This window comes from Aulonocara sp. 'chitande type north' Nkhata Bay, linkage group LG16 (assembly GCF_057382095.1).
Source record: "Aulonocara sp. 'chitande type north' Nkhata Bay isolate Kocher_YH1m ecotype deep benthic linkage group LG16, A_spYH_male_GT1.1, whole genome shotgun sequence".
Taxonomy (NCBI): domain Eukaryota; kingdom Metazoa; phylum Chordata; class Actinopteri; order Cichliformes; family Cichlidae; genus Aulonocara; species Aulonocara sp. 'chitande type north' Nkhata Bay.
Genome location: NC_141359.1, coordinates 12542833 through 12614921, shown reverse-complemented (window position 1 = coordinate 12614921; position 72089 = coordinate 12542833). Strand labels below are relative to the sequence as shown.

General features: G+C 42.1%; 1 protein-coding gene, 1 long non-coding RNA gene and 1 pseudogene across 4 annotated transcripts; 1 reads left to right on the top strand and 2 right to left on the bottom strand.

Moving 5' to 3' along the window:
- The first annotated feature begins 20520 nt into the window (after window positions 1-20520).
- On the top strand, window positions 20521-21676 carry LOC147311124 (uncharacterized). Its single transcript, XR_015125364.1, has 3 exons — window positions 20521-20779; window positions 20898-21007; window positions 21141-21676. It is a non-coding gene; the product is annotated as an uncharacterized LOC147311124 (long non-coding RNA).
- Window positions 21677-52494: 30818 nt separating this feature from the next.
- On the bottom strand, window positions 52495-53596 carry LOC147311123 (trace amine-associated receptor 13c-like; annotated as a pseudogene).
- A 14031-nt stretch (window positions 53597-67627) lies between these two features.
- On the bottom strand, window positions 67628-69647 carry LOC147311122 (trace amine-associated receptor 13c-like). Of its 3 annotated transcripts, none has more exons than XM_086266022.1 (2): window positions 68635-69647; window positions 67628-68594 (listed from the first exon to the last, which is right to left on the bottom strand). In XM_086266022.1, exons 1-2 carry the CDS (start codon window positions 68889-68891, stop codon window positions 67778-67780), a joined length of 1074 nt encoding a protein of 357 aa, XP_086122148.1. In that variant the 5' UTR covers window positions 68892-69647; the 3' UTR covers window positions 67628-67777. The 3 variants fall into 3 exon arrangements, with proteins under 3 accessions (XP_086122148.1, XP_086122149.1, XP_086122150.1); XM_086266023.1 differs by having other exon boundaries at window positions 68719-69647; XM_086266024.1 differs by having other exon boundaries at window positions 68815-69647.
- Between the last annotated feature and the right edge of the window lie 2442 nt (window positions 69648-72089).

The following is a 72089-nucleotide window of genomic DNA, read 5'->3' as shown; positions in this document are numbered from 1 at the left end:
CCTTTAAAGAGAAGTGTTGGTGTCACACTCGGTTGGAGACTGAGTGAAGTCCAGCAGCCATTAGATAAATGGAAGAGCAGGCTGAAGACCTTCTAAAATTCACATGATGCCTGTAGTCTGAGAGCAAAAAGCCCAGGCACAAGTGCTCCAGCCTCAGAGACAGCCCTGACCCAAATGGGTAAAAAGTCTGCAGGAGCTAAATATAACCCGAAGTGACAGAGGAGATGGGTAGCAATAAACATTAACATGGAGATGGCCCTTTGATAACACACTCTCCTTGGAGTTTTGTGGGATTGCTTGTCACGTGAAAATCTTCCACTGTTCCACTTATTGTGGAAGGGTTAGTTTCACTTTCCAAGTGGTTTGTAGATTGGTTTAAAAACATAGAGTGTTCCCTGACTAAAGAAGATAGTTAGATTCATGTTTTTGGGTTCAATTCTTGTCATTGTAGCTATATATTAAAACATATTAAAGTTAAAGGTTATGACTTGGCTTAAAATGCCGACTTTTAGTGCGAATTTGCTGGGTTGAAGACACGCATTGGATTAACTGCTGAAGAATTAAAGCCATTTTTATATACAGTAAAAAACTGTGTTCTTTCATCTTCGCTCTACTGCTAACTCTTTAACCAAAACAATATTGTTAATGCTAAGATATTATTGTTGTTGTTATCTATTAATTATCAATTTAGTGTTTTACAAAAAAACAAAAAAAAAAAAATACAAAATTACATTATTACATTTTTGCTAAGATGCATTCCTGAATAGACAAAGTAGTTAGCCTGTTGGCCTTAGCAGATAAATTAGCATTCGACTCCCTCATGTACAACTCAGGTCACTGGCTCCATGAAACCAATATGACAATGGACAAAGCACTAAAGCTGAGACTCTAAAATACAGAGTCCAAAACTAGTGGATAGCAATAGCAACTAGGGCCACCTTTTGTTAAAACTATGAATGAACCAAAATGATCTGTGATCCATCTTGTAGAGGTATTTATCATTAGTGGAAATGTTAGCTGGCACTGGAAATAAGACCAAGGACCTCTAAAGCTACCATCCCTCTCATCATCCTCTTTGCATCACAAATACTTGCACAAACAGTGAAGGTTATTTATCCATCAGTTGTTGAGAAACTTCCATCTGGGACACCAAAGTGAACACCATACAAGAAACGGGAGCCAGGCTAAATTGGAAAGAATTTACGTTTAACATTTTTTCCTATCATATAGGATCCAGACTGACATTGTGCTAGTTTAAAAAGTGCTTTCGGTTAAAAGTCAAATCTGTGGTGAGTAAATCTAGTCTCTTCTGTTTACTGAGGCTTTTTCACTGAGCTAAACCCGTGTTTCCAGGTCACATTCTACGTGTTCTATGTGATCTCAGTTTTTTAACAGTGCACTGTGTGAGTAATTTAGGGTATGCTGAATGTGGGGCAGCTAGTGTTACAGTAGAGCTGCTGAACAAACATGCTTTGCTATGAGGTTGCCTCTTTCAGCTATTGTATGAACTGGGACAGGTGGACCTGTCTTTGTTTCCCAAACAAGCATGGGGGTGGGTGGGGGGACTGCAGAGGTTGGTTCACTCTGGATTCAAATAACATTTATCAAGTATACAGTAGCACCATCAGTCTGCTGGATCGGTGGCCGCTACAGGTGGAAGATGGAAGAATTTTAAGAGAGCAGATAATGAGATGAGGGGGAGGAGGAGGGTGGTCAAGTAATGGCAGTAGTCCCTGTAGACCTGACATTATGGGGGGTGGGGTTGGGGGTTAGTTGAAGGGCTGAACAGTGGAAGAGAAACAACACAAAAGATCTGTTGTCCTTTCCCACTGGAGTAGAGGTTTCCCAGGAAAGCACTGCTATTCAGACCCAGGCCCTAGATAAGAGAATCCCCTCCCTTTGTGGCGTGGCTGTCGAGAGGTCAAGAGAGCTCAGGGGGAGGGAGAAGGTGGGAGGAGGAGCTGTCTCCAGATGGAGGATATAAATTCACTGCCAGACTAAACCATCTATGAATGACTCCTGCTTTTTTACTTAAAGGGAAAGCCTTTGTCATCATTAAGGATGTTATTTAATGTTACCAATTACAAGTACATGAAAAGTTTACTACTGGCAAATCGGGGCTATTTTTCTACTGAAAACAGCAAGTCTTCCAGCCTAATCATATAACTAGCTTGTTTGTGCCTGTAATCCATCACCCATGGGAGAATGAATGATAGACGTTAAAGAGAGGCACCAAAAAACTTTGTAATGTCCACAGAAGATAATGTCTTGGAGAAAAAATAAGTTGTCAAGTTGTAACCTTCATAATCATGGTTAAAATAACAAAGAACCAAATAGGGACATGAAACAGCCGTGGTACAAAGAAACTGGCTGACTGTGGCATAAAGCCACTATATCCTTTTATCTCATTATAACTACTACATCAATAGAAGATGAGATTATTTAAAAGTAAATCTAACTTTTTTGACTCTTTGGATTTCAGCTGTCATAGTGGAAATGAAATAACACTATAATAGTAACATTGTAACTTTTATGTCAGCTACTTAATGCACTAGAACTTGTCCCTGAAATGGGACAAGCACACAACAGAAATGCTTCATCAAGAGAACAATACAATATCAGGTGATCTAAGTACTGCTTTCACCAATTCAGTTCAATTTTCAGTTCAATTTTATTTATAAAGCAGCAAATCACAACAAGAGTTGCTTCAGGGCACTTTATATTGGAAGGTAAAGACCCTACAGTAATACAGAGAAAACAGAGAAACCTCGTAAATCAGATTACTTCTATGAGCAAGCACGTCAGACACAGTGGGATGAAAAACTTCCTTTTAACAGGAAGAAACCTCCAGCAGAGCCGTGACTGGTTGGGGGTGAGGGCAGGGACACAGGACAAAGACGTGCAATTAAATAGCCAGTTTTTAAAGAAAAAACAGCAGTTGAGTAGTCAGTGAGTTGAGCAGCACCAACACTTGCAGGTGGGGTTTTAGCTAATTTATTAATTGAAGGAGAAATTAGCTAAAAACAAAAGACTTAAAGGGTAATTTAAGTATCCTTTATTTTAATACTAAAAGACACGATGTACAGGTGCTTCAGAGCTGCTTAGTCTAGGTTTTCCACATGTTGAATGTTTTGTTGTGATCTTGGAAACACATCAATATCCACTTTGAATATCAGCTTAAAATATTAAGTTGCACGATCACAGGGGAATGAATCACGTATGTACAACTTCCCGTCACTCACAGTGGGTTTTCTGCTTTGTGACAGCTTGTAGAAATCAGGTGAGGCAGTGTTTTTTGGAACTCACAGCAAGCAGGCTTCTCTTTTACTCTTTTTTTTTCTCACATCTCTTCTGAGGATGATGCTGATGTTACAGGAAATTAGTAGTTGCGACACAGCCGAGTGCTGCGGGAAGGAAAGAAGTGATGACAGTGAGCTGCAGCCACGTCACGTGAGGCGTGTGCACGCATGTGCTGGAACACGCTCCTGTCCTGACTTGTTTGTCTGTCAACACTCAAATCTTACCCAGTCCATAAAATGTGTTTTTTTTAGCAGAACGTTTGGGAAAGAGGGTGTGAGTTAAGATCTGGGGAGGGAGCTGTCACCGTGATAAACAGTGCTTAAGAGAAGCTAGGCCTGTTCTTGAGAACTCACTCTTGCAGCCCACACATAACAGCTCACTGCTTCCTGCTTTACACATCGGCACTGCTTACTGGAAGGGGCAACCACAAAACGACAGTGAAGCACTGCTTTCAAACAAGAAAGCTGTTCACTGTTATTTCTCAGACAGCTGCAGTAAATTCTTAGTTTTTAAAAATGGTTGTACCGATGGTTGTTAAAGCAGTTTGAGGCACCAAAGATACATCATCTCTATGACATCAGAAAGACAGAAAAATGAGTTTTGTTATGTAAATATCTGCTAAGATAATCTGCGGTTTCCATCTTTAATTTCCATATCTTCATATATCACATTAAGAAAAAATATTTTGAAGTCTTGTTTATGTTTTATGTTTTGTTTTTTTATGTTTTATATATATTTTTAAAATCCATTTTTAGTTGTTCATTTTTGTGCTCCAGAAGAGTCAATTTTGATCATAATCACCTACATGAAATATTAAACGCCGCTGGTATTGTATCATGCCTCTATTATTCAGGCATCTCTCTCTATCTTGTGAGTGGTATTGTCAGAGTGGAAGTCTTATTTGTTACAGCTAAAGGTGTTTTTTCAGTGTTAAAGCGGGTTTCATGTTTTCACTGAATAAGATGTAATGTGACTGTATGTAAAGTAACACTTCCATTGTCACACTGTACAGCCTCATGGGGCCACAAGCTAGTGTATTCCTAGCTGGAGTCCCAAATCCAGATTAATGGGAGAGTTTCATCAGGAAGAGCAGCTGAAATAAAATCCAAATATGTAGATCCATCCCCTGTGGTGACCCCTTGGGAATAACGGAGCAGCTGAAAGTCAATTCTCTTTACATACATTACTACATGGCTTCATTGGTAAAGCCTTCTGTTTTTGTTTCTGGTGATATTCACAAGCTAAGGAAGGCGTATCAGTGCAAACGTGTAAAATCTGTATTCTTAGCCTATAACCTAACATCTTAAAACACGTGATGAAAACTGACAGTACTCATAAAAAGAAAAGCAAATGTGGTAAAGTCACATTCTAAGTCATCTTATGATGTACATTATTATGTATATGTAGACTATTTACAGTGTTACTGCTAACTTTAGAATGCTTAATGGCAATCCTGCCCTGGACATTTGCACTCGTGCATTTGGGATATTAAGTTCAAACCAGAGCAGAGAGAGAACATCAGCTTACTGATACAGGATAAAGGTTACAACAAGGGTAGCTGTGGGAGACAGATCTGGGCACCGCGACTGGTTTCTCTGGGAAAGAGGAGAGGTGGTTAGTTTAGGTAAGTCCTTTAGCAGTGGTTTCAAAGAGCTATTCTGAGGTTTGTTTGTACGAGAGACTGCTTACTTGTGGATATGCTGGGGAGGATACGCAAGTGTGGGGGGATGGGCTTTGGTTTGCTCTGTGGTGGTAGCTGCGATGAGTGCTCCAAGAGAAATGGACCAGCTCGCTGGAAACAGGTAAAGGACTTTGGTAAGTAAACTGCTCTTTGGACGCACTGGAAAACAAGGATTTTAGAGCCAAGTGTCCTCAAGACCGAAGGAGCGCTATAAAGCACCCTAATTACCATCAAGAGTGGAAGACAATCTAGCAGGGACTGTGTGCTGAAGCTGGTAAATACTGGCTGTTGATGAGGCTGGTGAGCAGCAAGTGAGATGGGCAATGGACATGTACCCCAGAGTCCACCCAGAGGTGGGTCCACAATCTGCCCAACCCAATCGGTTTTTGTTTCGGGAACACAGAAACAAAAACAAACCAGTGCAGGACTACTACAGTGAATGTATTTGACTTGTGGCTTGCACCTTGTTGCATTGCTCACAGTGAAAGGGCAGAGTTTTCTGACCAAATCAACACAATCTAGTGTCCTACTTCCCAGATTTGTTTGTGATTTAAATCTGGCAAATTTCAATCTTGTTCAAAATGAATTTTACGTTCAGAGACGAAGCAGAGGAGACTGTGAGTGTGTCACAAGTGCACATACTGGACTGACAGGAGCTCTGAAAGTGATGCAGAGGAGGAAAAGGAGATGATCTTGAAGCCTATTGTCCAAATTGAATGTGGATGAACTTCCTGATATTTGTTAACTGCACTCTTTAATTCCATCTAGTACATAATGATATTGGCTTACCTCTCATGTATTGATGCCTTGTAAATGTATCTCTTCTAAATAGAGTATGTTACATTTGAAATCAGTTTCATTGTTGATTATCCCAATTGTTACAAGTATTTCACAAAAATAAACAAAACATTACTAAATTGAAATTAAAAATTGAATTGTGCTCTTGCAGAGTAGCATACTATTCAGTTTTACTATATATCCACTATGGGATTAATCAGGATCTTTCATGACTCCCTCTGTGAGCAAACATGATTAATCTGAGAGCTGCTCTTAAACACGAGTTCTATAGTTGCCTATAAGGAAGTAATTTGGAGATATACAGGGATAGAATTAATATTAGCTGACATGGCCAGCAGTCCTGTGGAGCCTGAGGACAGGCTCTGCTGCACTGAAACGCTGTGGGTCATCATAGACAGGATAACAGAGATCCACTGGTCTAATTCCTAATCCAGGACTAGCCTTCTTCTGTATCCTGAGACTCGTGTCTTGAATCAGGGCCCATGGTGGATTCAAAGAGAAATTATGAAACAAAGTCAGACATCAATGCACGCTTTGACTTGTGGACTGAAGCAGTGTCGAGTTGTCTCATCCTTCCTACCCTCTGAAATCACCGACCATCACTGTCTGAAAGAAACACCCTCCTCCAGGGTGCAGCCTTGACAAACGCAGCAGCAGTGGTTGTTGCCAGCTGTCGTGCGATGTTTTGATTTGGGATGGGAGAGGTGGTCATGATGATGGACGAGCACATACTCAAGAGGCCAGAGAAGCTCACGATCCTTTACGTGCCTGAAATATTCTTCTGATCCTATAGATAGACTGTTGTGGAGGTTTGGAGCAGAGATATAATGGTATTTAATGAGGAGGGAAATTGCAAGAATTCTTTGGATGTTTAACCATAAAATATAAAGTCTATTTCTACTCTCCAAGATACCACACACTTAAAATACTATATTATATATCTGTACAACATACAAAATCTTCAGATCCACAAAAATGAGAAGAAAAGCCTTTCTCCTTTGAGTCAACGATTACTTAAACCCATTTAACCATGCATACAAGCTACATTTCATTTTATTATAAGAATAAAATAACAAAATGAAGCAAATATTGAGTCAAAAAGTGTCTATACTGAGTGATTACAATTTTTTTCTGTAAAATTCAGAAGGAGATTTTCTTCTCTTGTGTCCTCGGGGAAGTGAACTAGATACTGAAACATAAAACCAAACCTGCCCTGTTTATTGTTGCAGTGTTCGATGCTGACAACAAAGCACGCTTTATTAACATTCAAGGACTGACTTGAAGGCAGCTGCCCTGGTGATATTTGTGTTGGCTGCAAAGACATCCTTTGGGGCCAGCCCTCCGTCTACTACCAACATTACAGAAAGGAAGCGTTCAAGCTCAATTTGTCCAACAAGAACCCCAAGAGGAATTATCCTCTTGGAATCACGAATACCCACAATTTAGTCTGTACAGATTGTTAGCTATACTTGCAGATGACAGTATCAGACTGTTCATCACACTGATTCTAAATGAAAGATCACAATAAGGGATGGACCTCCTTTAAATGTTGTTTTAAATGAAATATTTTTACCAGAATTTTGACTGATTGTCATGAAATTTTGTGCATGCTTTCTTATTCCCTTTAAAATTCTATTCTTTGTGCATCTTAGCATGCTAAATCAACATACTAGGCACTGCAACCATTAAACCTCAGGTGTTAGAGGGCAAGTATGTGCAGCTAATGACGTGTGTGTGTGTGTGTGTGTGTGTGTGTGTGTGTGTGTGTGTGTGTTGTTTAACCTGTTTCATTTAAACTTTGCAGGTATGTTGGTGGGAACTGGAGAAAGAGCAGCGTGGAGTTTTAATTTCAAATAGCGGCATCTCAGTTTTTGGCCTTTTTTTCTATTCTGTTATATTCTTTGTGAGCCATTCAGTTCAATCTCAGTTCAATTCAATTCAACTTTATTTGTATAGCACCAAATCACAACAACAGCTATCTCAAGGTAGAGACCCTTAAGACTCTACAGACCCCCTATGAGCAAGAACATGGCAACAGTAGGAAGGAAAAACTCTCTTTTAACAGGAAGAAACTGCAGAACCAGGCTCAGGCAGGGATGGCCATCTGCTGTGACTGGTTGGGGGTGAGGAGATGAAAACAAGACAAAAGACTTGATCTGGAAGACATCCAGATATTAATAATAACTAATGATTAAATACAGTGTTGTATAAATACATAGTGAAAACATCTAAGTGAAAAAAAGGTTATAGTTATAAAGTTATACATGATGTTATAGTTTCGATAATACTGTGCAATCTCTTGCTTGACATGTGACTTCTCCAGTGATATCAGAGGTGAACCACTGACTGGGATCTACCTGTGCACTGCAGTGATACCCATTTGACCAGCTGGAACTATTATGTTTTCATTAGCTGAGCTCAAGCCCTTCATAGCCCCACAGGGTCTTGTTCAACTCTGCTGCTGCAGTGCAGTTCTGCCACGTTTCTACAGTAACACTGAGTAGACAAACCGTTCGCTGGCTCCAGAGATGACCTTTGGATTTTCATATTAAAGGCGATGGGTGAGGGGCAGTCCAGTGGAACCGCAGCACCAGATGCCACTAATTTCTACACACTCCTTGTCTAATGCGATAAACTTATCAGCATGAATCATGCCCAGAGTAGACATGACATATGGATTTTGCTTTTTAAACACCAACAAAGCTTCCATAAGCACTGAGATTTAGTCGAGAGCTGACTGATTTTTATAGCATTTACATCATGGTCGCTGTATTGAAGCCAGAATGTCACGTCCCAGCCCCATGTTTTTAGTTAGTGAAACTAAACTGGGCATCTAATAACCAGCACACTCCTTACACACGATAATCATTAAATTATAATTTCTTTCTGTCATTACTTCCAACTGAAATGGTTATTACTTTATTCAAATCTGATTGTGATGCTTTGATGTGTAATATAATTTCCATTTCAAAACAGCACTGTTGCTTTTGTGTTACCAGGATATAGTGACGTCGTGCTCCTAGACAAATCAGCTCCAGCTGATGAAAGCAAGAACAAAGGAAGAAGAGAAGTGAAAACACATGTTACTTTGATAGCTTGGGCTGTCAGTACACAGGCTTCACAGAAGATACAACATTGATTCAATTCTTGAAACAGCTTAAAGAAATCTCTCAATGTGTGAAGGTTTAGACAATGCCCTTCCTAATTTACAGACAACTGATGCAAAGTGAAGTTTCCTATGGGCTATAAAAATAATGATCAAAGGGGACTTTACAGCAGGAATACATTTATTCTTAATAGTCGTAATAAGCCCACAATAAAGCTGAGGTCATCTAAAGCCATCTGCTAATTAACAATTTAAAGAAGAGGTAATTCTTTTTTATTTATTTATGTATATATTTATTGATTTTTGCTTTCTTCCTTTTGGATTATGCAAAGATCATAGTCATACCTAGATAAACCTAGGCATTATCCACTGGTTTATTTTGAAACCTTGACTTTATCTCTATGGCCATCTTCATGGTTTTTAGAGCTAGAAATGCCCATATTTAGACATGAGTGAGCAGTGATAGAATGTCAGGTAACGTTAGCGGTCTTGGTTAGTGAAGTGTTCCTGTCGAGTGAATCAGGGGCGTGAATCAGATCCTCCAAATTAGTGCTGAGTAAGACATTAATCAAATACTAGAATTTCACTCATGGAAACTGGAGACTGGCCTTCTTGGATAGACTTGGTTAGGCTTTGTCAAATAAGTGCATAAAAATACTTAAAAACGTACCAATATCACAGACAATGATTTATATAGGTGCAGGTGAAGCCAAACGGAGGGCCAGCACCTGCCAACCAAAACATCCATGCTTCTAATGAAGCTAATCTTAAGTGTAAAAAAGAATTAAATCAACGAATGATCAAGTTCTTTTTACAAAGACCAAAAGTCAATATAGACATCAAATGCATCATTTCTATTAACAGTACAGTTTTGACAACTAAATGGTATATTTGTTTACAGTTTTCAATAAAACATAATTCATTACTTATCCCCATATTTTCTTTCTTGTGACCTGCTTACTTAATGACATTTCCTCTCCCTGTGTTGACTTTAATGACTTCACTGTGATTTTTCTGCACGCACAGCAGACTTGCTGCTGAGGACATCTGTATAATAAGCACTGAGCAAAGCGAGGAACATGGCACCAAGATGAAAAAAGAGCTACTACTTTTGCTGCCAGCCCTCATTTTCTTCCACACCAAGCCTCCTGTCGCCACCAATCACACATCTGCTCTGCTGAGACCGTATCTGCTGTCCCAGGATGCACTGCATGTCCAGACTCAAGGAAGGGTTAATAATCATGTCAGACACTGCTTTGATTTGATTGAACATTTCAGGCTGTGTGTATCAAACAACATGTCACATCCAACACAGGCTGTATATGAAATGGGATGTGACATGCAGTGAATAACTGTGTGAATGCATAAAAGATGTATAGTCTGCTAAGGTGAGTCAAAGCTCTGTCAGCCTTTGAATATCAGATACTGATTAGCTCAGTGTGCAGGCAGAGCTGCTACCATCCAGAGGTTTCCCTTAACTGTCTAAGGCTACAGCCATTATTAACATTAAATGTAATGTCTCCCAGTTAGCAGTCAAGAGGGGAAAAAGAGAAAAGAAAAAATGCAGAATTCTAATTGACTGCTGTACTCTGATTAAAAAGTGAAAAGCACTGTACATTCACTTCTTTCCAATTTAGGAAGAATCAGCTCAGGATATTTTTTTACAGCTGTGATTTAACACGTGCAGCACACATCAGGAAATAATCCACTTCAGCACTACTAGAAATAAATGGATAGCACATGCAAGAGAGGGCATCCATGATGGATGCTTGTTGAATACATGGAATACTTCCTGTGCCATTCTCCCTTCAGCTCATTTGTTTAATGGCTCTTTATGCCTTTGCACTGGTCCTATGCAGACCGTCATTTACATGTTGTAGCTGTTTAATAACATAAGTAACAGTGTAACATACAAGTGGCCTGTGGGCTTGTGGTGTTCTTGGTCCATTAGCTAGTGGTTTATATCTTTAATGTTTTTTCATTCTGACCCAACATGTCATCTGTGTTGAGTTATGTGCTGTTGGTTTCTGGAGGACTGCATGCAAACACATTATAATAGGTTGTGTAGGTCTTTGCGCAGTCTCTGCATAGAAAAATACCTACACAAAAACCCAAACACAGCACTGTATAACAAGGTTAATACTACAGCTATCATCAAACCCCTCAGTCTGAGTCACAAACATTCAAATCAAACTCGTGTTTGTCAAATGCAAAGATAATATCGAGTGCATTAATTAAGACAATGAAAGTCAAGTCTTAAGAGCAAGTCAATATTTTGAAACTTCAGCAGCAAATAAAACCATGCTTGTCTGCATTGGTGAACAATTTAAAACAAAATTAAATGTGTAATATGTGGTGTAAATGTGCAACTAAAACCAATAAAAATTAGATGTGTGAAGAGTCTAAATATAATTAAGGCAAACAGAACAAGTAGCATCAATGTAACTAAACTCCATGGTAACCTAAAACCAGAATCCATTATTGCACTGGATTACAGTAAGAGAGGCTAAGGAACGAGGGCAGGATGGACACAGAGGTCAAGAGGTTGATGGCAGGGAAAGAGAGAGAAACTGCATGATAGTCGAGGATTTGGGGGAGGGTTGGTGTTAAATGAATCACTGGCAGTAATGTTTGATTTCCTTCCAAAACTCCCTACAGCCTCCTGGGGACACAGAGCAGCTGCAGGGCTGGAAATCCCACCACTTGGATAGCTGAACTGTGTCAAACATGAAGAGCTGAGCTGAGCCAGCCTCCTCTGAATCCTTCAGTTTGCTGTTAGTTCTCTCTTTCTCCTCCCTTGATCACAGATTTACACGTGTGGTTTATAGCAAACTTGTGCAAGAACAAACAAGTTGTTTTTCTTTTGTTTAGAGCTTCAGTGAACACTAAGAAAAAAATATAGTTTACACTGATCAGACAGTCACATTTTAACATCACAAAGAGTCTGATGAATATCAAATGGGGAACCATCACATGAATCACACAGATGAAACTTTGGGGTTGACACTGCTGGTAAATCTTCACACAGGAAAATGAAACTTATGATAAGGTGTAAACTAGGCATATGAAATTGCTGACTTCAAAAGAAAAAAAACCCTACAGCTGTCATGACGATGCAGTTTTGACATCAACCATTGTTGCGTCTTTCCCACCGGTACATGTATACTCAGAAATAGCTTCAGACTAAAAGTCAATGTTCCCGAACATGCTGTCTGCACAAATCTTTCCCCTATTGTATGTACTTTTTCACCGGGTGATAACATATGTTTCCAAGCTTTAAAAACTACGTATTTGCACCACTAAGAGGGTCTGATTGGCCAAACTGAAAAATTAAATTTTTACTCTTTATTTGAAATTTTTAAAAAAGTAATATTCACAATGTCATTAGTCACATATCTATGTTGGTGCTGTACTCAGACGTGCTGCAGTCTTATGTAATGTGTTGTTCACGAGACACAGTTTTTGTTTCCTGACGTTAGCCTGCGAGGCAGCACCTCCTCCCTGGCAAAACAAGTTTCCTGGAAAAACTGTCCCAGGTCTGAGAAAGACTCTTTGCATAAAGGACTTGCACTGAACTAGCAGCTTGCGCACATGCAAATAACACCAGTGATTGTAGATCTTGCAGTGGGGTTGACTGCTCTGACACCAAGAGTGCTCCAATTTTGTTTATAGTATTAATATTTTATTTTATTTTTGCTAACATTTTTATTTTTATGTTACTTAATACTGATTAACAACTATCTGTATCTATGTATGCTACCATTAGCTGATAGCTTTGCACTAAATACTCTGTATGGACAAAAGTAATGAGGTTCTTAATATCTGAATTCAGGTCTTTTTAGACCCATCAAGCATCAAGCATTTGTTAAACAATGGGTCATATGGGTCATAAAACTAATAAACCCAACAGCAGCAATACTTAATTGAAACATTTTTCATGAGGTGAGTCACAAAAAAATGTCTGGTAAAGTTTGTGCATCCAAGTCTTTTTTAATTAATAAAAAAATGTTGTGTTTGAAGACTCGCTGTGTGTTCTTGCTGGGTTTGGTGAGAAGTGTGAAGTGGTTCAGTGAGAGTACAAACAGTGGGATTTCTTTGCATCCCTGCATGTTTCTACATGTTTGTCTCTGAAACAGCAGGCTCTCCAGGTGTGTAAACACAGGGCTTATGTGTACCTGCCTGAAGGAACCAGCTGGATCCAGCTGTGTATGACAGTCTCTCAGGTATGAGGACTGGGTGGTGTTTTATTTTTTGTTTTCTTAGGATTTTATCAGATTAACTTGTGAATTTGAAAAAAGCAGCTGAATGCTGTCACGTGAGTAGAAACTATAAATATCCTAACTCAACCCTTTAACGTTTCTCAATAATAAAAAAAAAAGTGTACCATTTCTGCTTTTCAAAGCAACCAAACCTGTCTGGAAACAAAAGGGAGTGAAACCAGTCTCAGGTTCAAGAAGTATATTTGAAACTGCTCAAATAACTGCCACAGAACTGGTGGTTATATCTGTGCGTATGTGTTTGTCTGATAAGCAGTCATGAAATTGGACAGGCTGTGAGTTTTTTAAACAATTATAACTTTTAGTATGGACTGGACTTTTGAGTGCTCATCGACAGCAGCTCCAAGTACTGTACCTATAAATATTCCCAGATATTGCCATGCATAAAACGGATATTTTCTAGCATAAAACAACATTAGTGTAAAGTACGGAGATTGAACTGATTGTGCATTGTGGATCACCTTTGATCTTGAATGGATAAGACCAGTGGAACAGCCCTTTCTGTCAGTATAAAGAAATTGAACTGCAGACTTAAACCATCAGATATGTTAGTATTAGAAAAGAAGTAGGAAGAAACCTGTCACCATGAGTCTTTAGGCATAAATTGCAAGAAACTAATGTGTAACAACATTGACAACACTGTTGTCTTGCATGCAAATTTGAAAATCTAGTTATATTCCTTTTCCACAAAGGATCAGAATCAGAATCAGAATACTTTATTGATCCCTGGGGGAAATTATTTTTTGTTACAGTGCTCCATTTTAAACCAACATTAAGACAAGACAGACAATACACTAACTAAGAATAGTACAATATATACATATATATACATACATACATACATAAGTCACTTATAAATAAATATTTGGAAAAGAAACATGTGTAGTTGTAGCAGCAAACAGTGTGTTAAGTGGATAAACCTCTCTTTGATCACCTTAATAGAAACTTCAGCAACCCAGCACGAGGGGTAACACTGTTAGTCTGGTACTCTGATCTGGATAGAAATATTGCAACAGCTACTGCCAATAAACTTTAAACAGACAGTCATGATCCCAAGACTATTGCCTCAAGTGATGCCTAGACCTTTACTCAACCACCATTGTTACAGAACTACATTTCCAGCATAACTTTAACATCAGATAATTAAACTGTTTACCTTCTTTTAGAGTTGTGTTTGATAAAAAAAAAAAAAAAAAAACTTTTGAAAAGTTGAACACATGTGCTGTGTTTCCCTGTGCTAAGTCCTGCCAAGTTTCGCAGATTCAGTGGGTGTTGTGAGTGAGTGTTTCCCACAATGTCAATCTTTTCAGCTCCACATCCAGCTCCCACCACCCTGCCAGCACTGAGGGTGGTAACTGCAGTTGGGGAGGGGTATATTTGGCTGCAGGGTGATGAACAGGGCAGGAGTTCCCCTTTTTATCACTTACATAAGCCTGGGTAATTCTCTTCCACATCCCACATTGTTAGCACAACAATACCTCCACCTCCCTGTAGGCTGTCTCTGTTGTTCCCCATCCTTTTCTACCTTTGTCTTGTTTTGATTAGAGCAGGAGGTTTTCTGCCAATGAAGACCGAAGCTGTGCAGGACAGTAACTTCCTATGAATAATGTAGCTATAGCTATTGTAATAAATTTATCTTATGTGATCACTAATGTGAGGGGGCTGGACACTCACTGTTATTTGTGGTGTTATTCATTAAGTCACGATTGTTGAAAGCTAAGAAGTAAAAAGACGGCACTCACACTTACAGTTTTTCCTAATGTGTTTTAAAAGCATTTCCAGAATCGTTGGAATCCCTCAAATTCAAAAGAGTTTTGTCCAAACCCCTTGCCACATCTCTTGCAACATCAGACATCGCAAACAATTTTCTGTCTTTTCGAAACCTCCACCGAAACACTTATATCTCCCAAAACATCAGATATATGTGATAAAATCAAAACGCTACAAACAGAAACTGTGTACAGTCATCAGAAGTATGAGGGCATGAGTATTTTGGCTTTGCGAAGCTGTCATGAACCGAAGTTCCACGCACAAGTTGGACCCAGGAGCAGAACACACACACAGCGGTACGAGAGAACAAAAAATAAACTTTATTATAACTGAGGGTGTCCCGGGAGGGTAGAAGGGAAAAAAATGCACGGAACCAGAAAAACCGAGGGACCGGGAGGTGAATCGCGCAGGAACGCCGAGAGCGGGACTGTGGGAGGCTGAAACAGAAAAAGGAAAAAAGGATTATTGGGGTGCGGGGAAAACGGCAGCATACGAAGGGAAGTAGAGTACGCGTCTTACGATGATAGCGGGGCCGAGGGAACCGGAGGGAGGGGTGAGGGTCCGTGGGGAGAAGCTTCAGAAAGGTCGAGGCGGCTGGGGCTGATCGTGATCCAAATTCCGGACAGGCAGGTGGACAGGCTGGTGGCTCAAACACGCCGAGCTGTGATCTGAGTATACAAGGCAGAGTTAGTGTTAGTGTTAGTTCACACGGATAGGTTTGCATAAGGGCTTTCCCGCAGGTGTACGTTACCGCTGAAGGACGACTACGGACTGGCGTGGAGCAGCAGGCTGGGCAGGATTAAATAGTCCACCTGGTGATCGCCTGGGATGGGATGCAGGTGTGGAGTTAGCAGCCACGCCCACGGGAGTGGGCATCCCATCAGCACCTCGGACGCCGGGCCGCGGACCATGACAGAAGCTATGTTACATATTCAAACGCATACAAGTAAGTGGAAGGTTTAGTTTAGTTTTTCTGATTTTGGTGAATAGTAGTAGGGATTTCTGTTCTGAAGCATTTACAGAACCACATGAACTAATAAATAAAAGATGAATAAATAAGGAAATAAATAAATCAAATTGCAAATTGTCTTCTGCTGCCACCTAGGCCTCCTCTTACTCTTCCCCTCATGCTTCCTCTGTGTTCTTGCTGCTCAGTTTTCTTGCCTAACTCCTGCATGAGTCACTCAAGGCCTCTTTTATACACAGTTGTAGACCAACGTTCGAGGTGAACAAAGTGTGCTAAATGATGCAATTTGTATTCACTTGCAAAACTGTTATTTAGAATGAGTGAGGCCAATGGAACTGCACTCAGACTTTAGCAGTTTGGAGTCATGCTGTTGATTTATGAATGTCATGTTTTTAGAATTGTGCGCATAATTTGACTTTAGTGACTAGAAAATAGCAAAAAATAAGGAAAAACTGTAACCAGTTTATTCCAGGAAGGATAATGAGCACTAGATTAAAAGACATTTGTTAACGTGTGTATAGTTAATTTCTCAGTGTTTCCTGAAGTGCTACTTTTTTCCTTTGGTTATTCAGTAACCAAAGCAAAAAACATCGTCTGGATCAAAGATTTTCTGTGCTAATTTTAGAATCATCATATACAAAATATCTTGTTTACAGAAAAAAAAACAGTTTTTCTTATTTTAGATGTAATCATGTGACTGTTTTCTGGCTCTACTTGACAAAGCTTGACAAATGTTTTCATAACTCACCTTCATCTGTGGTGCAAAACAATTTTATCACAGTGATCTACAGACAGTTCTCAGACTTCATGGCTTGGTCTTTGTTGGGACCTGCAGCACCTGTTGTGAGACCTTGTGTAAATTGTGTCTTTTTTAACTTTATCACTTGTGGACTGTAATCAAGGCAGTTGTTATGTCTCCTTTTAGCAATGAATATTAGTAGACGTTCATTTAGCACACTATGCATACTATGTATGTACAAGTGTAGTATGTAAATTTCAACAAGGTGGTTTAGTTTCAGGTTGAATATGAGAACTTTTTGCTTTTTAAAGTGATTAAAGATGCTGCATGCTGTACAACCATTCCACTCTGGAGAAAGACCGGTTCAAAGACATCATTAAAAAAACTAAACAAAACCAAATCACACTCACATACAACACGTAACCTAATTATCAACATTCTGTATTTATAAAATTCTGGCTTCATTATTTTCCCCTTGAGTGCTTAATGACAAACTGTCACGGTCCCCGTGCCTGCTCGGCTGGCCCTGTGTGGCTACATGTTATGTTTTGTCTTTTCTCTCTCTCCTCTCTCTCTGCTCGCTGCCTGGGCGGAGCTCATTGTGAGCTCCCGGCCTCCACCACCTGTAGGCAATCACCTGTGGCTCCTCACCCTGTTTGCTCCCGCTACTTAAGGCAGTGACTGAGAGCACCTCGCCGCTGGACTATTGAATAACGCTCGTCAGTGCTACTTTAGCCTCAGCCAGTTTTGAGCTCTGTCCGTGAAAGTTCCGTGCTAACCCTTGTTCTCTGTATGCAGATTTCTCGTGTTTGGTTTGGAGACTCTGGACGCTTTTCCCGACCCCGCTCTGCACCCCTGGGAACCCTGGCCCCCTTCTCCTTCACCTGTATATAGTGCACCTGGAGTGTGTAAATAAACCTGTTTTTCTGAGACTTCAGTCTGCGCCGAGTCCTCCCTGCTCCTCCGTGACAGAATAGTCCAGCCAACCATGGACTCAGCGGACTCTGCTTCCTCGGCCCCGGCCCCGATTACCTTGGAGGAGCTACTACACCGGCATGAGCAGATGTTAGTCCGGCTCAGTGGAGAGGTGGCCGCCTTGGCTCTGGCCGTCGCCCAACGAACACCACTAGAGGCGAGCCCCCCCGAGGCGAGCCCCCCGGAGCGCCCAGCCTCTGCCTCATCTCCTCAGGTAACATCAGGCTTTGCTGCAAGCGCTGCTGCACCACCTCTCTCCTCTGTGTCTTTGGATAAGCTGTTGCCCACACCTGAGGCATTCACGGGGAAGCTGGGGAAGTGCGCGGGGTTTTTGATGCAGTGCGCTATGCATTTTCGCCAATTGCCACATGTCTTTTCTAGCGATGAGGTCAAGATCGCCTATTTCGTTCAGCTGTTACGTGACCGTGCTTTGACCTGGGCGCAGGCTCAACTTCAAGCAAACCCTGTAATTACGTATGCTGACTTCCTTTCCAAGTTTAAGGCTGTGTTTGATAAGGGCTCCAGCACAGAAGCCGCCGGTCACCGCTTACTCAACCTTAAACAAGGTAAGCGCAGCATGGCTGATTATTCTGTTGATTTTTGGACCCTGGCAGCGCAAACAAAGTGGGGGCAGGAGGCATTAAGGACCACGTTACTAAACAACATCAATGACGACCTAAAGGACGAATTAATGATGCGTGAACTCCCTCAATCTCTGGAGGCTGTTATGTCGCTGTGTATTCAGGTGGATGATCGGCTGCGTGCGCGCCGGAGCGTGCGGAGGCACGCACCGCGGGAGCCGCGGGCAACAAGAGACCCATCCCCCGAGTCACGAGGAGCCCGTGAGTACAGCGGGGGCGAGGAAGGAGAGCAGCCGATGCAGATAGGACGCTCCCGCCTTTCACCCGCGGAACGTCAGCGTCGGTTCTCCGCTGGTGAGTGCCTGTATTGCGGCCGTAAGGGTCACTTTATCTCCACCTGCCCGGCTCTGGCAAAAGAGCGCGCCCACCAGTAGTGGAGAGGGTACTGGTGGGCGACCTGTCTGGTAAACACTCCCATCCACGTTTAACATTGCCCACAAAGCTCATGATACAGACAGCGATTCACCCTCTTTCTGCATTAATAGACTCTGGTGCTGAGCAGAGCTTCATTGATATCTCACTAGCCACAAAGCTGAACGTTGCTACCACAGCTTTGCCTAATCCGCTCCGTGTGTCTGCCTTATCAGGCCAACGTTTGCCGGACATCACTCATATTACTGAACCCTTGTCTCTCACACTCTCCGGTAACCATACTGAAAGGATTAGCTTCTTCGTGTTCAAGACACCGTTTGCACCACTTGTGTTAGGTTACCCCTGGTTGGTGCAACATAACCCCCAGATAGACTGGAAGAAAGAGCGTGTTACGGGGTGGAGTGTGGAATGCCACATGAACTGTCTTAAAACTGCCACCCCCCCGGTCACTCGGCTAACCACAGTTGAGCCCACAGAGGAGTGCGATTTGTCCGCTGTTCCCTTTGTCTATCACGACCTGGCAGCAGTATTCAGCAAGGACAAAGCAAAAATGCTCCCCCCGCACAGGCCCTACGACTGTGCCATTGACCTCCTCCCGGGGGCGCCGCTTCCCTCTGGCCGCTTGTATAGTCTCACCCAACCTGAGAGAGAGACAATGGAGAAATACATCACCGACCCGCTGCCCCTTCTCTCCTCTGCCTTTGAACTACTTCAAGGGGCTACAGTGTTCACCAAACTCGATCTGAGAAACGCTTACCACCTAGTGAGGATTCGAAAGGGAGACGAGTGGAAGACTGCATTCAATACACATCTTGGTCATTTTGAGTATTTGGTAATGCCCTTCGGTCTGACGAACGCCCCTGCTGTTTTCCAAGCGCTAGTCAATGATGTCCTCAGGGATTTTATTAACCGCTGTGCTTTTGTCTACCTCGATGACATTCTTGTTTTTTCAAAGACTGTGAAGGAGCACGAAGTCCATGTGAGACAGATTCTCCAGCGCCTGTTGGAGAACAGACTCTTTGTGAAGGCGGAGAAATGTGACTTCCACGTAGACTCGGTGGCGTTCTTGGGGTACATCATCGCTCAAGGTAATCTGAAGCCTGACCCGGCAAAGGTCCAAACAGTCCTAGACTGGCCCAAGCCCCCAAATCGCCTGCAGCTCCAGCGTTTTTTGGGCTTTGCCAATTTCTACAGGCGCTTCATTAAAGATTATAGTAAGATCGCATTGCCTCTCACAAGACTTACTTCCCCGAAGGTGTCGTTTCAGTGGGACCCGCCAGCCCAGGAGGCGTTCGCCTGCCTAAAGGAAAGGTTTGCCACCGCTCCTATCCTTCAACAGCCTGACCTCAACCAACAGTTCGTGGTGGAGGTGGATGCGTCGGAGACGGGGGTTGGGGCAGTCCTGTCTCAGCGCTTTAAAGGTAAACTCCACCCGTGTGCCTTCTTCTCTCGCCGCCTCACACCAGCGGAGCGGAATTACGACATCGGGGACCGAGAGCTGCTGGCTGTGAAACTCTCACTAGAGGAATGGAGGCACTGGCTAGAGGGCGCTGAGCATCCCTTTATTGTATGGACAGACCACAAAAACCTGGAGTACATCCGGTCAGCGAAGCGTCTCAACTCCCGGCAGGCCAGGTGGGCTCTGTTTTTCTCACGGTTTGACTTTTCTCTCACCTACAGGCCCGGGTCACGAAACGTAAAACCTGACGCCCTTTCCCGGCTGTTCACCGTTACGGAGAAAGACCCTGACCCTGAGCCCATCCTCCCCTCCTCCTGCGTGTTCGGAGCAGTCACTTGGGCGATTGAATCCCAAATCCTCGAGGCGCAAGTCACCGAACCCGACCCAGGGACGGGCCCACCAGGGAGGCTTTATGTTCCCACGTCCGTCAGGTCACGTGTTCTCCAGTGGGGTCACACCGCCCGCTTTTCCTGCCACCCTGGACTTCATCGCACGATCTCCTTCTTGCAACGTTACTTCTGGTGGCCCTCCCTGATAAAAGACACTAGAGACTATGTGACCGCCTGTCCCACGTGCGCTCAAAACAAGCGTCCCAACCAACCGCCGTCCGGGTTGCTCCAGCCTCTCCCCACTCCTGGCCGGCCCTGGTCCCACATCGCCCTGGACTTCGTCACGGGGCTGCCGTCCTCTTCAGGTAACACAGTAATACTAACCATTGTGGACCATTTTTCTAAGGCTGCACATTTTGTTGCCCTCATAAAGCTCCCGACCGCACTGGAGACTGCTCAACTGCTCACAGCACATGTGTTTAGGCTGCACGGCATCCCTGACGACATCGTGTCCGACAGAGGCCCTCAGTTCACCTCGCGGGTTTGGAAAGAGTTCTGCACGACCCTGGGCGCAAAGGTTAGTCTTTCATCTGGTTTTCACCCTCAGACCAACGGACAGACGGAGCGTGCCAACCAGGAGCTGGAAGCTGCCCTTCGCTGTGTTGTCTCCCACAACCAAGGCACCTGGAGCGACCAGTTACCGTGGATTGAGTACGCTCATAACAGCCTCACGTCGTCCGCCACGGGAATGTCGCCGTTCGAGGCTTCTCTGGGGTACCAACCGCCGCTGTTTCCTGCTCTTGAAGGCGAGCATGCGGTCCCCTCTCTGCAACACCACCTCCGAAGGTGCCGTCGGGCCTGGCGTACTACCAGAGCGGCCCTGCTCCGAACTAAGGAGCGAAACAAGGCCCTCGCTGATCGCCGTCGGACCCCTGCCCCTGCATACGCCGCGGGTCAGAAGGTATGGCTGTCCACTCGCTTTGTGCCTATTCGCGCTGAGTCTAAGAAACTGGCGCCCACCTTCCTTGGGCCTTTTGAAATTGACTCTGTTGTCAACCCGGTGTCTGTTCGCCTGAAGCTGCCGCGCAATATGCGCATACACAACGTCTTCCACGTCTCTCAGGTCAAGCCCGTGCTCTCCAGCCCGCTGTGCCCCCCTCTTAGGGCCCCTCCGCCCGCCCAGCTTGTGGATGGTCAGGAGGTGTACGCCATCACTCGTATTATGGACTCTCGGCGCCGGGGACGGGGTTTCCAGTACCTGGTGGATTGGGAGGGCTACGGGCCGGAGGAATGGTCCTGGGTGCCCCGGTCGGCTGTCCTGGCCAAGGAGTTGATCCGGGACTTCCATCGTCGGTATCCGGGTAAGCCTGGTGGGTCGCCGGGAGGCTCCCGTTGAGGGGGGGGTACTGTCACGGTCCCCGTGCCTGCTCGGCTGGCCCTGTGTGGCTACATGTTATGTTTTGTCTTTTCTCTCTCTCCTCTCTCTCTGCTCGCTGCCTGGGCGGAGCTCATTGTGAGCTCCCGGCCTCCACCACCTGTAGGCAATCACCTGTGGCTCCTCACCCTGTTTGCTCCCGCTACTTAAGGCAGTGACTGAGAGCACCTCGCCGCTGGACTATTGAATAACGCTCATCAGTGCTACTTTAGCCTCAGCCAGTTTTGAGCTCTGTCCGTAAAAGTTCCGTGCTAACCCTTGTTCTCTGTATGCAGATTTCTCGTGTTTTGGTTTGGAGACTCTGGACGCTTTTCCCGACCCCGCTCTGCACCCCTGGGAACCCTGGCCCCCTTCTCCCTCACCTGTATATAGTGCACCTGGAGTGTGTAAATAAACCTGTTTTTCTGAGACTTCAGTCTGCGCCGAGTCCTCCCTGCTCCTCCGTGACACAAACACTCTGACTTGTTATCAGCGATGGGCAGATGGTTGCATCAAAATGCATTTTTGTTCTCCGCACATAGAAATCTGTTGTACTGCATACTGACTACATGTCAGCATATTAAGATGGTCTGTTTGTTTCATGCTTGTCAGTCCACTTAAATTTCTCAGCTTATGTGCTCTTATCTGCAGCCAGCATGAACTCAGGGTTTCCCCTCATCTTCTCTCGACCAAAACAGGCTGGTCTTTCCTGACCGAACGCGCCGTGATCCCATAACTCGCTGCCTCGCGTGCAAACTGTGTTGCCAGGCAACCCCGTCTGTTCAACCAGCAGTCTGGTAATTCAACACAAGACGCAGATTTTACGGTCTGTATATACATGCACATGCAGAACCCATGCAGGTGGGAAGATTTAAAACCTCAGTGAGAATTTGCATGTTAAGTATGAACAGAATTTCTATTTTGATTTATCTCTCAGTGCAGAGTAGGAGGTGTGCATGTTTGTATGCGATGCGTTTACCTGTATCTCAGCAGCAGACACTCATTTTGCATTCCAGGCAGAATTCCCGATGTGGAGGCCCAAGAGTCTATTTAGTGAAGCATAAAGCTGAATGCATTGGCTGTTTACTCTTTTTTTTTTTTTTACAGTGAGGGATTTCAAAGTGCTAGGAGGGTTTTTGCACCCAGAAAAGTACATCTCAGTAAACACCAGAAATTTGCCATTTTACATGGTTTGGTTGAGTTCTAGTTTTGCCTGCCTTTTAAGTTTGTGTGAGGATTTTGTAAGACATACAGTAGTGTGTACACATTTGATTCAAAGAATGTCATGTGCCGTGTAACCTAGAACCCCTGTGTTGGTATATATATTTAAACATAAACTAAAAGTATCAACAGTCGTCCACTACAATTATAACTACAATTATACGATTAAATAATATTTTTGGTGCTGTGAAAAAGTATTTGCCCCTTTCTGAATGTTTTTAATTATTTATTTATTTTTTGGCATAATTGTGTTTCAGATCATCAAATAACACATAGATCAAAAAACAAACAAAAAAGAGGGAAAAAGGTTATTCAGACTTGTACCTTATAACTGATTGTAGTATCCTTGGCAAAAAGAAGTGCAATCAAGCGTTAACATTTTCACAACACTGTATAATAAACACTGTGAACTTACTGCAGGTTCTTATAGTTTCATTTTCCTACAAATAAGTTTCATAATTAAAAATATAATTATTGTTTTTTGCAGTATTGCAGATATGCAATGAGGCCCAACCCTCACTAGCATCCCCATGAGGATACAGTGGTAATTGCATCCATTTTTCACATCTGCAAGAAGAAGCAAAAAACAAACACAAACAAAAAAAAGAAACTGAAAAAAACAAAAAAACAACCAAAGAATATTTAGACATTTAGTTTGTTAGAAAGCAGAGAGGCTGAGTGATCCAGTCCAGTGCATTAGCAAAGGATGTAACCTACTGTGCATCTTAAAATTTTCTACACAGCCCCAAATCATTTTCTGTACCAGGCTGTCTGCATGTTCTCTAAAGCTGTTAAGTCGGCATTTTAGGGGTTTGTAGGACTTGAATAAAAGCCCGACTCAAGTGGCCCTTAAAGGAAGTGGACTTAATTTTTCAGCTCTGTAGGTTGCTTCTTGGTTCTCACCAGCTACAGTCAACAAAAAAGCAGCTCTCAAATCCATGATTAGAAGAGTGCAGAAATAAAAGGACAAACCTCAAACCTGTGCAGGACGAAGTGAACATAGTTTGACAAAAAATGTCTCAGAAAAACTACAAAACCATATTTGGGAATACAATAATTATTTTTCTTCAGCACCATTCACATAAACCAGATCATATACTAGTGATTTAAGCACGATTTGATTCATATTCTCACAAAGTCAATCCACACCATGATAAAGGGGTCAAATGTGAAACGGTCATGAATTTGCATATCAGATCCTTTTGTTTTCTTAACAGCTCGTCTAGTTCAGGGTCACAGGTGGTGGCTAGAGATGATCACAGGCTGGTTTGATTGTATAAGCAAAATATGACTAAAGAGCCAATGTTGAAAATGTAAACCACAGAGGTATGACATGTCTCTAACCCAGACTGCAGGAAAGTGGGCATATGCACACTTTTGTTGTGTGCATTCTGTAAACCTACAAGAATGCAGGGGTTCTGTTATTGCTTTATTTGAAAACATTTCTAAGAAATTAATAAGAATCTTTTTTAAGAAATGCAGCTTTTCTACAGTGTTGTAGTATGTTAGGCTTGAGCTCTCATTCAGCAGATAATCTTGTGTTAACTAAAAACCAGTTAAGCAATTTCTTCTGGTTCTATGGGCTCTGTGTCTAAGCATAATTACTTTGTTTCTATGGTATTATTTACGCTTCCATTAACAATGAGTTCCTGTTCCTGAACGACCAGTCATGGAGATACCTGCCCTTGATGGGCAGGTAATACTTCCAAAGAAATTGTTTTTTTAATCTATTGATGTCAATTGGACTGACTATCATCCACTCCCACAACAACTAACAAACCAGAAGAGTCTGTTTGCAAGCCCAACCTGACTACACAGAAGGGATACTGATGTTCATATAACATTCTGTATATTAAAGGTGCCCATCGTTATTTTTGACATCTAGAGATGCTACGGAGCATTTTTTCAACTGATGTCTGACTTAGACTTGTGCAATCTGTGAAATCTATGCCATAACTTGGGACATAATCGAAAACACTGTTTAACCCTATGCTGTAACCTTCCACGTAAACTGACATGCAGATCCTGAGAAATGCAACAACACATTGGCTTGGCACAGCTTGCGGCGACTGAATAGCTTGGAAGGTTACGGTTTAGGGTTAAAAGGGGTTTATGGTTACATCGTAGGTGGATCTCCTGCAGAAGTCTAAATCATACTTAGGTCCTTGATCAGTCTGTGTCATACACAGGCAAAAAAAAAACACAAGCATGAGCGTGTATTTCTGAAATCAGTCACCTCTATTCCGTTTTTAGTATTTTCCAGGAGATGTTGAATCTTCTGTAGTGATTTCTTCCCAGTCAAACACATGTGTAACACATGTGTGGAACCATAATTGTTATGTTATGAGAAACTTGATTTGTTACAAGCCACTATCCAGTAAATGATATAAAATGATCAGTTGTTGTGCCTTAAGTCCATTTCTGGTTCTTTTAAGTGGGCTGATATTGATTTTTTTCATCAAACATCTGTGATAAAACTGATTTGAGCAATGTGAGATATTCATTGTGAGATCAAGCACATTTCCAGATCACATGTCTGGTCCCTGGAGGAGGAACTGTTTACATTTTAATCACTCCCTGACTTTTGTGACAGCACTACTAAAAAGCTAAATCATCCCATCCCCAAGTCCAGAGTTTGGTGTACTACAATCCCTGTTTAGATTCTCAGTATATTTTGATTTCTGAACTGAATATTTAGCAAAAAGCGTTGAGATTAAAATTTGAGCACTTGATTCAATCTGTCTGTAATAAGCGTGTGTCGTGAAAGTGATCCTCCTGTTTGATGACTTCAAATGCTTCTTGTAACTAGAGACAACACCAGACGACCATATGGCATTGATTATCAATAGAAATTTGCTGCATTGTGGACAGGCTCTGAAATATGATCTCCGTGATGTCATGTGTTTTTATGAAGCAGTTAAGCACATGAAATGGATCTTCTATGTGTCAACTTGTCAGTATATCTTACTGGCAAGTCCATATCGTACTCAAAGAAAGAAAGATGAAGGCCATAATGTTGATCCTATGACTACATACTCTAATGACTGTGTCATGATTCTTTTTCTCTCTTTTTTTAATGGATCCTGTGATTCCTTACTGTACAGCACTGTGGCTCTTTTCATATTTAGGAAAACTCCAGTTGGTAATGGTAATAGCTGTCACTCTACTAGTCCTAGACTGCCAACAAGCAAAACATGTGTCTTTGGGTCTGCTGTTGAGCCTCTACACAACAGAATGCTGGTATCCAATACCCAACTAGCATCATCTTGAAGCCTAAAATAAATGAAATGATTGGCATTATGACTCACTAGTGACATAAACAGTGTTTATGTGACCATCAGAACATCAGATACTGATCCCAGTGTTCATCTGCAGTGAAATACATTGTGTATTTAATCTTTGTAGTTTGCTGTGTCATGACTACACAGTAAGCTGTGGTGAAGTAGATTCTGACGCCACAGTTTCACACATGTGAAACTCTCTACCTCATTGATGCTGCCTTTGTTGACAAACACACTCATTATCAGCCTGTAAAGCTTTGCACAGTCCACTGTAATATTGTTCTCTGTCATGGTCCTGGGCCATGTTGGCCCAGTGTTCTTAGTTTTCTTGTATGTTTGTATTTTGTTCCCTATTTAGGCCATGTTTCCTGAGTTGCCCTGTTGTGTTGTTCCCTAAGTGTTTTCCCTTCGTGGCTTTTACCCCCTGTGTGCCCCTCTGTGTATCTGTGAGCCCTCGTCTCTCCTTATGTTTTATTCCATGTTTCCCCTGCCCATTATGTCTAAGTTCTCCCCGTGCTCTCTCTCCCCCCTGTGTGCCCTCTGTGTATTTATGAGCCCTCGTCTCCCGTTGTGGTTGTTCCATGTTTCCCCAGCCCGTTATGTCTGTGTTTTCCCCGTGCTCTCTCTCCTCCTGTCTGAACCTCTGTACTTCCTGTTTGACTCTGCCCGTCTCCCGTCAGTGTTATGTTCAACCCGCCCTGTCTCGTTATGGTTATCTGTGTCAGCTGTGTTCCCCGTGTGTTCCCACTTTCCTCGTTAACCCTCTGTGTATTTCTGTCTGCGTCTCCCTCTGTTCGGCGTCGCGTTCTCCCTCATGTTGTGTGGATCTTCCTGTGTCTACCTGCGAGTGTTAGTTTACTTTTCCCCAGTTTAGTTTTGTATTTCCTGTGTTCTGCCGTGCCAGCATTAAAGCTGTGTTTCTCAAGTTCATCCCCGTGTCTGTGAGTTTTGCATTTGGGTCCTCCTCCTGCTTGCCACACAGCGATCCATGACAGTTCTCACAGACATGTACAGGTGATAGATAGATAGATAGATAGATAGATAGATAGATAGATAGATAGATAGATAGATAGATAGAATGAACAAGATCCGGGCTACAACAAACGACAACAAGCATCCACGAATACATCAGGAAGTAACTCCAACCACGCATGCACGTCCAGCAGAAACCCAAGAAGGAGGAGCAAGAGGAGGAACCATCTTGGAAGGATAGGCCCCTGCAAGGTATGTACCACTGGCAGATAGAGAAGGTGGCTGACATCTAGAAGTACTACCAGTGGCTGGACAAAGCACAGAGGCACTAATCATGGCAGCACAAGAACAAGCTCTGAGCACAAGATCCATTGAGGCTGGGGTCTATCACACCAGGCAAGACCCCAGTGCAGACTGTGTAAAGATGCCCCAGAGACAATCCAGCACATAACAGGAGGGTGCAAAATGCTAGCAGGCAAGGCATACATGGAACGCCAAAACCAAGTGGCCGGCATAGATCTGTGCCGAGTATGGCCTGGAAGTTTAAAATGGGAGACACTCCCTAGGGTGGTCGAGAATGGCCGAGCTAAGGTCCTGTGGGACCAATCAGACATAGTGGTGGTAGACAAGCAGAAGACGACGACCATAGTGATAGATGTAGTGATGCTGAATTACAGCAACATCAGGAAGAAGGAACACAAGAAACTTCAGAAATACCTAACAGCGGTCCCAGTGGTAATCGGAGCACTAGGTGCAGTGACTCCAAAGCTAGGTGAGTGGCTCCAGCAGGAACAGCACCGAGATCTCTGTCCAGAAGAGCGCAGTCCAAGGAACAGTAAAGATACTGCACGGGACCCTCAAGCTCCCAGGCCTCTAGGATAGACCACCCGCAGGGGCGAGATGGGAATTATAATTATATATATATTAGGGGTGCAACGATATTCGTATCGATATTGAACCGTTCGATACAGTGCTTTCGGTTCGGTACGCATATGTATCGAACAATACAACATTTGTAATTTATTTTATCAATTTTCCTTCTGACGATGCTGTCTGTGTTGAGCGCTCAGTGAATCTGTGTTCGACTACTCCGCCTAGGCTGCACTGTCGAGCGCAGATCCACTGAGCGCTCAACACAGACAGCATCGTCAGAAGGAAGAGCGCAGGGCAAGCTAGCGAGACAGAAGTTAAGCTCTCCTTGCAACAGGCAAATTGAACCTCATTCAGATCTGGCGTTTGGAATTATTTTGGTTTTCATGTGACGTATGACCCTGAAGGTAAGCGAGTCATGGACTAAAGTAAAACAGTATGTTGGATGTGCCATGCAATGCTCAATTACATTGGTGTGAACTAGTGTGTTAGCGCAGTTAGCTCGTTAACGTGTTGGCCGTCTAGCCCCATGCACGGAGCGATCGGCAGTAGCTCGTTAACGGAGATTTGCCGTGTTGTGGCGTTAAGGTCATTTCAACGAGATTAACCTGAAAGCACTAGTGGGAACACAACGAATATGACTGCACATTTACGCCGACATCATCCTAGTGCAAAGACAAAAACAACAAGCATGCTACTAACTTTAGCCGAGTCATTTAGACAGCTGTTAGCACATGATTCTCCTTATGCTGTTGAGAATATAGCCCAGAAGAAGCGGATAGTATAGCTTTTATTTTGGAAAGAGCCATTTCTCTGTAATAAACTCTCTTTTCCAAAGATGAGTGATTCCTCAATCAGATACAGGGCTCGCAATATCGCTAGCCCGACGTCCCGGAGCTAGCGATTTTTTCAGTCGGGCTACCAAAATCTATCTCTTCCCTGCCCGTCGGGCTATTGTAGGAAAAATATATGTCAATGCTTTTGCATTCTTTCAGAAATGTAGCTGGGTAATTATGTCATTGGCATCGGTGAGCCACTGTCAATATGTGACATATTGAAATCGCGTTTGAATTTGCGCTTGTTTTTTTGCTTTCACTTTGCAATCGTGCGAACTGTGTATAGAGAGCGACAGCACTGATCTGTGAGTGATGATAATTTGTGCACCAATTCCTCTGACATTGTCTTATTAATCGTTAGCTTACTATGCAAACATGACAAGTGAAATCTCCCGCAGCTTAAACATGTGAGAGGTTGATCGCGCAGAGAATCGCTGAGCTTATGTGAGTGCGTGTGTAAAAGCAGCAGTATATATATTTTAGTTCTGCTGAGCCAAATAAGACAGGTCGGGGTGAAGAAGTGACAGCCAAAGAAAAGCTTACCACCAAACGGAGAAGTTATGACAAATCAGACTATAAGGCAAAAAGAAAGTGCAGCTTTATGGTTTCATGGACAAAAGAATTTCTGTGGCTGCAATATGATGAGCTAAATAACCAGGGCTGCACATAAGTGGTCCGCAGGTGCGCATTCGCTGTCAAAATAAAAAACATGCACAAGGGTTAGGGTTAAATTTAAAAACTGTACTTTTGAGTTAAAATATATATTTATAATTTTAATAAATGACAAATTAAAAATGCATGAACATTTTTTTGTATCGAAAAAATATCGAACCGTGACACCAAAGTATCGAACCGAACCAAACCGTGAATTTTGTGTATCGTTGCACCCCTAATATATATATATATATATATATATATATATATATATATACATATATATATATATATATATACATATATATATATATAGGGAAGAAAGAATGTGCAGTAAGGAGGAAGTGTCATGAGATGGGAGTGGAAATTAGGCTCGTGTGTGACTGCATAATTTCATGATGACTGACATTTATAAATAAAGCCTGTGCATGCAAATGGATTTATAAGTCAGACAAAAAGAATGCACATACTATTTTTGTCTTTATTTGACGATTGAGCCATACATTCATTGCATCAGAATGCGTCGTAACAATTCATTATCCAATTGTTAGGGCCCATCTAGGCACGGCCAGACCACAACATAAAGGATGATCCATCCCCGTCCAACCCCAAGCAGCACATCACGCAATTAACACTTGGTGACGGTGATTTATTGACAATGAGTGAATTTATAAAAAAGGAAGGGAGCGAATTACAACTTCGGGGTGAACCCAAGGCCAAAACAACAAACAAAAGGTAGCCTATCTCAGGAGTAAATAAAACTTACCTAGTCAAAATCACACAAAAAAAGCGGTCCACCCCTACATGCTCCTACATTAAACCAATATAGTTAAACAGTGAACACACGGTCTGCCGGTTGGGTTGGGCCGAGGATGAATGACCTGGCAGTCCCTGGCGGTGTCGTCTTATGCGCTGCCTATCGGTACGATCCGTCCACCCTAGATGCACCAATCATGGAGGAGCACCTGCACACTCAAATTTACATATTAAAATTACGACAACAGTCATAACACAATGCTTTGATTTATAGTCAATTGCCTGTAAAAAGTCTCTGGAAAAAGAAAATTAATTTCGGCTGACTGTGTGTTTAGTGATCTATTCATGAATTATGTCATGTTAATTGAGATATTAACCTTTGCTGGCATTAAACCTAATAATAAATGATAATACACAACCATAATGTGTTAGCTGTGATTGTTTTGCGTGACTGTTATAGCTTTCGACCCTTAGATCTAAGATTTGCATTAATTGCATTGCAGTGCTGCTGTGCTGATGTAATCTGGTGAAAGACTTTCCCAGTGTCAATGGGAGCAGTGTGATAAAAATAAAACTATGAAGCAAATTATATTGTATGAAATTGTAAATAAATGAAAAAAAATCAAACATACACAATTTTCTATACGTACATACAGTTTGTAGACATGTAATCTAAACAAAACATTAATGTTTCTAACGAGTTCAGGACCAGCAGAGTTTTACTGAGTCAGTCTCACAGAATAAACATGAGGGTGTCACTGAATGACGTTTTGTCATAACTGCTGGTGTGGCTCATTTATGCACAAGGTGTCTGTGCCCTGACGCACTGGGTGATCTTATTAGTGAGAGGAATGCATCACTCCCAACTAATTTGTCTATGAGCAGGATTAATGTTATGAAGTGGAATGTTTTAACCCAGCAAGCAATCATTCCTGAAACCTACCAACTAGCTGAAGTTAAAGTAAAAAGTGATATCAATTTTGTTAGTGATGTCAGCTGCATCAAGGACGTCAAAATTAAGGCCCGGAGCCCAGAACTGGCCCAACAAAGACTCAAATTCAGGCCACTGGATGCGCTTTGGAACAAGAAAAGGAAGGACAAGATTTAACTGTATTTTCAAAAGTTTTACAGCTATCATGTAGAAAAACTGAGATCTACTTATTTTACTTATATTAAGATATCCCAGGTATTAAATGTTTATGTGAACTTCTTTACACTGACAGAAAAAAAGAATTTCACTGGTTGGGCCTATTTAACATCAAAGTGGGCTGTATGTGGTCCACCATGTCAAATGAGTTTGACACCCCTACTCTACACAAGGGTCCCAACAGAACATGAACCAGACTCTCCTGCTAAACCTCAGAACTAAATTATGTGAAATTATAACCACATTGCAGGTCTCAGAACTGGGATATCCATATTACCACTCTGACACCTTGCTCATAATTGCAAGATGCAGGAGAAATCTGATAAAACATACCTCGTTTTAAGCCACAGTGTTAAATAAAGCCATGTTCTGATGTGTTGTTATCTTTCTTAATTTCTAAGACAGTGTTTAATCACAGGAAGCATTTGTTAAGAGCCCCACTTTAAAGTCAAGCATTCTATAAAACAAAGAGGAAGTATTCCAGACAAGGTGGACCCATTTCATCAGCTCACCTCCTACCGGTGCTCTCAGCTTTATGGGTTACAGATGCCGAATTTCACTTTTACAAGATCAGATATTCTTCCACTAACGAGGATTTTTTTATTTATTGCAAAGCATGTTTTAAGAGAATACATGAAATGTACTTGTTTAGAAATTCATTAGGCCGTAATTTATTTAATTAAATACTGAGCATTCACTTTTAAAATTATCTGGACAACATTTTCACCTTTTAATTCCAGCTACTATAAGCTAATATAACATTTAATGGGTTTAATTTCTCAACACATTTCACTATTTTGGTTTGTGGGCAACTTTAAATTTAAAATAACTCTCTCTTTTTTTCTTTTTTTTAACCTTTAACCTAACAGCTCTTGTGTGGGATTGTGTTTCTAAATGCAATCTGAAGTATTGTCCATTAGTAATGTGATGTATGCTGTTCAACACATAGGATAGTAAAGCATTCTTGCTCAGTGGATTATGTTCAGCTGTCTTTCTTTTTACTGTACCAAAGTCTGCAAGAGCAGGCTGGGTGGATGTCATAAAGAAATCATCATGAAAAGATGTAACATATCGTCTTTTCATGATTATGACTACTTGGTGCTCACCAGTCAGTCATGCTTACTGGAAGAAGGAGCTAGGTATAAAGCTCCATGAAAAAAGTGAGCAAGACAATGACAGCTGCAGTGACTGTACAGTACTGGCTGTCTACTCCCTTTCACAGCTTCCCCTTGAAAAACTTTTTTGTTTTGCTGTTTTTATTTTGTACACAGTGAAGCTACCCCACCCCCCAAGTCATACATGTCCATTTTTGAGGCATACTGGAAGCAGCACTGATTTGCATCCATTAACACATATTATAATTGATAAACAAATCAACAGCCATTTTCATTATGAACCTAGATTAGAGCTGATTTTGTGTAGTAGGTTTACATAGTCTGCAAACTTTTTCCAATAGCAGCAAACATCTTACTAAAATGTTCAGAATGTAACTTTTGGACCCGTGTTGTGTTTCCTTCTGAATGCATTTGTTGGTGCAAATGTGATTTCTGAGAAGCAGGGTCGATAATGTTTGTCATGCAATTAGAGCTTGACCCCAAAGGATATTTGTGACAGACGAAATCTGAACATATGGTTCCATAAACTGAATGACCTACTAACATCATATAAGAAAGACTGCCTCTTCTCAGCTGTGCCTGTCACTTATCTGTGAGGTGTTGACATGGCCCTGTGTTAGAAAATGGTCATAGGTCTGTGAATTTTTACTTCACTTTTCCTTCAGCTGTAAATTAAAGAATGATATAAGCAAAGTGGCAATGTAGTGGTGATATATCTTAACATGTTACATATTAGTAGCAGTCTCCAGCATGTCAATCTTTTTAAGTGTATTACTGTAATTATCGACAGTTTGAACTCAGAGCAAAACAACTGAAAACCTTGTTCGCTGTAGAAATGATTGCCCTCCTTGCTCTGACCTCCAGCAGTGAAGGCCAAATGCTCCTATGGAGTTTGGGATCCCTGTGGCCTGTTTTAGAGTCATCCAGCTCCACCAATCACAATTAAGTATGTCAGCAACTGCATTCTGGTTGCCATGCAGAACATTTATTGCATCTGCATTTCAGTCACCTCCTGGCATTTACAACAAGAATTGCTCTGTTTTCTTAAGTTCACATTTTGTTTAAAGTGAGTATAAGAGTTCTGGCCAATATGAGAAAATCTAAAGTGTCAACCTCATCTAAAAAGGATCAATGGAAAACCTACTCAAACTGGAACTAATAGGTCTGATCCAAGCAAGTTAGCCCCAATACAGATGCAAAGACTGACTACACCCAATCCAATACTGGCCTAAAACAGACCTTAATGTAATTAAACCCAAAAGTAAACATTAGGGATTGGTATCGTTTAGGTTTTATCCGATACCGGTGCCAAACCGGTACTTTTGAAACTGTGCCGGTGCTTAAACGGTGCTCAAACCGGTGCTTAAAGAATGGAGAACACAAAATTGGTCCAAAAACCTCTCATGTTCACACATTTGTAAAAAGATAACAATGTTAGCCTTTTCTGCAGCTATGGGGCATATATGGTATCATTCTTGGCTGGAAGCAGTGCTTAATCAATGGGAAAAAACACAAACTTTGTCCAAAAACCTCTCATGTTTAACTGATTTCTATGTTTTCTTTGGTCATTTTAGCCTTTTTGGCCAGGGTGAAGGGAGTATCTGCCATCAAACAAGAAGACAGCCTCATGTAACTATGATGATGTTTGCTAGTTCACCTTACATGCATTAATGTAATAACGTGGTTAGCGTACTCAACGTAAATTACACATGAACAACATTAAGCTACTCACGCAGAGAAGAACGCAGAGAAAGATGGCGCCGGTGAGGTCGGCTGCCGTCACGACTGCTCCGACCACTTTTTCTTTGTCTTTGTTTTTTAAGTTAGTTTTCAGCGTTTCTAAATCGGCAAAATCATCACCATTGGGTACATTAGGTATGACAGTGACACTCTTGTTTCTATTGGTATACAATGTACTCACAATTCGAAGTTTTTAACTCCGGATCCGAGCTGGCCGAGTGAGATCTTGAGGGAGAACAAAGGGAAGCGGCGGCGGCCTAGAGGGAAGCGAGCCGGCGTCAGGAACAGGCTGAGAGCTCGTGCACACCGCACACCTCTGCCTAGCATCCTGCTTGCCAACGTCCAGTCACTGGAGAACAAGCTTGACGACCTCAGGGCCAGGATAAAGTTCCAGAGAGACATTCGGGACTGCAATCTCCTCTGCTTCACCGAGACATGGCTGAACCCAGCGGTGCCGGACCACGCCATCCAGCCGGCCGAGTTCTTCTCGGTTCACCGTATGGACAGGACACGGGACTCGGGGAAGTCAAGGGGAGGCGGCGTGTGTTTAATGGTGAACAAAAACTGGTGCAACAGTGCGAACGTTGTTCCTCTCACACGCTCCTGCACACCAAATCTGGAACTACTGTCCATCATGTGTCGTCCTTTTTATCTACCTCGGGAATTTACATCGGTCATTGTAAGTGCCGTTTATATTCCACCACAAGCGGACACGGTCACCGCCTTATGCGAGCTGCATGAGGCACTCACACAGCGCCAGACACAACACCGGGACGCTGCGCTTATTGTGACGGGGGACTTTAATAGCGCCAACCTCAAACGCGCAGTGCCGAACTTTTATCAACACATCACCTGCCCCACCAGAGGTGAAAGGACACTGGACCACTGCTACACTACGGTCAAGGACGGCTACAAGGCACAATCCCGCCCTCCGTTTGGCAAATCTGATCACGCCGCCATCTTCCTCATGCCAAAATACAAACAAAGGCTGAAACAGGAAGTTCCGGTTCAGAGGAAGGTCGCGCGCTGGACGGATCAATCGGTGGCCGCGTTACAGGACGCACTCGATGACGCAGACTGGGGCATGTTCAGAAACAGCTCCGATGATGATGTCAACGTGTTTACGGAAGCGGTTGTGGGATTCATCGGGAAACTAGCGGATGATACTGTGGAGACAAAGACTATCACAACGTTTCCCAACCAGAAGCCGTGGGTGGATAAAACCATCCGCGACGCTCTGAGATCCCGCACCGCTGCCTACAACGCGGGACTCATGACGGGGGACATGGACCCGTACAAAGCCGCGTCATATAACGTGCGGAGGGCGGTGAAAGAGGCGAAGCAGCGCTACGGGAGGAAACTAGAGTCACAACTCCAACAGAGTGACTCTAGGAGCCTGTGGCGGGGACTAAGGACAATAACGGACTATAAAGCACCAACAACCGGTATGACGAACTCGGCCGTGACTCTGGCAGACGAGCTGAACACTTTCTATGCTCGCTTCGAGGCTGCAGCCAAGGACTCCAACGATGCTAGTGCTAGCGGCGCTAACGGCTGCAGACAGGAAGATACTGCCAGCACCGGAAACGTGCTCGTCATCTCCGAGCATGAAGTAAGGAGAGCCTTCAAAAGAGTGAACACCAGGAAAGCAGCAGGACCAGACGGCATCCCAGGTCGTATCCTAAGAGACTGCGCATACCAGGTAGCTCCTGTGTTTACTGAGATATTCAACATCTCTTTATCTCAGTCGGTGATCCCCACATGCTTCAAAGAGTCCATCATTGTTCCTGTCCCGAAGAAACCCCACCCTGCTTCTCTCAATGACTATCGCCCTGTAGCCCTCACCTTAGTAGTGATGAAGTGCTTTGAACGCCTGGTCAGAGACTTCATCATTTCTTCACTACCAGACACACTGGACCCACTACAGTTCGCTTACCGTCCAAATCGTTCCACAGACGATGCCATCTCTCATCTCCTCCACACATCACTCACTCACTTGGACACTAGAAGGGGGAATTATGTTAAAATGCTCTTCATAGGCTACAGCTCTGCATTTAACACCATAATTCCCTCCACACTCACCACCAAGCTGGAGCATCTGGGACTCAGCTCATCTATGTGTCAGTGGATCTCCAACTTCCTAACTGGCAGACCACAGGCAGTAAGGATGGGCGGACATGTCTCAGCCTCCACCACTCTCAGCACTGGAGCCCCCCAGGGGTGTGTTCTGAGCCCCCTGCTGTACTCTTTGTACACATATGACTGTGTGGCCACTACCAGCTCCACCACCATCATCAAGTTTGCTGACGACACCATCGTGGTGGGCCTGATCTCTGATAACAACGAGACGGCCTACCTGAAGGAGATTAGGAATCTGGAGAACTGGTGCCAGAGGAACAACCTCCTTCTAAACGTCAGTAAGACAAAGGAGCTGATAGTGGACTTCAGCACTAAGCAGGAGAGGAACTACCAGACCCCTGTCATCAACGAGTGCCCAGTGGAGAGAGTGGACAGCTTCAAATACCTCGGAGTTCACATCACGCAGGACCTGTCATGGTCCTGTCACATCAACACCGTGGTGAAAAAGGCCCGTCAGCGTCTCTACCACCTCAGACGCTTGAGAGACTTCCAACTGCCCTCCAAGGTGCTCAGGAACTTTTACTCGTGCACCATAGAGAGCATCCTGACGGGAAACATCTTAACCTGGTTCGGGAACAGCACCATGCAGGACAGACGAGCTCTACAGAGGGTTGTGCGATCAGCTGAGCGCACCATCCGCTCCGAGCTCCCTTACCTGCACTCAATCCCTTACCTGCTGGACCAAGGCCAGGAAGATCGTGAAGGACCTCAGCCATCCCAACAACAGACTGTTCTCTCTGTTGAGGTCAGGAAAGCGATTCTGCTCCCTGAAGACCAACACAGAGAGACTGAGGAGGAGCTTCTTCCGGTCTCTCAATCACACCACCACACAGTACTGACCCACACATATAGTTCTTACACACACACTGGACATTCTGGACATTGTTTTCACTTCATCACTTAAATCACTTTAAGCATATTTGCACTGCACAAGACAAAATGTGGATTGCACAACACTGGACATTATATTCTTCATTTCCAGTTAATACTTGTACAGCTGCTGTTATTGTGTATATATTTATTTATATTTCTTCATACATTCTTATATAGTTCTATATTGTGTATTTTGTTGTACAGTTATTTTATTTTCAACTTTAATTTATATATTTTATCTTATTCTTTCCCAGTTAAATTTACCCTTCATTCTAATTTGTGTTGTACAGTTATTTCATTTTTAACCTTAATTTATATTTTATTCCCTCCTAGTTTAAATCTACCCTTTTTAATTTTTCATATTTATTTCCTATCTTATTCATAGCCTTTTCCTTTTTTGTTTTCTTTAGGTCACGAGCAGTTGTCCAAGCATTTCACTACATATCGTACTGTGTATGACTGTGTACGTGACAAATAAAAATTTGAATTTGAATTTGGCTGCTGCTGCCATCATTATCCGTCATCATTTCTGCTACACTGGCAGGGCTAGGGGCCAGGACTCTCCTCTTTGGGTTTTTGGGGGATGTTGCTAACACCGGGTCCGATAACAGGCACCACACCCGCCGTAGATGTGCTCGGTGTGAGGTCTCGCAGCAAGCTATCAAATACGGCGCATTTTTTGGCTTTTAAAAAAAACGCTATGCGTCGCCAGGTGATTCATCGGATTTGAGGTGTTACCTCCTTTGACAGTATCAGCTTAAAGCACTTGTTGCTGCTGAGTTTGCATATTTTGCTGTGAAGTACAGCCAGACTTTTGACCGCTTTGCCTTGGGCATTTTTAATCTGTAGCTCTGCTCTAAAAGAAGTACGTACCTGGACCCGCCTACTATCCTCGGAAACGTAAAATGATTGGCTGGAATCCAAAGTGTATCACAGCTCAGGAAAAAAGGCACCGAAATAAAGCGCCGAAATGTGCACTGTTTTTCGGTCTGGTTACTACCGTTTATGTCAGAACCGGTGCCATCGTGGCACTGGATACCGGTACCCATCCCTAGTAAACATCTTCATCATGTGATAATAATTAATGATATCGATTATCAAGCAGACTACAAGTTAACTAAATTAAAACTGTGAGAGCAGGTTAAGTGATTTCCAGATGGTGGCTTTGTGATGGGTTCCTCACCCATCATTAGTGGCTGAAAACAGCAACTGAATGCGAATGTGGTGATTTACCTACACACTATCAATATCATGTGCCTGATTCTGGTTGGTTTGTTTTAGATTAGACATGCTGTCATGTGATGAAAGCCGACATCTCACAGATTCTGAAGCTGCAGGTTTTGTCACTCTCTGACCAAAATTCACTGAACCAGCAGCAGAAGAAGAGCAAGACTACGCTTCACATGTGTCATTAATTCGCTCTTACTTTGGCTGTTTTGCTTCCACCACGATAAAATCCCACTTCCTGCACAGCTCTTTCTCTCTCTCAGTGTACTTTGAGACCAGTTTCCCATCTGAAATCTCTCATTTCTGCATTATTCGCTTGCTTATTACACACCAGTCTACCGTTGTGTACAGTGATGTCGGCCACTTTTTGATTTTTTAAAAATGACTTCCGAAAAGAAAGCCTCATTTCTGCTGTTCAATACCAAAGAAATGTAAACGTTTACAAATTATGAACCGCTTAGCTGCGTCTCTAATTAAACCTCTGTAACTTTGCGCTGCTGCAACTCAGCAGCATCAGGTTATGTTCATGTGCTGATGGTTTTCATCCATTTTTTATTTACTGCAGAATATTTTTAAGGTTATCTGCTATAAGAAGCTTGGAGAGGAAAATCTCCTTCATGTTTTTCCGTGTTTTATCCTTAGTTACACCTCTGACGCAGTCTCACAAGTCTCAGCTTTGTTTTTATACATACATAAAACTAAGCCATGCTAACACAATCTGCTCAGCAGCTGACCAACAGTAGTACACGATGAGGCCTTGATGCAGGTCGTCTTTCAAAGGGCGCAGGATTGTCCAGATATTCATTTGATCACTTCACACAGACATGGCACCGTCAAGCAGAAGTTAGATTCATCCACTTGCTGAGATCTAAGAATGAAGTTTTTAATCAACTTTATGTTTCCTGTGTCACCGAAAATAAAGCAATCTCAGTGCAAATCTGAGATACGAAACAAATCCCCAAATCCCAGCTGGTAAAAACTTATATTTTGTCTGTTTTGAAAATTTCATCCATTAAAAGGTTTAGACTTAAAAATAACAGTGCACAGCATCGAGAGGATTAATATTTTTTAAGCTTTTTCCTCTAAAGTACAGAAAATATGTTTTTGCATATTAAATGGAGATTATCTTTTCATTCCCTCGCCTGAATGATTTGATGTTTAAAACACCCCTGAATCAGACCTTCTGATTCATCACTTGCATTACTTTTTATAGCAAATTTAAAAAACTGACCTTAGATCAGTACATTTGCAGTCACTGAGTTTACTTCAAAGGAGCAGTTGAGAGTTTCGTAACAAAATGGGTGTTATTGTGACAGGTTTGAGTTTTCTGCTGAAAATCGTGACAGCATCTGACCTAATCCATGATTTGTACTAATTTTGTGTTGATATAATGACCAAGCACATGTCCTCGGGGTGGGGCATGGGATTGCACATCAGTGAATGAGAGCATGAATAGGTATAGAATAGAATAGAATAGAATAGAATACTTTTATTTGTCAATTTCTTCAAATGTACTTGCCATACAAAGGAATTGAAATTACGTTTCACACTGTCCCATGCGTAGACATTGACAACAATAAGGTGCAGATGCACAACAAAAAAAAAAAAAAAAAAACAGCCCTAACAATAAAGTAATAAATAGTAATATAATAATATAAATAATATAAACAGTGCCAAAAGAAATACCAAAAATATATATATAGCTGCAGGTGTGTGCAATTGCAATGCAAGTCAGGAATGTTTTCAGTTCCCGGTTCAGAGAGTGTTTCCTTGCTGGAGAGTGTGCGTGGGTGAGGGGGAGTAGAGTCCAATCTGTCTTCCTATACTTCTGCCAATCTGGTGATTCTGCTGGCTGGGAGTCGGGAGGGAAGAGAGTTCAGCAGTCTCACAGCCTGGTGGATGAAGCTGTTGGTGAGCCTGGTAGTGCGGGAGTGGAGACTTCTGTATCTCTTTCCAGAGGGCAGGAGGCTGAACAGACAGTGCGCGGGGTGGGTTGCATCGTTGACAATTGTGATGGCTTTGCGGGTGAGGCGAGTGGTGTAAATGTCTTGCAGGGAGGGGAGTGGTACACCAACTATCCTCTCAGCTGTTCTCACAATGCGTTGTAGAGCTTTTCTGTTATAGTCAGTGCAGCTACCGCCCCACACAGTGATGCAGCTGGAGAGGATACTTTCAATAGTGCCTCTGTAGAATGTAGTCAGGATGGGTGGTGGAGCACTTGCCCGCTTGAGTTTGCGCAGGAAGTAGAGGCGCTGTTGTGCTTTCTTGGCCAGTGATGCTGTGCTGGTGGTCCAAGAGAGGTCCTCACTGATGTGCACCCCCAGGAACTTGGTGCTGCTCACCCTCTCCACCGCAGCGCCGTCGATGGTCAATGGGGGGTGACAGGTGTGGCCTCTCTGGAAGTTGACAATAATCTCCTTGGTCTTACTGACATTTAGCAGGAGGTTGTTGTCTCTGCACCACGTGGTCAGGAGCTCAATGTAGAATGTAACTTCCATTCTTTACTAGACTAGAGGACATTCCAAGTCTACTTTAGTGAAGTACATTTTTATTGTATCCTTAAAATATTTTTCCCCAGTGCTACATTCTGATTCTACATTCAGTGCTTACTACCAGCTTACTAACAAGACTCAGGTAGTCTCAACAGCTCAATATCAATATCACTATCATGGGACAAAAGTGAGGTTCAGTGACTAACGGACTTGGATTGGATTCCTTACCTCTACGGGTCAATAGCACACTGGCATCTGACACTCACTGCAGATGAATGTATTTTAACATTCTCTTCAAAGTGTTTTGCTAAAACCACTGTAGTGAAAAATACTACTAGTGACTGTTCCCATTTGCAGACATTTCTTTATTTACTCCACTGGTGTCACTGGTGTCACTGCTAATCAACAAAAGTGATCAAATCAAACAAAAGTTGGCACAAGCTGACCATAAGAACTGAACTTCTTTTGTACATGTCTCATTTTATCCCAAGTTCCTCCAATAATCTAAAGGTCTTGTTTGGCTGAAAGCTACTTTGCCTGATCTTTGATGTTGAGCCTGATAAACATGTAAGTATAAAGAGATTTTGAGGAGTGGGTGTCTCTTATTCAGTGATTTGCATTAAGCATTGCTTATTGTCTAAACCTGTGAGGGATTCGGCTTCACTGATTTCAAAAAGCTTTTGATCTCTGAGGCAGAGACAGCTCAGGCTAGGAGACATGTCGACATCTATCAGGATCTCTTCTCACCGTTAGCAGGAATTCTTCAAAGCTGATTCACATTGAGAATCAGCACAGCCCGTTCCATATGTTCCAGTTCTGCTGTACAACCACTTGTACTGTATTATTAAGCAATCCTACAGTAGAGTTTTTTTTGTATATTTGTTTATTGTTTATTTTGTTTATTTTTTGTATTGCATTCATTGTAAAAAATACTAATTGTTGAAAAGTCTACAATCTCTGACATTTGCTGCAAAGATTTTCCTGGATTTTCCTCTAGACAAAGGTAAGGAAGTCTACAATAAGGCAAGAATGCAATAACGATTGAATAAAGAGTTTGACTTTGTTCGATTACTTACAAATAGTAGATTCACGACATGCAAATGTGCATGAGTAACATAATTAGTTGACCAAATATTAATTGTAAGCACAGACCAAAAGCAGTGTTTGTTGTATATTGGTATTAATAAATTTTGTCACTGAGATCATTCAAATCCTCATTTGTAATGTTCTGAAATCAACCAAACAGTAAATGAATTTTGATTATGTTAATAACTTAAAAGCTAATTATTAGCCAATTAAGTAATTAATTATCATTATTAAACAAACTACAGTCATTTTCTGACCCAACCAAGTTAACAAAAAAAATTTCAACTGGAAAAAACATGTCAGTTAAAATATTACTGATATATTCATTAACAGGCATAGTGACAGATTCACTCTCAAGTTTGTCAGCCAGCTTCATCAGTTTTTTGTCTTGTTTGACTGGTTTGAACTTTTTTTTTCACTCTTTGTTGATTTGCTCAATTTGTTTCTTTGTCAAAGTCACATTTACTTTACCCAAGAATATTTTGTTGAAACACTCTCCAACATTAAGTTCTGGTTACCTTGTGCATCCAAATGTGACATACAGGGATTCCTTACAAGCATTTCTAGTATCATTCGCATTACTAATGCATAAATCCAATTTAACATGCCACAAATGCATGTACTAATTGACAATAATGGCTGATTGTAAGCAGGGGCATGTGTGGAGCTATTTCACCTGCACAAAAAGTTAGGAGGCAGTTTCTGAGACATGAGACAAATCATAACACAGAATAAGACGGTGTGTTTATGATGGGGCAACTTGAAGAGGAGGAGAGGGACGGGTGCTGCTAGGGTGACACAAACACTGAGGCCTTTGGTGGTGAAGCTGGAACTACCCTGCCTCCCGTTTGTTTGGTGTTTTTTGTAATTACTAATGAGCGTTTTGAGCATGTGCAGATGGTGAATAAATCTGACCCATTGTCTTTCTGGTAGCTGTTGCATCAGATGCCTCTACTTATCACTTATTGTTTCAAGTTGCTTCATACTCCACATAAAATAAATATATGGAGTAAATGAATCAGGACATGTGCAAGAGGAATCATCATTTAACCACCCTGACAGTCACAGAGTGCGGGAACTGAAGGTGACCTGGTTCCACTGTCTGCCTCAGTTGAAGTGATCAAAGATTCAACACTTTATGTCTTCCAAGACTGCTTGGAGCACCCAGCCATTTTGTATGGTTCATATCCAGGCGTCACAATTGCTGAAACTAATTGGATTATTTTGAAGGCTGAAAAGTTCAAAGAGGAAGGTGGGCGTTCAAAGACTTAAGCCTGAAGGTGGGGAAAAAAGAAAAAAAGAAAGAAAGAAACAGCAAAGCATAAATCTGTAAGACACTTACTTCAAAGTAGGCCTGTCTTAGAGTGAGGTCATAAGGTCAAGGAGGGGGGTGGGCCAGATATGAACCTCTGTCCTAATTATCCTGTTAACATGATAACATGAGCATAGCAGGAATCTCCTGAAGAGACAATGTGCAGGTGCAGAAGTTCATTTGAAGCTTTATAGAACTTGAACAGTTCTAGTTTGGGGGCTTGACTATCATTGCATGTTATTGATTCTAGCTGGCCAGCCAATCAGACGAGTCACTCAGTGTGAAGTCACAGAGGCAACCATCCAGTCCCCTTTTGATGCTGCTGCTTGTTGCCAGGGTTGTTTGCGCCCTGCGGGGACAGAGGTGGAAGTAGAGCAGAAAATGTTAACGGAGAGTCGAAGGGCTGTAGATCTGTCACCTGAGAGCAAACGTCGCCCCGATGCCTGGTTGGTTGCAGAATAACCATGAGAGGCTGAGAGGTTAAAGGGATTCCACCAGAAACAGCAGGTAAAGTCAAAACTGGTCTATTGTGGCAAACATAAATGAAAGACAGACAAACTCAAAATCACTGCCTGCAACCACAACATGATACTCACCTATTGTGAGTTGCCTTTTTTACAAATCAAGCCCAAATGTGAAGTGTGTGGAGGCACATCGAGAGTTTATAAGCTTATCTGTAAAAAGTAGTGGAAAGTAAAACAATAAAATTATCATTTGTGTATTTTTGACATATCCATCCATTACATTTTCTTAACCATTTATCCAATTTAAGGTCATGGGGCAGGGCTGGAGCTTACACCAGCTTTCATGAGGAGACAGGACAAGTTGTAAGTGCATCACAAAGCCAACACAGAGACAGACATCTACAGCAAGGTTAGAATTACTCATTAACCTGAGTTGCAAGTTTTTGGACTGCGGGAGAAAGTCAGAGTGCACAAGCACAGGGTGATCATGCAAGCTCCACACAGAATGGCCCGAGCTGGCCCATGGATTCAAATGCTAGGCCATCTTATGAGACAACAGTGCTAACCACTACACCACTCTGCCACCCTTTCAATAACTCTTTAACTGTCACAGTTCAAGATGCATTTGACTGAAAGCATTACAACTTAGAAATACAGAAATGAGACGGACATACAGACACAGATAGATAACAGATTATTTCTGATTAAGTGCTGTAAACTGTTGTAATGGTGGGTGCTGGCTCCAAAAACAGTGTGGCACCAATAGACAAAGTGTATCCAGTGGAATGGTCTACCTTTTCAATATGAACGGCTTCCACATAAACTCTTGTCAAATATGATATCTAAACAGCTGTCAGATGAGAAGGGTAGCTAAGCAACAGAATTTTGAGTTCAAACTCAGGCCAGTGCAGATCTCTTCTGTGTGGAGGATGTTTCTCCTTTAAAAGAGCCCTTGACCTGGATCTTGAGATGGTCCCCAGGCACTGTGTGGCAGATTGCCTGCTGCTTCTAATGCTTGAATTAAATGCAAAGAATGAGCTTCAGTAAAGATATCCATAGAAAGAATCCCTTAGACCCACCTTGAGCATCTAAGGAAAAAAGCAAGAAAGTAACCAACTTCAGGTATGACCCTTTACCTAAATGAAAGGCTTTATACCCTGCCCTCCTCCCTTTGATTGTTTTAATCCCACATATGTTTTATGTGTCTTGGCTTAAGCTGTGCAAGCATCTGTTAATATGTCTCACCAAGCTTCAGCCTACCAACTATGATTAGATCACATCCAGAGGAAATTCTCCTTCTCACAGCAGCCTTTTGTTGGTCCTATCATAAATAAATCATCTTGTCGGTGATTAAGTAGGTCTGAGTTGTTTTGCCTACCCCGAAACTGAAGCAGAGGAGAAATACAGTATGGAGACAAGTATAACTGTGTGAACTAAGTTCAAGCTCAGTCCATGTGAAGTAGACCTGACAAAGATCCTGTAATTTTGAGTCATATCAAAAATCTCCTGATGTGGACACACACACAGGCAGCTCTCTCTGTTAGTGGCTGCTTTTAGTTTTTTTAAATTAAACCTAAATGTGCCAACAAGGCTCCAGGGTGCACTTTGACCTGTGGCCTCCTCACAGCTGCAGAGAAAGGGTTTATGTGACACAGGTCAGACTACATGAGAGAAACTTGAAGTTCCTGCAACCCAGCAGGAGGGGTTCATAATTGGAGTGTCCTGCTGATTTTAATGTGCTGGCTAATACTCATACTTCAAAGGTTGGTGTTTCAAAGTAAAGAGGAGAAAGAGGAAAATGTTTTCATTAAATACACCAGCACTTTACAGAGGAATAGGACGAAAGGCCTTTATTAAAACAAAGCCTTGCCACAGTTAGTGCAACAATGGGGTTGCATTTACTATGTTGATGTGTGCTGCATTTACTTTTATGTTAGCGTTGGCTGAAGGGAGCACATTTTTCAGCCCTCACTTCTGTGAAACTGATTTGAGCAATACCCGTCGTGTATTACATGTTTTCACTTGTATACACCAGTAATCTTTCAGATGTCACAACTTTAACAGCTATGTCCACTTCCTTGGTGCTAAAGGAGCTATTGATGTATAAATGAATAAAATGAAACTGTTGCATAAGTTGCATTCTGCCTTAGTCTTCATTCTTATATTGTATGGGCATTTCTTAAATTAATTAATTTAAGAAATTATTCATTTTGTTTATCGTTGTATCCCTGGCCACCCCACCTGTTAGCAGATAGGTGGGGTACTTACTGACTGGATTAATGTGTGGGCAGACCACACTTATAAAGACAGTTTGCTGACACAGACAGTCAAAGACAGTAATGCAAGTGTATGAAACAAATAATGCATAAAACTGTTTTGGGTTTTTTGTGGCTTTTTATAGCATTTTATCAAAATCTACAGTAGGTTTCACTAAATCCTTTTTACATGATACATTTAAATTCTTTCCTCCCTATCGCTGGCCTCCACACATACATATGAAAGAAGCCTACCTGCAAACAAAACTGTGTCCATTCCAGTAAACTGTCACTGCTGGAGCCTATTCAAACTACCATAAAGCAAGAATCCATTCACAATGTCAAAATTATTTTTAAGAAAAATTCCCTGCACATTTCTCATTAGTGTGACCAAAAAAAGAAGAGCATCATGTAGGTATATGATAAATGGCAAATGGATGAATGAAACGTCATAGTAAGAACATGTTATAATCTGAGTCACTCATAGTGTTTCATTTTAAAATGGACTCTGTCTTTGCTAAAGGAGACAAGGTCAAAGATGCCTTCGCCCACAGGAACGTCAGATCTCATTAGAGGAAGAGGGGGTGGTGGTGATGGCGATGGTGTGTGTATGTGTTTGGGCATGACTCCACTTATAAAATCACATCCTAAGAATACTTACTTTAAAAAATTAGAAAAATCCCAGTAAGTTAGGACTTAGTCTGAGCGAGTAGTGCTTATGATTATATAATGTACTGTGTCCTCTAAACTACTAGAAACAAGGCGGAGTGTGTGTCTGTGTGTTGTAGACACTCTTGCAATATAAAACATAGTGAAGCATCAATCTGACACACTGTCACCCCTCCCTACTCTTTCCCCATTTTGCCTTAAAAATGAAAAAGAAGTCAAGTCTGTTAGGAGTGATGAGGGCAGAGCGAGGCCGATGATCTCTGAGGTTATCTGCTGAAATATGTGGAATCAGAAGTAATTTGAAATTCCTTGTGTCAGTTTTGAGGCCGTGATTTTGTCCATATATTTGTTTGTTTAGAAGAGCGTGATTGTAAAGAGAAATAATTACCCTTTATGCACCTGGAACCCAGGTCTCCTCTTGTCAAACCAGCCAGTTTCCAATTAGTAGCAGAGAGCATTGTGCCACTATCCTGTGCCTGAAGACACAAAGGCAGGTCATACCACAGTGTTCTTGCTCTGCCATTCATTAGGCTGGGTCATGCAGCTGCTCTCAGGAAGTTTGAAATTACATTTGTGACCATCTCACATAACTCTACACAGTACTGTAATTCTCTTCAATTCTGAACCAACTGTGGTTATCCATAATTACTGGGCCACATGACAAGCTCTGCTTTATGCGCTATAACTAATATATATCACAGTCTGGGTTAAATTACCAAAATGGCCAGAGTGTGACCTTGCACACAGTAAATTGTGAAACATCCACTTGAAAGGAATGCGTCACAAACAGCTTTGTAATCCTTTGGGTATTTGCCTGGCAGCAGCGCTAGTTCCCGAGGCAGTACCTGGTGAGGACATACAGTCAGTTACATCATTTCATTTACTTCTAAAGAAAACATAACTATGTAAAAATCTCTTTCGTTTCCTTGGTATCAAATTTGCTGATAGCACATATTTTGCAGGTTTCTTTACATTTTTCCAAAGACTAACATAGAAAAAAAGAACCGACCTTATACATTAGAAAGATTTTGTTGTTTGCTGGGATAGTGAATATATTTGATGTACATATTTACAAAAATTCAAATAGATAAATTGACAGTGGAATACAATTTTTGTAACAAAAAATAAATAAAATACTTAAGTATAAGCAACAAGCATTAAGAATTTAAACAAGAATATGAAAACTAGGGGGAAAGAAGAGTTTTGATTATAGCTTGAATTTGCCACTATTCTTAGTGTATTTTTGGCCCTCTTTGGAAGCGACAGGACATAATGTAGCACCTTCTTGTGATTTAGCCTGCGGTGGGACGTGTATGTTTTGGTTTTCGTCCAATTACAGAAATGACATGTCAATAGTCTTACAACCTTACAATCCTGAAAGAAAATGTCTTCTGCACTTCACCATGACTCTGCAGCTGAACCTCCTGCTTGTTGAGAGTCGGACCCTTTGAATGGCAGCAGGAGTCATGCTGGCTGACAGAGGAATGTGCAGCAACAGTTCCAGACATGTCGAGCTAAACACAACCACATAGGCTTGTCCAGTGAGTGAGTTCGTACGGCACATTGCTCCAGTTTAACAATTAAAAAAGCTGTGGTAAATGTGCTGGAACCTAATGGTTGTTTCCTATAACATTTACTACTTCACCAAGACGACTGCGTTTGTTTGATAGGTGAAATAGAAACAAATGTTGGTACCAAATATACAAAAACATCTTCTCTGCAGAATTTAATTCAAGTGGTCCATGTAAACTAGACTCCTGCACCTCCTCTGGGCTCTCTTTTCAGGCTTAAGAAAATCTAACTGCCATAGTCCCTGCGTCTTGATTTTGATTTTTTCCTAGAAGATTCCCAGTTTTTGGATTATGTGCACTGATCTGTTTTTTTGTATGACATCAGCAATACAGCATCTTTTTGTGTTTATGTGTGGTTATCCGAGTCCTCCATTTTGGATACTTCTCCTGCTTGTCAGTCATCGGTCTATTTAAGATTGTAAGAGGAAAAAATACATGCCTAAAATGATATATTTCACCAACATGTGACACTGGACTGTTTTTAGCTGACTATAGCACATTTACCAGGTCATATAGACATGTACAGTATACTGATGGGGTAATGAAATATTTCTTTATTTTATGCCTTTTAGAGACCAACTTTAGCTTGTGAAGTTTTGGACTGTTTGCATTAGTATTCTTATCCTATGATACTATTTCAGGTTTAAATGGTCATTTGTATGTTGAGGCATTGCTGGTTTAAATTTAATAAAGTGGCTGACTGCCTTGAGTATGAAAAAATGATAAACAATATGATTAGAAAGTAGTTATTGTTCTATGTCTCGCTGTTGCAAAATGTGTCACAACGCCTGGTCATGGCAACAACAACACCATGGTGATTGAACTACCCCCCACCAGATGGCTGCTTCACAGCAAAACTTGCAATATAAAAACTGATCAGAGATTAAAGACCCCTTTTGCAGAATCCATAGGCCCCCATCTGCCCATTTATTAAGCCACAACCAAACCACGAAGGATGGGAGGAGAAAAAAAAGAATAATCTTTGTACAAATTCAACATACAGTATTTGATCTCGAGGCTTGCAGATCTCATGCTGTTGTCCACAAAATTTCTTCCAAATGTTTGGCATTTAAGTTGAACAAAATTTTAAAAAAATCAATCTTTGCCTCTTTTTTTTAAACATTGGCTTCACTTAAGGTTTTCTTTGTTCAAGAATTCAGTTTATGAAATGATATTTAAATATTTTTCTGCATTATACACAAAGTTTTAGCATTTTTTCCACCTAAAGCCCTAGCTCTCAAAGGCCAAGAGCCATAGTATTTTATCAGTATCCCAATCAACTTTCTATCAAACCTTAATTTTTTTACTCCATACTCATGAAAAAATTTACTGTGTAGCCACATCAATAATACAAGAATTGCTGCTCTTTTCAGGTTTGTTTAAATTGAGGTTAATATCTGACCAAGCAGTCTTTTAACATCCAGATGAGACTCTGAAGCGAGTCAGAGGAGGGCTGCAAGACAAGGAGTGGGTTACAGTATGTTCAGTCTGGCGTGCACTGTGCAGAGGGAGACCTCTTGTGGCTTGAACGGTTGCTGACTCCAATAAGCCGGTGGTTGAAACAGCAACTGTGATCTAATTTACAGATATTCATTTCATTTCTGGCATCACAAAATTTAGTCAGGAGCGCCATCTTCTGGCAAGTTTGTAGAATGAACAAAGGCTGACTCAACAATATAAAATTTAATGGTAACAGCAAAAACAAATTTTGTATTGACCTTTATTTTTTTCTTCCAAGTACATTCATAAATAGCTGTACTGAAATCAGACTGAAGAGACTGCATGTGCAGATCCAGATGTAAAACATCAATCTGAAAGAAAAGCATGCTCCTTGCTTTTTCCAAATTTTGTATCTTTGCATTGTTTTGACAGGTAGTTTTATTTTGCTGTTTAAAGGCTACAAATTTTAATTCATAATATCAAATATATATATCATCTCTCCGCACCTTTTTCCCTATTGTGGCCTATAAAGCCTGATTCCCACCTTGATGCCTCACAGTAAAATGTCCTAAGTAGTCACAGTGATGGTCCAAACATGCTAGAACCCAGGTTATCTTAGCTAGACAAGTAGAATTTTAATCTTAGGAGCATAAATAAAGGAGAAATAAATTGAATATTAAATATAAAATTGACCTTTGATCTTTGAAAAACTAAGACCTGGTAAGACATCCCACAAAGCAAAATTGGTATGGCCCGGATCTGGCCCACACAATGTGCTTACACATGGCCCACATATCGCAAAGAATGATGGCCCTTTGGTGGCCCAGATCTGGTTTGCTAGAGGTAATCCACACATAGGCCAGCCAGCACAAGGCAGACACACTGCTGGCTCTGTGTTGGCCCAGAACAGTTTCAGCTCTGGCCCCATATGTCAGCCTAATGTGTACCTTAATCAAGCCATGTAATAACAACATGTGCTGGAACATAATAGTGCAAAAGTAACATGACGAAACTCTGTTCAGACAGGGAATGGACTGATTCTTATATAGCGCTCTTCAACTCTCCCAAATTACTCAAAGTGCTCTATACAACATGCCGCATTCACCGGATCACACACTTTCTCTAAACGGAGTACTAAAATAGGAAAACAGGAACATAAATAGTGACATCATTGCCACACCTGGCCCACATCTGGTTGACATACACCCTGCCAGTCAGTCAGAAGTGCCAGGTTGATGCAGGATTTGGGTAAGACCTGTTTTCTATGAGCGTGGGCCACATAAACCAAACCATAATTGGGTCAGAAATGGCATGGCATCACATAAACAGGGCCATCATTGCCAGACGTGGCCCATATCTGGATGACATACCACTTACCATGCCAGAAGTCAGCCAGCAGTGCTGGTTTGAGACCAGATCTGGGCCAGACCTGTCTGCTATGTGGGACAGTGTGTATCCATACATATGCAATAATACTAAGTGCAATAATCCTTTCTGTCATCGTTGTATTTTTACTCAGTTGTATATAGTATTTGTATTTGTATTCTATTTTTATCTTATTGTATATTTATTTTATTTTATTCTACTGTATATAGTATTTTATTTTATTCTATTCTGTACAGTTGTGTACTGTATTTATTCTTATTGTATTCAAGTTTTTGCCTCATAACTTTTGCACTGTCCACTTCCTGCTGTGACAAAACAAATTTCCCACGTGTGGGACTAATAAAGGTTATCTTATCTTATCTTATCTTATACAATGGAATTTATATTGTTAGTAATTTTTTTAGGCTTTTAAGGCTTTTATTCTGCAAAAATAATTAAAAGAATAAACAAAATTATTTTGTAAAAAATGTAAATACTTATAGGCCGAGAAACCAATGATGAGTCTGTGAAAGGGGGAACGTGATGTGGCGAGGGAGCAATGTATCTCTAAAATTAGAAATATCCTGTCTCAGAGTGATGCTTAAAAACTAGTTCATGCATTTATTACTGATAGGCTGGAATACTGTAATTCTGTAATAGGGTGGCTGTAGCTCAGGTGGCAGAGCAGGTCAGCCACTAATCAGAAGATCGGTGGTTCGATCCCAGGCTGCATCCTGGCTGCATGCCAAATATCCTTGGGCAAGATACTAACCCCATGTTTGCCTACTGGTGGTGGTCAGAGGGCCCGGTGGCGCCTGTGTCTGGCATCCTCGCCTGTCAGTGCGCCCCAGGGCAGCTGTGGCTACAATGTAGCTTGCTATCGCCAGTGTGTGAATGGGTGAATGACTGAATGTAGTGTAAAGCGCTTTGGGGTCCTATGGACTAGAAAAGCGCTATACAAATGCAGGCCATTTACCAATTCATTATTGTCAGGATGTCCTAAAAAAAAAAATCCCTGAAAGTCAATCCAAAATGCTGCAGCAAGAGTACTGACAGGGACTAGAAAGAGAGAGTATATTTCTCCCATACTGACTTCTCTTCATCTTCTCCCTGTTAAATCCAGAACCAAATTTAAACTTAGTTTTGATTATGGTAATCTTTTTAGAACAGATTTCTTCCTTCTACAGTATGCTGACTTCACAGGAGCCAGGCTGCAGTATCTGTAGAGTCATAATTAGTTTCACAGCTTTTCTAAACCAGGGGTAGAACATAGCGTAAATCAAAGGGTTTAGACAGGAGTTTAAAAGAAAGAAATAGATGCAGAGGCACTATTGAGAAACTCGTCTCCAAAAAGCGAAACAATGTAATATGGGCAGAAACATATTAGAAACACAAGAACAAGAACACCCAGAGTCCTGGCTGCTTTTAACTCTGATTTCTTTGCTGTTAGAGTCACTGAGAGCTGCAGTGTGACAGCTGTAACATGAGAGCGCATGGCACGGGCCTGAGACACAGCCACCACAAACACTCTCATATACAGAAATACAATCACAGTAACTGGAATTATAAAGGATAAAACAAGGTCAACAAATCCTGCAATGAATTCAACAAAAATTATACATTCTCCAAAGCAAGAATTATGCTTTCCTGGTTGACTTAGATCATCTCTTACAATCATATAGCAGTAGAAAACCGAGCAGAGCCAACACAGACAAACACAGAGTTTCACTCTTCTCTCTGTGATTCTGGTGGGGTAATGCAGAGGGTCACAAATAGCCACATAGCGGTCGACTGATATCAGCACCATATCGCCCACTGAGGCAGAGGTAACAACGAAGGATATATAATTATACAGAGAACATGTGAGCTGACCAAGAAACCAACACACTGTATTTCGCAGGATTTCTCCAGGCATAAACAGAAGGCCAATGAGAAAGTCAGCAGCAGCCAGAGAGAGGAGTAGGATGTTAGTGGGTGTGTGGAGCTGCCTAGAAAGACAGGAAAATATAGTTTTAAAAAATCAACAGAAAGAAACTATTCAAACAGGTATTACAAATCAGGTATAGACTTGTAAAGCCACAGCAGCAGGTAAAAAAAAGTGAAACTCTGCCTGAAGTGGGAGACTGCGATGATGACAAGCAGGTTGAGAGTCACAGTCAGCAGAGACATTGATGGCATCAGAATGTGAAAGAGCAAAACTTGTGATAGAGGAGTTGTAGGCTTCTTGCAGGAGGTGTTGAAGAGTTGTGGAAAGCAGAGCTCTGCTCTGCTCTGGGTATCCATCTTCACAGAGCTGCAGAGAGCTGCAGCATTGTGACCAGAATTAGTAATATCCCCACACCTTCTTTAAACTCCTCCCCTTATCATTCTCTCAGTGTCTGTTGGATACTGATGCCCCTCTTCCCTTCCCTTGGGCCAATATATTAATTAATTTTTGATCATAACCATATCTATCTCACTCTCTGCCTGTACTCATCCCTCTTTCTTCGAGTTTTTGCATGTGATCTCATCAGGATGTCATTCAAGAGCTCCCCATCATATTGGACGAGATAAATGGTAGTTTACATAGAAATTGCCACTATTTATTTTTCCCCTCACAATCATCATAGACAGAAAGCAAGTCTTTTTTTTAATCACTTTCTTGTTGTTTCAGATATAAGTACCCGAGAAAAAAACAATAGGCATTGCATAAATAGTATAACAGTATAACAATTATGTTATTTAAAGTCGCTAGTATCTGTTTCAAACGGTATTTGACCATTTAAAAGTTTTATATTTATCCTTTCATAGTTTTTTCTTTCTCATCTTGTTCATCCACCTCTTCCATTTCTACTCTTGCCTGCTCATATCCATCTCATCCTTTCCCCCCTCAACTTAATCATCACTCCTGAACTGTAATTAGTGTTTTAACAAAAGAAATCCTCCAGGTTCAAACTTAATTTAATCTCTTTATTGTCGCAATTAAGTTATCATCATGCATTCCCCCATCCCTGGACAGATGACAAGAAATGGCTATGCAACAACATAACATTACAAGCTAGCTTGATGTTGTAAGTTTTAACATCCTAAAACTTTTTAAGTAATTTCCCTCTGATCAACAGTTTAATTACATTTTCACATCATGAAAGTTTATTTGTGGAATGCGAATCTACACATGTTAGATCCACTGCAAAAAAAGTTTCAGTAACAGCCATAAATGGCAGCAAACAGGGGATAACAGCAGTGTCCCAAGAAAGGAATTTCTATTTAACTTTTAGTATATATATCATGTGTTATAGAACTAGTCAAGGATTTCTTTGTTTTAACATTTTTAAACATTATTTATCCAGAGGCACATCCTTTGATCCCATCAACATCAGAGGGGAAGATAATTCATAGCTCTGCAATGACTTGTTTTGTGCAGAGAGGAACCTCCTTGTCAACTCAGTTTACTGAAAGAAAAAAAGAAGTCAAGGCACATATTTAACAGCTTTTGGAGAGTAAAGTGATTAGAGAAAATTGCTATCCCTTTGCATCCTTAGTAGTATTAGTACTAGTTTTAGCTTATGCCAATGTTTCACAACCCTTCATTTTGAAGGTTGATGTTCATTACTGTTGTTTGGGTGCCCCGCTTTCACAGCAGTATTCAGATGATAGGGTGCGTTCTATAGCTTATGCTAGCTGACGATTAAAGCCCACTGAATGCAAAATGTCAAATTACAGCTCCAGGAAACTTGAGTTCCTAACTTTACAATGGGCGAAAAGTTCAGATGCTGGTTCATAAATGTGGTCTTCACAAAGTTAACGATCCCTAGAGCTTTCAGACCACAGCAAACCTTGGAGCTTTTAAGCAATGCTGAGCTGCTCAAATATCCTCCTTTAACCTTTCAATTAAATATCATCCAGGTTGGGTCAGTGGTAATATGAATCCTCTCTCCTGCTATTGTCAGTCATCTGCCTCAATGGCACATATTGAGAGCTTGCTTTCTGGTACCCTTCTTCCAGATGCCTTAATTTGCAGCCAGATGGTGGTGCGCCAATACAGCAATTAGTACTCTCTCAGAGCCTTAGGGATAAGGTCTTATTTCACAATGAGTATGGTTACCAGGCGATTGACAGGACACCAATGTAAAAAACATTTTGAGAGGTGAAACTTGAGTCTTAGTAACGCCCCTTTTAAGCAGGGTTGGGTTCTTCTTTTCTCTTTACTAGCACAGGTAGAAGAAAGTAGGGGTATTTTGTTTGAACTTGGAGCTGTGTGGGGATCCTTGGTGCAGAGCAGTGGTATGTTTGAAATTTTTGACATGTAGGAGAAGGCTTTATGGTTCACTCCCGTTAGATCGTCATAGTGGCCCCTCCCAACTCTTCTCATGATACCTGTTAGTAGGGCTGGGCCATATTATACCATTCACGGTAATACCGGTATAATGTTAGGCAACGATAGGAAAATTAAATATCGCGATAGAATATGAGTACAACGCGCATGCGCAGTGCCTTTGTTTTCATACACACATGGCCGATTGTTGAGTGAAACAGATGAACCAGAATTGGTTTGTAAAAATGGTGCAACTTCAGTGATGTGGAACTGGTTTGGTGTTTGTCCATCAGATACACGACAAAGCACATTTTTTTGCAGAACATGCAAGCGGCCGTCGTTATTGTTGTACAGTGGGGCAAAAAAGTATTTAGTCAGCCACCGATTGTGCAAGTTCCCCCACTTAAAATGATGACAGAGGTCAGTAATTTGCACCAGAGGTACACTTCAACTGTGAGAGACAGAATGTGAAAAAAAAATCCATGAATTCACATGGTAGGATTTGTAAAGAATTTATTCGTAAATCAGGGTGGAAAATAAGTATTTGGTCAATAACAAAAATACAACTCAATACTTTGTAACATAACCTTTGTTGGCAATAACAGAGGTCAAACATTTACTATAGGTCTTTACCAGGTTTGCACACACAGTAGCTGGTATTTTGGCCCATTCCTCCATGCAGATCTTCTCGAGAGCAGTGATGTTTTGGGGCTGTCGCCGAGCAACACGGACTTTCAACTCCCGCCACAGATTTTCTATGGGGTTGAGGTCTGGAGACTGGCTAGGCCACTCCAGGACTTTCAAATGCTTCTTACGGAGCCACTCCTTTGTTGCCCGGGCGGTGTGTTTTGGATCATTGTCATGTTGGAAGACCCAGCCTCGTTTCATCTTCAAAGTTCTCACTGATGGAAGGAGGTTTTGGCTCAAAATCTCACGAGACATGGCCCCATTCATTCTGTCCTTAACACGGATCAGTCGTCCTGTCCCCTTGGCAGAAAAACAGCCCCATAGCATGATGTTTCCACCCCCATGCTTCACAGTAGGTATGGTGTTCTTGACATTTTACCCTGTATATATCCTATTGTGTCATATCTCCAGTGTTTCCTCGGAGGGCGCTCTCTGCACCGGGGCTGTGATCAACTGTGGCTGCTGGGTTTCTGGGGGTCCTCTCAGCCTGGCTGGGGGGCTCCTTGGCCTCCCTCCTGCTGTGTGCCCAGCCTGGAGGCTGCGGTCTGTGGCTCCCGGTGCAGACGGCTCCCTGTTATAGTGTTTCCTCACTTGGCTCATGCGAGCCCAGCCCAATTTTTACTCTTTAAGTGTGCGCGTGTGTGTATGTGTGTGTGTGTGTGTGTGTGGGGGGGGGGGGGGGGGGGGGGGATATGTGTGTATTCACATCATTTATGTCAATGAGAGTGTGGGGAGTGAGTTGGAGGGTGGGGTGGGCTGCTTTTAACTATGTAAAGCACTTTGTGCTACATTTTTTTTGTATGAAAAGTGCTTTATAAATAAAGATTGATTGATTGATTGATTGATTGATTGATTGATTGATTGATTGATTGATTGATTGAAGGGGAGAGTGGGCATCCCTGCATGGTGCCCCTCAGGAGACAGAAGCTGGAGGATTTTTGGTCATTTGTTTTGTCACAAGCTGTTGGGGAATTGTATAATATTTTTAACCAGTTAATGAAAGAGGATCCAAAACCGAATTTGTGTAAAGTTGCAAATAGAAATTTCCAGTTAACTCTGTCAAATGCTTTTTCTGCATCTAAAGAGAATATTGTAGTTTCTAGGTTTTTACTGTATGAGTAGTCTATCAAATTAAGTAATCTGCGTGTATTTGTTGATGAGTGCCTACCTTTTATTAAACCAATTTGGTCAGGATGAATTAAGAGGGGGGTTATTTTCTCCAGTCTCTTTGAGAGAGCTTTGCAGATTATTTTAAGGTCTACATTTATAAGGGATATTGGACGATAGCTTGAGGGATATACAGGGTCTTTGCCTGGTTTTAGCAGGAGATTAATGTTTGCAGATTTCATATTTGATGGAAGTCTGACCTTTTCTTTGATTCCTAACAACGTTCTGTAAAAAACTGGTGCTAGAATCGTCCAGAATTCTTTGTAGAATTCAGCAGGAAAGCCGTCTGGACCTGGGGCCTTATTATGGGGCATGCTTATCAGGCTTCCTGGAGTTCACCTGCTGTCAGTGGTGAATCCAGTGCCATTGCTTGAGTGTCTAATAATTTTGGAAGAGTTATGTTGTCTAAAAACTGATCAATTTCCTTTTTAGATGGGTTTATTTGTGGTGAATACAATCTTTTATAGAAATCCCTGAAAATGTTGTTTATTTGTTTCGGGTCATATATTGTGTTCCCAGATGGATCTTGAACAGCACCTATAGTTGTTTTTTCTTTATTTGTTTTTAGCTGGTTTGCTAGAAATTGACCGGATTTATTACCATGTTCATAATTTTGTAAGCGTAGTTTTTGTACTAAGATTTTTTTTTTTTTAATCAATTATCTCATTTAATTCTAGTTTTGTTTTGTGTATTTTGTTCAATGTTTCCTGATCTTGGTGGGACGCGTAGGCTTCTTCTAGTGATTTGATGTTTTTTTCTAATTCCTGAATATTTTTGTTTTCTTTTTTCTTTTTATGTGATGAGAAAGAAATTATTTTACCTCTCATCACTGCTTTCCCTGCTTCCCATAGAACAGAAGCTGATGTTCCGGGAGTGTCATTATAGTCTAAATATGAAGTCCACTCTTTGTTAAAATATTTAATAAAGTCTTCATCTTTAAGCAGGGATGTATTAAATCTCCAGTTTTTACTTGGCGTAGTATTATTCTTGTTCATTAGTGTTAAAGATACAGGAGCATGATCGCTGACAGCTATAGGGTGAATCTCAGTGTCTGAAATGCCACTCAGCAGTGAGCTACTGACCAAAAAATAATCCAGACGAGAGTAGGAGTGATGAATATGTGAGAAAAAAGTATATTCCTTACTGGTGGGGAGAAGGGAGCGCCATGCATCGCAAAGACCAAGGTTGCTCATATACTGTTTGATTATATTTGTGGACTGCCAATTGCGCTGAGTTCCTGCTGTATTGAGCCTATCCATTTCTTCATTTAGTCCAAGGTTGAGGTCACCTCCAAGAACAAGTGTGCTATCTCAGTGTTCAGAGAGTCCACTGAAAAAAACGTGAAAGAATGAGGGTTCATCAACATTTGGACCATACAGGCAGTGCAGAATTATTAGGCAAATGAGTATTTTGTCCACATCATCCTCTTCATGCATGTTGTCTTACTCCAAGCTGTATAGGCTCGAAAGCCTACTACCAATTAAGCATATTAGGTGATGTGCATCTCTGTAATGAGAAGGGGTGTGGTCTAATGACATCAACACCCTATATCAGGTGTGCATAATTATTAGTCCTGTCCTTTCCTTTGGCAAAATGGGTCAAAAGAAGGACTTGACAGGCACAGAAAAGTCAAAAATAGTGAGATATCTTGCAGAGGGATGCAGCAGTCTCAAAATTGCAAAGCTTCTGAAGCGTGATCATCGAACAATCAAGCGTTTCGTTCAAAATAGTCAACAGGGTCGCAAGAAGCGTGTGGAAAAACCAAGGCACAAAATAACTGCCCATGAACTGAGAAAAGTCAAGCGTGCAGCTGCCAAGATGCCACTTGCCACCAGTTTGGCCATATTTCAGAGCTGCAACATCACTGGAGTGCCCGAAAGCACAAGGTGTGCAATACTCAGAGACATGGCCAAGGTAAGACAGGCTGAAAGACGACCACCACTGAACAAGACACACAAGCTGAAACGTCAAGACTGGGCCAAGAAATATCTCAAGACTGATTTTTCTAAGGTTTTATGGACTGATGAAATGAGAGTGAGTCTTGATGGGCCAGATGGATGGGCCCGTGGCTGGATTGGTAAAGGGCAGAGAGCTCCAGTCCGACTCAGACGCCAGCAAGGTGGAGGTGGAGTACTGGTTTGGGCTGGTATCATCAAAGATGAGCTTGTGGGGCCTTTTCGGGTTGAGGATGGAGTCAAGCTCAACTCCCAGTCCTACTGCCAGTTTCTGGAAGACACCTTCTTCAAGCAGTGGTACAGGAAGAAGTCTGCATCCTTCAAGAAAAACATGATTTTCATGCAGGACAATGCTCCATCACACGCGTCCAAGTACTCCACAGCGTGGATGGCAAGAAAGGGTATAAAAGAAGAAAAGCTAATGACATGGCCACCTTGTTCACCTGATCTGAACCCCATTGAGAACCTGTGGTCCATCATCAAATGTGAGATTTACAAGGAGGGAAAACAGTACACCTCTCTGAACAGTGTCTGGGAGGCTGTGGTTGCTGCTGCACGCAATGTTGATGGTGAACAGATCAAAACACTGACAGAATCCATGGATGGCAGGCTTTTGAGTGTCCTTGCAAAGAAAGGTGGCTATATTGGTCGCTGATTTGTTTTTGTTTTGTTTTTGAATGTCAGAAATGTATATTTGTGAATGTGGAGATGTTATATTGGTTTCACTGGTAAAAATAAATAATTGAAATGGGTATATATTTGTTTTTTGTTAAGTTGCCTAATAATTATGCACAGTAATAGTCACCTGCACACACAGATATCCCCCTAAAATAGCTAAAGCTAAAAACAAACTAAAAACTACTTCCAAAAACATTCAGCTTTGATATTAATGAGTTTTTTGGGTTCATTGAGAACATGGTTGTTGTTCAATAATAAAATTATTCCTCAAAAAATACAACTTGCCTAATAATTCTGCACTCCCTGTATACACTTGCAATACATAGCTTTTATCAAGTATAGATAGTTTAATGATTAAGAATCTGCCCTCTGGATCTAAAACTGTATCGAGTACTGTGAAATTTAATATTTTTATGTATTAAAATTGCTACTCCCCTTTGTCTAGAATTATAACAAGTTGAGAACACATTAGGAAACTCAGGTGTTTTAAGTTCATTCGAACCTCTAAGAGGTCTGTGGGTCTCTTGTAAAAGGACAACATCTGCCTGTAGTTTTTTGAGTTGGTTAAATATTTTTAACCTCCTTTCTCTGGAGCCAGCTTCATTCATATTCCATGTAACAAACCTCAGTGGCCCCATAGATGTCTGTGTATAACTAGGGGTGTACGCTGTGTGTGTCGCCTAGACAGGTGGAGAGAATACATCACTTGTTCATGAATAAAGAGAAGGAGAGAGAGAAAAAATGTGTGGCGAGATGCTCCCTGAGTCCGACTATGTGTGTGCATATTTACTAATATGAGTACGCTTGGCTTAAGTGTGTGTATCCTATATGACTGCGTACGCTGTCTGACTGATGTAAATGTGCTGCCGTTGAGCGCATGATTGTGCGTGATCGTGCTGTGCGTATGTGTCGAAATAAAGGATGTTGTTTGTGGATGAGTGTGGAAGCAGGTGATCGAAGCAGTGAAAGAAATAAAGAAAGAAACCAAGGGCACGGGTGAGCAGCATAAAAACAAGAGGGGGAAAGAGAGGGAGGAAAAAAACGAGAAGGAAAAAAAACCAAACAAAAAAAACCCCAGAAATATTGGGAAGAGGACCCTGCGTCGTTCCAGGATCTCTTTGGGGAACTGGTCGTTCACGCTGAAGTCCGTTCCTTTTAATTCCCTGCCGCGGCGTTTCACCTGTTCCTTTTGTTTGAAGTGGCTGAATTTGGCCACAATAGGATGTGCTCTCCCAGCCGGCGACCTCATGGCCCACAAGCGATGCACTCTATCAAGGCGATGTTCTTTACGGTGTCCTCTGGCAGCTTCAGGTGGATTTTAATAAAGCTTTTCACCATTGCCTCAGCGTCCTCTCCGGCAGATTCTGGAATACCAGAAAACTCAAGGTTGTCTCTCATGCTACGGGATTGTAGATCGATAACAGACTCTTTTATTTTTTTATTTTCTATGTTTAGCTGGGTCACGTTATCGGTAAGAGATTTGACCGACTCCCGTAGCGTGGCATTTTCAGCGGCAAGCGTTTCCACCTGCTGCTGGCTGAACTCCAGGGATTCTCGCAGAGATTTAAATTCCCGGTGTAAAATCTCCCCCAGGAACAGCCTCGCATCGAAAATGGACAATCGCTTGTCGATTGACTCCTGGATGCCTGCAATGTCTTTGCCGGCAGGCGATGTTATGCCGGGGAAGTCTGCCGGGCGACATCTCTTCGATGACGGTGTCTCAATTTTGGCCGAGGAAGATGCACTCTGTTTGATGTTCAGTAAAGAATCTGGATTCGTGATTACTAGCAAGCTTTGTTTACTGTGTAACTGAGCAGACATTACACGTAAGCCACCTCACTCCCGGGGGGGGGGGGGGGGGGGGGGGGGGCGGGTCTCACTTTCGCGCTGTCTCACTGCGTGTGTGCGCAGCGTACTACATGGAACAGGTATATTAAAGCAGCATTAATGAACAATATTAGTCAGATGTTCTACATCCCCTTTCTTTAGCTTAGGACTGCATAAACGACTAACAACATCTTTAGCAATAATCCATTAACAACATATCCTAGTCCTGTGTCATTGGTAAGAACATAGTGAGACAGTCACATGTACTGTCCATTGCTTTTTTTTTTGCTTTTTTTTTTAATGTTACAGTCCATCTCTTATGCCTTAGTGTTCATACTTGGGGTTTGGCTTGCAGACTCTCCCAAATCGTGTGATGTAAGCATCACTTGCCACGCGACAGGGGGACTGGACAGGGGCTTGTGTGAAGTGTTGTGTGCGGCTATGTGTTTGTTCTTCAGTGTGTGGCACAGGTCTTTGGATCTGCTGTGGGGAACTTGTGGTTGGTGGTTGGGCCGCGGTGTAATCATCACGGGAATCTCCGTGTTGTGGTGGCGGTTCAGAGACTGGGAGGACATGCCTGCAGTTCCGCCTGTATTCTCCACCTCCTGACTGGACAATGTACAATCTGGGCTCCTTGCAGGCTTCCTTGATGGTTCCTAAGGAGTCATGTCCATGACGCGTTTGCATCCGCACAACCTCACCTGGCATGAGGGGACGGAGGGGTCTGCTGGACTTGTCATAGTATTTCTTCTGTGCATGGCGCTTGTGAAGTAAGTTTGTTTTAACAGCTCTGTTGCTTTTGGGGCTGGGAACGAGCAGACGTTTACACACAGGTAGGGTAGTGCGCATCTGTCTTGACATCAGCCTTTCAGCTGGAGAACCTAATGTGTGGTCTCGTGGCACATTGCGGAGATTGAGTAGGTTGAGGAAGACATCTGTTCCATCTCTCTTTGATCTCCCCATCAACTGCTTTGCACTGCGAACTGCACGTTCAGCAAGTCCATTGGCCTGCGGATAGTCTGGGCTACTTGTCACATGAACAAAGTCCCAGGCCGAAGCAAAGTCTGCAAAGCGTTGGCTAGTGAATTGGGTGCCGTTGACTGATATTACTTTGTGCGGGCAGCCATGGACGGAAAAGTGTCTTTTAAGCTTTTTAATGACAGTGTTGGCGGTTAGGTCACGAAGCAAGTCTACCTCGAACCAACCTGAGTAAGAGTCGACGACAACCAGGTGATGTTGACCATTCCACTCAAAGATGTCAATGGCGACGGTTGACCAGGGTAAGTCCGGCACTGGATGTAGCTTCAGTGGCTCTTTCTGTTGATGTGGCCTGGTGCTGTTGCACACTGGACATGCAGCTGTTTCTTGCTCTATATCTTCAGTCATTGTGGGCCAAAACACGATACCACGGGCCCTGCATTTAGTAGCTTCCGTGCCTGGGTGCCCTCTGTGGAGGATGGCAATATAATCCTTTTGCAAAGACTTGGGGATCACTGTTTTCGGGCCTTTCGTGACAATGCCATCTTCTAGGGTGAGTTCACCTCGATATGGGTGGTATTGACGAAGTTCTGTGGGCAGCTGATTTTGTCTGCAAGGCCAGCCTCTCATTATGACACTGCTCAGTTTCTGTAGCTCTGGATCAGAGGCAGTGTGCTCCTTTAGCTGTGTCAGCCTGGAAGAAGAGATTTGTTGGATCGACATGATCTCGTAGTCAGTTGTTTCATCACTGTACTGATCTGTCGAGTTTGTGGGAGCACGGGACAAAGTGTCGGCGAGGTACATCTGCAAGCCTTTTTTGTACACCATCTGAAAGTTGTACTTCTGCAGTCTTAGCATCATGCGTTGCAGTCTGGCTGGAGCTGAATGTATTGGCTTGTTTAAGATAGTGACTAACGGCTGGTGATCAGTTTCGATTTGGATTTGCTTTCCATAGATGTAATCATTGAACTTGGAACAACCGAATACAACTGCAAGAAGCTCCTTCTCGATCTGTGCATAGCGCATTTCTGTCTGCGTCAGAGTACAAGAGGAGTAGGCAATCGGGGCGCCTTCCTGGAGGCATGCAGCCCCGAGTCTATACTGCGATGCATCACACGTTAGCGTGACGGGTTTCTGGATGTCGTAGTAGCTGAGGATGGGAGGACTGGTTAGGCTCTGTTTTAAAGCATCGAATGCATCTTGATGCTGCTTCAGCCAGCACCACTGAATGTCTTTGCACGTTAGCTCCCGAAGTGGGGCTGAGAGCTCACTGAAATCAGGAATGAACTTTCCTAGGTAATTAATCATCCCTAAGAAGCATTGGAGAGCTGTGACGTTTTCAGGTGTGGGCATCTCCTTAATTGCTTTAGTCTTTGCTGGGTCAGGCTTTAAGCCCTTGCTTGGGAAGACATGACCAACATAGCAGACTTATTTGAGACTGAATTTGCACTTCAGGGGGTTGAGTCTCAGTTTGACTTCCCTTGCACGGTCGAGTACCTTTCTGAGATTGTGTTCATGCTCTTTCATATCTCTTCCGCCAATGATTATGTCGTCGACGATGACAGCACAGGGTTTTCCAGCAAAGATCTGCTCCATTGCACGCTGGAACACCTCGCTGGCTGAGTTTATTCCATACAGCATTCTGAGAAAGCGGAATCTGCAAAACGGCGAGCTGAAAGTCGTGAGCATGGATGATTTGTGGTCAAGCGTTATCTGCCAAAAGGAGCATTTCGCATCCAGGACAGAAAAGACTTTGGAGTTAGGCATTTGGGCGGCTACCTCCTCTATAGTACGCATAGGGTGATGTGGGCGTTTTAGCGCTTTGTTTAGATCTCTTGGATCGATGCAGAGTCTGATGTCATCTGAATTTTTCTTGTGGGTCGCCACCATAGACGACACCTGTTGGCTCGGTGACAGGGGTGATCACACCCAACTCGACCATGCGGGTTAATTCTGCTTTAACCTTGTCTTGCATTGGAACTGGTATTTTGCGTGCAGGCTTTACTACTGTTGTGACTTCTGGGTCTATTTTCATGGAATAGGTAACCGGAAGTTTACCAAGTTTATCTTCGAAGAGGTCTGAATACTCTAAGAAGATCTGTTCTGAAAAGGTGCTTTCCACATCCTTGGCTACATGGTGGACTTCTTTGTTCAATGTGATTAATTGTAAGTGGAGTGAGTCTGGTAAGCCAAGTAGGGGTTGTACGTCTCGTTTCACTACGAAGAACTGCAGAGGGTATTCCTTGCCTGCAGAGTGGCATGGGAGTGTTGCTGTGCCAGCTGTTTGGATTTCCTCACCTCCATATGCCACCAGTTTAGTTTTCTGTGATGGCAGGAGTTTTTCATCTTGTCTCAGTTGTTCAAAAAGGTCAGCTGGCATGACATTACATTTGGCGCCAGTGTCCACCTTGAGCTCTAAGCGTTTTCCATTAATATGCACCGTGGTGAAAATGTCATTCTTGTATGGAAAGCAGGGATTTATAGTGTCTATATTAATTCCATTCACATAGAACATTTCCTCATCGCTGCTAGGCGCTTGCATCTCAATGTGGTTAACAGGTCTCTTTTTGAATTGCCGTGTTTGTGATGACTTGCCACATTTCTGGAAATGATTCCATTTTTGGCACTTATGGCATTGCTGGCCATATGCTGGGCATTTGTCTCTTTTTGCCTCGTGGCTGTCCCTGCAGTTGTTGCAGTTTGTGATTGCGTGAGCGAGCCTCTGTTCTGGATGTGTTGCACGCCACTCATTGCCTGTCTTTGTCTTGACTTTGTGTGGATGTTTTTTCTTTATTGTGTGATGCAAGGTATCCACCTTTGTTGCCATTTGTTTTGGAGCTGCTAGAGCTTTCGTATGTTGATCTGTCTGCTCGAATATCTGGCACATTTCAATTGCTTTGCTCAAAGTTAAGTCACTGTCGCGCAGCAGTTGCTTTCTCATGCTGTCACTATTTATGCCACAAACAAGTCTATCTCTGATGAGCTCGTCTTTAAGCTGGTCAAATCTGCAACTGCCTGCCTTATTTTTCACGTAAGACTCACTTGTTTCATCTGGCCTTTGGTTTCTGGTGTTAAACTTGTGCCTTTCCATTGTTATGTTTGTTTGGGGATTACACAGTTCCCGAAATTTGCGCTTTAGACATTCCGGGTCTTCTCTCAATTCTGCTTCGGTCACCAATCGTCTGTGTTCTCCTTCCCCCGCGTGCACCGCGGGTGCATAAATGAAGGCGCGCTCCCGCTCGATGGCTTCAGAGCCGGCCAGGTTTAGCAGGATGAACGCTCTAGTTCGAGCATCCTTATCGGAATGAGCAGCGGCTATAAATATGTCGTATTCCTGCTCGAATACACGCCACTTCTCGACGATGTTTCCACTGAACACCAATGGTTCTGGTCTATGGAATCCGTCTGACATGGTCGTTGATGCTCAATAGCCTTTGCTACGATAGCCGAGCAACGCTAGCTGGTTACTTGCTTGCTTCGTCCGCAAAGTGCTGGGAAAACTTTAGCCTTACTACTCCGTCGGCAGGGCTGTAGCACACGACCAAACCACAACTTCTGACACCATGTTTGATGTTCAGTAAAGAATCTGGATTCGTGATTACTAGCAAGCTTTGTTTACTGTGTAACTGAGCAGACATTACACGTAAGCCACCTCACTCCCGGGGGGGGGGCGGGTCTCACTTTTGCACTGTCTCACTTTGTGCGTGCGCAGCGTACTACACGGAACAGGTATATTAAAGCAGCATTAATGAACAATATTAGTGAGATGTTCTACACACTCTGAGCCTTCTTCATGACTAAATCTTGGAAACAGCGGTCGATGTAATCTTGGAGAACGTCTAAACTCTCCCCGATGTTCTCCAGGGTATTAGAGATGATAGGACAGATGTTGTTAGTTATATGACAATTGATTAGTATATCTGGTAATACTGAAGCTTAAAGAAACTTTGTTCAATTCTAAACTACCATTCGCTTTAATTTTCCGCCAAAGTCTCTGGCGTCTGACGTCAGTTACAGCATGAGTCGCTTACCTTGTCCATCACTTCCGTCACTTACCTCTCCCTCCGTTTTTTCAGTTTGTGTAATTCTACATGAATTAATTTGTGTGTAGCACATTTTCACTTGAACATTTATTGTAACGCAATCCCTTAATAATTCAAATTCATATTAAGAATTTCTGTCACTTTTTAAAAACTCTGCTGTCAATCACAATTTATTTCTTTCATGAAACTTATTTTATTAAATCACACATTTTGTAACTCAGACTCTCAAATTAGTGTCTTCAGAGTGTTGCTTCAACCGCACACACATACACCCACACACACACTCTGATAATTTTCAGTCACATAAAGCTGGATATTAAGACTTTTTTAGCATCTGTTAGCTGTGATGTAAGGGTACCCAGGGGGGCATTGCAATCTCTTTCTACCCCAGGTCTCAAGATACACTCCACACAGGATTCATCACACTAAAGACTGGTTTGCAGCTGCCTGGTAACAAGGCAAACTTGAAAACCTGGAATCTTCCCTCTGAGTAGCCACAGCAACATTTTGGTGATTAAAACAATCATGTCGAGGTTTTTTGTGACACTGTTTTCAACCAGTCTGACCCAGTGATAGCCAGCAACCACTCGGCAAACAGTATCAGAATGCACATTTTGTTGCTAGTGACAGGAGGTTGCCAGTGGGTTGTTAACCCTTTTCTAGGCCTCTATAATTGAAACCAGCACTATTTGACAACCAGTGTTGGGGTTATTACTCAAGAAATGTAATGTATGGCATGTTACTTGTTAAATGTCTTAAAATTAATATAGTACATTATTGATAGAGAAAGTAATTTGATATACCATTTGGTACATTAAGGAAAGATTTCTTTTTTCTACAGTATGCTGACCTCACAGGAGCCAGGCTGCAGTATCTGTAGAGTCACAATTAGTTTCACTGCTTTTCTAAACCAGGGGTAGAACATAGCATAAATCAAAGGGTTTAGACAGGAGTTAAAATAGTACATATAGATCACAATCGATGCAGATGAGCTATTGAGCAACTCGTTTCCAAAAAGTGAAATAATGTAATATGAGCAGAAACATAATAGAAACACAAGAACAAGAACACCCAGAGTCCTGGCTGCTTTTAACTCTGATTTAGTTGCTGTTAGAGTCACTGAGAGCTGCAGTGTGACAGCTGTAACCTGAGAGCGCATGGCACGGGCCTGAGACACAGCCACCACAAACACTCTCATATACAGAACAATGATGACAGTAAGTGGAATAATAAAGGCTAAAACAAGGTCAACAAATCCTGCAATAAATTCAATGAAAATTATACATCTTCCATAGCAAGATTTATGCTTGCCTGGTTGACTTAGATCATCTATTAAAATCACATAGCTGTAGAAAACAGAGCAGAGCCAACACAGACAGACACAGAGTTTCACTCTTCCCTCTGTGATTCTGGTGGGGTAATGCAGAGGGTCACAAATAGCCACATAGCGGTCGACTGATATCAGCACCATGTTGCCCACTGAGGCAGAGGCAACGATGTAGGATACATAATTATACAATGAACATGTGAGCTGACCAAGAAACCAACACGCTGTATTTCGCAGGATTTCTCCAGGCATAAACAGAAGACCAACGAGAAAGTCAGTGACAGCCAGAGAAAGGAGCAGGATGTTAGTGGGTGTGTGGAGCTGCCTAGAAAGATAGGAAAATATAATTTAAAAAAAAAGTCAACAGAAAGAAAGTATTCAAACAGATATAACAAATCAGGTATACACTTGTAAAGCCACAGCAGCAGGTAAAAAATATGAAACTCTGCCTGAAGTGGGAGACTGCAATGATGACGAGCAGGTTGAGAGTCACAGTCAGCAGAGACATTGAGGACACAACAATATAAAGGAGCAAAACTTGAGACAGAGGAGTTGTAGGTTTCTTGCAGGAGATGTTGAAGAGTTGTGGAAAGCAGAGCTCTGCTCCATCCTGAGTATCCATCTCCACAGACCTGCAGAGAGCTCCAGCTCTGGCAGAGTTATGACTACAATTAGTAATATAACTGATCCCAACACCACATCCTCTCAACTCCTCCCCTCTTCTTTCTTTCAGTTTTTATTGGACATTGATTTCCCCCTTCCCTTCGTCTTGGCCTAAAGCTTCACTATTTTCTTCTTGTAGGCCTGCCTCTCTCTCTTTTCTAAATTCCTTTTGGATATGTTGTACTTGGGATTCTTTTACTGTATCCTAATCTCTCTCTCTCTGTTCATTCTAGGTCAGAAATGGAAGTCTCAATTATTGAATTCACTCAACTTGTCAATCAGTAGGCCCACAAAACCCCTATACAGGATGTTGATTTCAGCTCGCTGATTTAAAAAAAAAAAAGGTCCTAATCCCTGATCCTATGAGTCTTGCCCAGTGGACAATGCAGGATTCTGATGCTGATGTGGGTGAGGGGACTCACCCAGTACTGGCTACCTCAAAATCAGCCAGGTGTTTTCCATAATAACCCTGACAAGACGTAACCTGAGTAGCTTATTATTTCTGGTATAATTTTAGTAGCTTTGAAGGAAGGGTAACCTGTGTGAGCTATTTGCACTAATAAAAAATAATCCTCATTGTTACAGCAATAAAGGATGAATGTGGAAACATACTTACCACCCCAAATTATATTAATATTCAGTTCAGTCATTTTATGAAAATTTGTATACTTCTGAAGCTTGTAATGCAGCCTTAGTGGAAGATTTTTTTTTTTTTGTAATTTGGCTATGCACACTCTTATTTGGATAAATCCAAATTGAAGAATGACATTATGCCATCAGAAATAAATGAGTGTGGTGAGGCATGGTCAGCGGTGTCGTGCGGACGCACCTGCACAGCATCCGCTATGAGAGAGTTGTGGTGTGACGTTATGTTCGATTGGCAGCTTGTGTGCTGCAGTCGGAATGACTAACAATGGCTCTGATTAACGATTTCTTGTCATGGTCCTGGGCCATGTTGGCCCAGTGTTCTTAGTTTTCTTGTATGTTTGTATTTTGTTCCTTATTTAGGCCATGTTTTCTGAGTTGCCCTGTTGTGTTGTTCCCTAAGTGTTTTCCCTTCATGGCTTTTACCCCCTGTGTGCCCCTCTGTGTATCTGTGAGCCCTCGTCTCTCCTTATGTTTTATTCCATGTTTCCCCTGCCCATTATGTCCAAGTTCTCCCCGTGCTCTCTCTCCCCCCCCTGTGTGCCCTGTGTATTTATGAGCCCTCGTCTCCCTTTGTGGTTGTTTCATGTTTCCCCAGCCCGTTATGTCTGTGTTTTCCCCGTGCTCTCTCTCCTCCTGTCTGAACCTCTGTGCACTTCCTGTTTACTTTGTGACTCTCACGCCCGTACGTGTCATGTTCAGTTCACCCCGCCCTGTCTCGTTATGATTATCAGTGTCACCTGTGTTCCCCGTGTGTTCCCACTTTCCTCGTTAACCCTCTGTGTATTTCTGTCTGCGTCTCCCTCTGTTCGGCGTGACGTCGTCCCTCATGCTGTGTGTGGATCTCCCTGTGTCTCCCTGTGAGTTCTTAGTTTATGGTTTCCCAGTTTAGTCTAGTTTGTATGTTTGTTCTACCAGCAAATAAAGCTGTGTTTTGAGTTCACCTCCCCGAGTCTGTGAGTCCTGCATTTTGGGTCCAACTCCTGCCTGCCGCACAGCGATTCATGACATTTCTGGAGCGGTGGAGGAGTGACCATTCTAGGTCAGAAATGGAAGTCTCAGTTATTTAATTGACTCAACTTGTCAATCTGTAGGCCCACAAAACCCCTATACAGGAAGTTGATTTCAGCTTGGTGATTTAAAAAAAAAAAAGTCCTAATCCCTGATCCTATGAGTCTTCCCCAGTGGATAATGTAGGATTCTGGCACTGATGTGGTTGAGGGGACTCGCCCAGTACTGACTACCTCTAAATCAGCCAGGTGTTTTTCATGCTAACCCTGATAAGACGTAACCTGAGTAGCCCATCAGTCTCACCTGTTAACCTGTTATTTAACATGGCACTTGTTATTTCTGGTATTATTTTAGTAGCTTGGAAGACGGGGTAACCTGTGAGAGGTATTTGCACTAATAAAAATAATCCTGGATTTCTACCTTTACTGCTTCACTAAAGGTCAAAAAGTGAATGTCCACAATTTAGGCTTGAATTGCAGGAAATTTTATTAATGGAATTCAGCAACACAATAGCATAATAAAATAATGAAAATCACAAAAAATATTGAAATCAATTATACTTTACTAATCTAACTAAGAATCTCTAAGTTTATTTTTATTTTTGGGGAGGAGAGGTTGAAGGAGGGATGAGCACAGCCAGGCCTAGAGAGACACTCAGCTGGGCATTCAAGTTGTTGACATTTAATCATCCGATGTCCACTCACACCTTATCTCTGTCTATCTACCTGACTTACATGATTTAAAACAGGTTTAACCTTTTAAACTTTAAAATCAGTTCTTTACACTACATTTGTTACTCTTAACATTAAGAGTTCACATTTAAATCACATTTAAACGTTCACTCACGTATAGATAAAATTCACATCAAGCTTCATTCAGTCTGTGTAATTCTTTTGTTTTTTTTTTTGTTTTTTTTGTGTGTGTTTTTTGCCTTTCCCGTTTGGCTCTTTTGCCATCAGAATTAGTGTCTAAAGGCGAAGAAAGATGCCCAACGGATTTACTTTACCAAATGGACCATCCAGGCCTTGCCGTAATGGTCTATTTGATTCACCTTTTATTGTTTATTTTATTTTTTTTATTTTCACTTGCTAGATACGGGACAGACTTGAATGAGGTTTTAGATACGGGCGGCATCGTGGTGGGGGGCGGCATCACGGGCATCGGCAAAAAAAAATAAAAAATGCTCGTACTCATGCTGCCCCGACATCAGCCAGCACATATTGGGAATGGCATAGGCACCAATCAGTTCTCTATCGCCCTTACTCCCATTTCTTGGGAGTAAGGGCACATAGAGCACATTTCATTTATAATGTTGTAAATCCAAGCCCATTATGCAGGGGCGATTTTAGCCCATTTTTGGGGGTGCTGAAGCACCCCCAAAATGAATCAACGCACCCCCAAAGATTTCTTGCTTTTTTTTCACAATATTTGCTGTTTGTGTGACACACTACTAAAATTATAAAAAGATTACAGTACTTGGTTGAAACGTAACATTTCAACA

Bases quoted from the DNA above. Each gene is read 5' to 3' on its own strand.
- LOC147311122 (XM_086266022.1), bottom strand. From the start codon at position 68,891: ATGGATACTCAGGATGGAGCAGAGCTCTGCTTTCCACAACTCTTCAAC. The intron at 68,595-68,634 runs GTTGACTTTTTT...CTATCTTTCTAG, and splicing joins TGTTTGAATACTTTCTTTCT to GCAGCTCCACACACCCACTA.